Source organism: Cibotium barometz, chromosome 51 (genome assembly GCF_041138505.1).
Source record: "Cibotium barometz isolate CiBa-2024 chromosome 51, ASM4113850v1, whole genome shotgun sequence".
NCBI classification, from domain to species: Eukaryota; Viridiplantae; Streptophyta; class Polypodiopsida; order Cyatheales; family Cibotiaceae; genus Cibotium; species Cibotium barometz.
The window spans coordinates 23316894-23388982 of NC_141096.1; the positions used below are offsets into that span (position 1 = coordinate 23316894).

The following is a 72089-nucleotide window of genomic DNA, read 5'->3' on the forward strand; positions in this document are numbered from 1 at the left end:
GATCGTCCATTGGATCCGAATTCCCGTCCGGTTTTAGAAGAGCAGAGGGTTGTGCGCCAATAGGGCAGCCGACTAGGTAGCATGCGGGCAATGAGAGCACACCAGTTCAAGGCAGTGGGCAGGATGCGGGTAGTTGGGCGCATATAAAAAGCAAGAGAGGGCATGAATATTTGGCAGGTGGTGTGGAAAACAAAAAGCATAGTTAGCTTTCTCTTGTGCTAGAAGTGGTGCGCTTTTTATTTTAAGCCTTAGGTTTTAGAGAAAGCACGAACACGCTTTCTAAACTCCATACACTATAAATTCAGCCTTACTTTGCTCATACTTGCAAGCTCTGCATGCTTGATGTGCAACGTCTCTACGCCAAGGGACTCCCAAAGCTGCATACCTCGTCTCAACCCTCTCATCCACCCTTATATCTTCTCTTTACCCTTTCACTTCCTTACCATAGAGGACTAACCAACCACTACCACCGCTGGGGAAGCAAACAAGTTAATGCTCAAGGTAATGATCTCACACAGCTTCCTTTACTGGTCGGGCACCAAATTCCTTTAATGCTCAAGGTAATGATCTCACACAGATTCCTTTAACGATCGGGCACCAGGTATCTGGATGGAGCAAAGTCTTAATACTTTGCAAGCTACCATCACCACCATGCCCAATCGTCTCACCGCCCTTGAAACGATGAGTCGGATCGTTGGCCCTCAAACCCAATTAAAGTTTCAAGTTGTGCCTTTTTTCCGACGAGAAAACAGAGTGTGAGGAAGCTTTAGTCAGAAACGGGTTGGATCAATGGACAACTTACTTTGACTCAATTGGTGCGACCAATGAAATCGATGGATTTCTCAAGCCCAAATGTTTTTAAAGAACAAGGCTTACATCTATGGTGTGATTTTTGACCCAAGCCCACTACATGGTAAGGGTTTGTGAAAGCTTTTCGTAAGCAATTTGCTACAATAGACCAGATAGCGGCCTATTGGAAACAGCAAGATTTGAGCATGTTGGGAAAACCGTCCGAGCGATATTTGAACTACTTTCGTACTTACATGGCAGAGTGTAAAATAGAACCTTTCCACACCATTGCAATGTTCACACATGGGTTACATCCACATTACCAATTAGAGGTCTCCAAGACTCTGAAGGATGCTCCAAAACTTTGACAATATCCATGGTCACAAGCGCACTCCAACAAACATTCAGCAACAAAAAGCGATCCCATGGTGGCACTAAAGCTCATCCGAACCCCAACGATCAACGGTTCCACCTCAACAAAGTACAAAGAAGGTTCAACAAGAACGCGAGGCAGTCCAAAAGTCGGAAGCAAAGAGGATGGGAGCGTGCTTCGAGAGCATCCAACCGTAGCATTAGGCCAAGGCTTGTCTGAACAAGAACAACAAGAGCAAGTCCATCTTTGTTCACAGTAATCCTCGTATCTCTACTATTGAAATTCCCCACCTGGAACACAGTTTGTGCCAAGGATTCTCTTTGGGTACTTAGACAGCATGATCTCCTCAAGATGGAGGGTGTGATTGTTACATGCACGTTCGCTCTATGTCTTCTTTCAACCCTAAACACCTTTCATAGGAACATCTTGATGCAAAATGCAAAGAAGAGAGAGAGAAGAGAGAGAGAGAGAGAGAGCTGTATTTTCAATATATTCATATAGTACAAAAAGGTACAAGTTTCTAGCAGCCATAGGCATGCCCCAAAAAGGGTGGAAAACCCTATCCTACCTTTCTGTTGTGACCTAACACTTGTGAGGTGTCACATGCTAAACTCAAGACTGAATGTGTCTTTATATAGTCCCCATCCTTGCCCATCAACCAGCCCACTAACTATCGGCCAATTCAAGCATCTAATCCACTTTGTCCCCTTGCCTTCATGCCTTGTCCCTGAACACTTCAATGATCTCCCCTTCCCAATATTGATCTTGGTATCCTTGCTCCACCCCCTTGGAACCGTTTTCCCGAGAGCCTTCCTTGGTATGCCCCAAATGGCATCCGACCCTCAGTGCATAGTCACATGGCCCGTTGGGGGACGAGAACGGGGACGAGGAAGGGTTTGGGGATGGGGAACGCTTGGAGGCAGGGCACACGTACGGGGGGTGGGACGGTACACAAAAAATGCATCAATATATCCATCAAATCTTAAGTATTTATATTACATTTGAGTACTTTGAAAGAAAGCACACAAAATGACAATTCATGATTCATATTACAAAAATAGTGTACTGCTTACTGTGTACACAAAACACAAACAACTGTCGAGACTCACGGCTGAAGCATAGTGCCATAGTCTGCTATCGTTAGATACTAGAAAATAAACCATGTCTACATAAATATAGCTTGGGTAGAGGGCCCTAAAGGCTGAGCTGCACATGTGACATCCTAGGTTGAAGCCTACGGCGTTGCGCTAATCAATCAAAATCCATACTGAAGGAAACACTGGCCTCATTGTCATGAGCACCAGTCTCTATGACCTCAACCTGCTCATTCGCCTTTTCTTGTTGCTGCTCCCACTCCACAAAAGGATCAACTTTTGCAATCACCCCCTTGCCCACCAACATACGCAAGTTGGCACTTACAAAAACCAAATCACGGGCTTTTTCTACGCCAAGGCAGTTTCTCTTCTTTGATGCAATGTGTCTATAGGAGCTCCAGAGTTGCTCCAAACAAGAGAAGCTCGCAACTTGGCTGAGAATGCGAATAGCCAATTGCTGTAACTCTCGTCCACCTGATCCAAAATCCTCCCACCACAAAGCTGCCCCAACCTGAGTCCAATCCTCTTGTGCATCGAGGCAACCATACATGCCACGAAAAGATCTATACTCTGCAAGTGAGTCTCTTATTTTGCGCCTTGCACTAGGCTCTCGCACCAATCTCTCTAAGATAATGCGCTAACCACTATTCACCTCTCGATCATTTTCTCGACCCTTGCCTTGAAACTTGGGGTCCAAAATGTATGCTACTGCATGCAAAGGAGAATGATATGCATTCCATCTTTTGACACAGAGATCCTGAACCATCTCATACTTGCTCTTCAACCTGCAAACATGCTTGGGGGTAACTCACATCCTCATAACCAGCTGGCTACAACATACACACGTCTTCCTGCAAATCCCCATGCAAGAATGCATTCTTTACATCCATCTGATGTAAAGACCATTGCTTTGCGCAGCCACTGCTATCACAACTCTCACTATTGCCATCTTGGCAACTAGGCTGAAAGTTTTCTCATAATCAATGCCATATGTCTGCACATATCCTTTGGCTACCAATCTAGCCTTGTACCTGCTTATGCTTCCATCACTGTTATGTTTTACTTTGTACACCCACTTGCATCCAATGGCTTTCTTGCCTTCAGGCAATTGCACTAAATCCCAAGTCTCATTTCCATATAGTGCATCCATCTCCTCATCCATAGCTTTCTCCCAACACACATTTCCAACAGCCTCATCAATGCATGTGGGCTCTACAACCTGCACAACTTTTGCCATGTATGCATAGTGATGTGCCACATAACCTCATAGGTAAACCTCTGCATAGGATTCTTCACTCTCCCAGATCTTCGTAGCTTTGAATTCATGGCTTCCATGGCCTTCTTTACACCAGGTGTTCTCATAGTTGGTATCCCAAGATCCTCATCAAGGCTCATCTCTGAGCCATTAGACTCTCCATCAACATGAGAATGCCTTGTAGAAATGTCAGGCATACTAAGGGGCTCAACCACTTTCTCTTTGCCTTTATATGATGTACTAATCACATTTGCAGGACTGGTATTATGATGCAGCCTACCACTCCATGGTCTATCAACTGAACCACTAGATGAGGACTCTCCTGGTCCACTCAAAGATTGTGATTGCTGACTTGTATTCTGTGCAACCACATTTCCACTCACATCAGCCCCAATAGCTTCTTTTTCAGCAGCATACCAGTTGCTCATCTCATAAAAAACAACATTTCTGCTTATCCTCAACTCACGTGTAGCAGGGTTATAACACCTGTATCCCTTTTGCTCACCGGAATACCCAATAAACACACATTTTTCAGCTTTTGGATCCAGCTTAGTTCTCATCTGACACATGCACATATGCAATGCATCCAAAGACTTTTAGATGAGACAAATCAGGTTTTCTGCCCCACCAGTAAACCTCTCCTCTGGAGTTACATCATGTATGGCTACAGTTGGAGTCCTGTTCATGATGTAAACTGCTGTAGAAACAGCCTCAGTCCAATAGCTATGCGGCATATTCTTCTCTCCCATCAATGCTCGTGCAATCTCAGCAATGTGCCTGTTTTTTTGCTCAGCAACTCTATTTTACTGCTGCGGAGTGTATCTACATGTAAACTGTCTCTGAATACCATTCTTCTGCAAAAATTCAGAGAACTCATTGGAGAAGTACTCTCCCCCTCCACCTGACCTTAGGCACTTTACATGTTTCCCTCTTTGCTTTTCAACCATAACTCTGAAATTCTGAAAATGAGTAAACACCTCACTCCTCCTTCATGAAAGTATACCCACACTTTCCTTGTGTGGTCATCAATAAATGTCACATAATACCTGCAGCCTCCCATAGACATGGTTTTGTAGGACCCCATACATCTAAATGCACAACATCTAGTGCATTTCTGCTCACATTTATGTCACGTGGAAATACATGCTTTGTTTGCTTTCCAAATTGGCATGCTTCACATATTTTCTGCATACCTTCAACTTTAAACTTTGGCAGCCCTGCCACAATTCCTTTAGTTTGTATAGACTTCATTCTCTGCACATTCACATGTCCAATTCTTTTATGCCAAATGTTTGTGTCTGCAACAATTCCTGAACCATTTGCAAACATCGGACTCGGGGGGTGCACTATATGGAAGCCCCTCCTACGACGTGCGTTCAAGGGGTATTTAAAAAACCCCTTATCTGTGAATTTTGAGCTAATAAAACTACCCCTTTTTCTTTATAGACTTACGGGTTTTTTTCCAAAGTACAATTAAAATACCCCTCTTGTAATTATATTTCTATAAATTTACCCAATATTTTAGATTAAAAAAACCCCACCTAATGATCGCACGTGGTAGACTTACATTTTTTGAGGTGCACCCCCCGAGACATCGCAGCACTCACTTCAGGCATGTTTACATTCAATGTAAACATTTTGCCCACTTTGTTGCCTTTTGCAACCAACCTGCACTTGTCTTTAAAATCTTCAACATAACAACCATCAGGGTTAAACTGAACCTGCAAACCCTGCTCCATCATCTAGCCAACTGAAACCAGATTCTTTGTTATGTTCGAAACATGAAGTACATCTGCAAGGTAATTCACTTTGCCATCCTGCATAGACAATAGCACATCTCCAACATGGGCAATTGGATGAGCAGTGTCATCCCCTGTTTCCACAAAACCTGGTCTTTCAAGGTTTTTCATCTCCTTGAACCACTCCCCATGACTTGTCCTGTGGTTCGAAGCACCTGAATCAACGTACCATACATTATCTTTATGTGCTGCTTCAACATTTTCAGACATGGCATTAAATGACATGCTGCATAACAAACAACCTTTCATTATCCTCATTGTTTCTGCTCAAGGATGCATAATAGTTGTTTTACTGCAATTTTCCATTTTGCATGTCAGCCTGCTTCTTATAACAATCTGCCTGCACATGTCCAGGTTTACCACAATAAAAGCATCCACGTATATCATTATACTGTCTTTGCCAATTTCCACGACCTCTTTGACTCCCCCTGCCTCTAAATTGGCCTCTTCCACCTGCATGTTGTTGTTGTTGTTGTGAATTCTGGGACTATTGTTGTTGTTGCTGCTGGCCATAATTCTGATTACCTGTTCGGTCACCTCCTTGGCCGCGTCCACGGCCTCCTCTACCTCTTCCTCTTCCTGAACTTGTGTAGAAGGCCTGTTGCTCTGAACTGTTTTTGTTTTGTGAAGATTGTTGGTCTTCACCTAAGCTCTTCTCTTCTATAATCAACATAGACACTAAATCTGTGAAACTGGGAATGTTTTTCCGAGCCTGAATAGACGTCTTGAACGCCTTGTATTGTGGTTCGAGACCACGTAGACAGACTTCCACCTTATCATCATCATCTACTGAAACACCAATAGATGCAAGGGATTCCACAATACCCTTGATCTTCAATGAATAGTCATTCACAGACATACTCTTTTTCTCCACAGTATGAAGTTCATTCTTCAACTGTATCTTTCGTGCCTTTGTATTCGTTTCATAGAGTTTTACCAAGGTGTCCTATGCCTCCTTGGGGGACTTGGCATCCTGTATGTGCCCAATCATGGTGTCCTGTATACTGATAGAGAGCTAATACATAACTTTTCTGGCTCCTTGGTTCCAATCCTTGAACTCTTTCACATCTGCAAACAGTCAAATTGACCTCCGGTATCTCCGGTGCCTCTTCATGCTCACCTTCTATGTAGTCCCAGTAACCCTTTCCCATCAGGAAATTTGTCAACCTGAACCTCCAAGCATGGAAGTTGTTCTTATCAAGCTTCTCAGCAACAATCTGGTTTATGCCATCATTTGACATCTTGCCAGACACACAAATTTACCAGAAACAGCACTCTGGTTTGTCTTGCAGAAACTGCTGTATTTTCTGTAGTGGTACTGTAAGGGCTTGTGAGATAGCTATTAGTTGGTCCATCTTTAAAAAGCTAGTGTCTGACATATCCTCAAAGGTACAATGGGGCCGTGGAAGAATTTGACCATGCCATCTATCTGGTGGAAAAAATAGGCTCTTCATTAAGCTCAAAGCAGAGGTTTTCTTGACTAGCCCATTGGTTCTTTGGAACCATCTCGAGGATAAGGATACTGAGTTTGAGAAGAAGTGGTATGTGGCTACTACTTTTTGGGTCAGGGACCTTGGTGTTGTATTTGTCATTGAAATTCTTCATACAAATCCACATCTCCTTTGTGGTAAGTGGCATAGGCCCATCAAAGTAATTAAAGTAAATGAAGGGGCCCTTCTCCTAGAACTTATGGCAAAGGACTACCTTCTCTTGATTGTCATGAACATTGGTTTGATCTAGACTTCTCTTGGCATGGGATGTGTACTCTTTCCACATCTCATAATTGTTTAAGAGATAAGGATTTCATCACAAGGGAGGGTGTAATCTATATGACCTTTACTTTGTGTAGTACCACATGTCTATTATATGATGCGAGCCATTTTTGGTGTGCTTGGGATTCTCGGCCTCCTTTCATTTGTTTGCAAACAACTTGGTTCACCAAGCAAACTAATTTAGTTGTGTCAAAGGGGCTATCACGAGTCCTAGGGGAGACACATAATGTGGAAACTTCTAGCTTCACACAATTCCATTTGGTATATGGTTTGGAGGCTATTATTTCTATTAAAATTGGACAAGAAAGGACAATGCTGGGTCCTTCAATTTGTCCTCCATGGGATCTTTTTACTTCTCGCAAATGTTATGGCGATGGTGCTTCATTGAGGTTGGTGGGGCCTTCATGGAAAGGTTCGATGGGCTTGTTGATCTTGATGATGAGATGGCTAAGGTGATGTAGAAGCCCCATAAAGCTGGTGTTAAATGTAGTTGCATCCAGACTCCTGGTGGAAAGATGAGGCTTTAAGGGTTTGGTAGAGGCTATAGGAGGGTCTTGGGTGGGGTTTTGGGGTTGAAAGGATGGGGGGGTGGTGGTTGGAAGGAGGTGGTAGTGGAAGGATGGAAGGTGTAGTGGGTGAGTGGCTCTTGATCACACGAGGTGTTACCACCAAGGAAGATCACGCATATGATTTATCTATTCATATACCATCATGGCCCTTTGGTTCCTCATCTTTACCTTGCTTTAGATCATCCTCCGTTGGATGTTCTTTGTTATCCTTTTTTGGTATAGGATTAATCCTTGCCATGATTTGGATCTTCATCCTTTGTAGACTTGTCATCATTCTTTTTGTCCAAGGAGTCTTCTTCATCTTCTAGCTTGTGGCTCATGTAAAAGGTGTAAGCCTTATGGGATTCTTCCTCAGAGAGATCTTGCAGGTATGCCACATGAATGGTTTTAATAGTGGCATCTCTAATTTTTAGGGCATGCTCGAGGTACATGCAGACAATTTGGTACAACCAAAGGATTCCCCATGGGTGGTATTGGTTATTGTTGGGCATGCCTATGGAGCTCGAGTGAAAGGTAGGTCACCTTTCACTCCTTGTCTTATGATGGTTTTCATGGGTTTTAAGGCTGACCATCACATATTTTAATAAGGAAGAGGTGTAGTTAGTTTTTATGGAAGTGCTATTCCTCGATGAAGTTGACAAATAGGTGGCACCAAGTGGTGAGGTTAGACACAATAGGGGGGTATGGGGGGATGGAATATAGGAGGATAGTGTCTATGAGGGAGATGGACTAGTCATCATAGAAGTAAAGCGTGGCAAGGGTTGGTTGCATTAAGATGCCAATGTAGGAGAGGAGGGTGGGGGTAAAGATTAGTTTAGATAAAAGTCATTAAATTAAAGCAGGTAAATGAAAAGGGTATGGATAATGAGGGTGAGAGTATCCATTAGGTAATGTAAACCTATCTACAAGGTGTCAAGATCGGTTGTCCACAAAAAAAAGCAAATTCAAGAGCAGATCATACAACTTCTTTTGTTCAAGCCCTTCCATAAGTCATTCCATTTAATTTTAGGACATTCCTTTACTTGGAATCACTCCTAAGAGGTTATGATTTATAAGGCATTCCATTCAATTTCAAGTAGAGTCCTTCCCATACAAAGGGAGTCTTTCTAAGGTCATCCATTTATTCCTCTTATCTAGTTTTTATCTGGATGTTGAAAATGTTTAAGAGTCTTTCCATCATTCTTTAGTGCACTCTTATGCACTAGAGTTAAGGTCTTCTTCTTACTCCTAGAGTACTTAAAGTATCTCGACCAATCTCAACCTTGGTGTCTTCTCTTGATCGGATTCATTTCTCTTTTATCGATGGGATGACAATTCTTCCATAAGCTTAAGGACCTTGCCACTCTAATCTGGGCACTTCTAGACTTTTCCTTCTCTAGCTTTAAGCTTCCAATTCCTATTCTAAGACTTTAATCTATTACTAAGGGTCATTTAATTGATGCACATAATGCATGTTAGATTTTTTTTAAATTAATCCCTTCCATAGCTTTGTAACACCCTTCGTTCAGATCGAGGGGGGGAGTATATGTCCAAGGAATTTCATGCATATATGGTTGAAAAAGGCATAAGGCATCAATGTACAGTGCTATACACACCTCATCAAAATGGTGTGGTTGAGAGGAAGAGCAGGTCTCTCATGGAGATGGCACAATGTATGGTGAAAGCCCAAGATTCACCTTATGGTTTCTGGTTAGAGGCAACTATGTGTGCAAACTATGTGTTGAACAAATGCCCTACAAAGGCCTTGTAGTATAAAACTCCTTATATGAAGCTTGGCATGGCAGGAAGCCTTCTGTGGCTCATTTGCGTGTTTTTGGTTGTCTTGCTTATGCTCTTGTGCCTGAGCAACAACACAGTAAGCTTGATGATAAGGAAGTTAAATGCATGTTTGGATACAGTTTAGAAAGCAAGGGATATAGACTCTACCATTCGGCCTCAAAGCAAATTTTGGTAAGTAGAGATGTTGTTTTTATTAAAAACTCAGTTCAGCCCATGCTTTCATGCAAAAAACAGCAAAATGTATGCTCATAGGACATGTTTGATTCGCTCCCTCCTACCTTTGTTTAATGGAGGTAGCCATATGTAGAGCAATTGAATGCTCAACCAAGTGCTAAAATTCAGCCTTTGTAGGTGCAAAATCAGCCTGCAAATCAGCCTTTTGATGAGGCAATTATTGAGGATGTAGTGGATGAGGAGAGAGCAGCCATAGAAGAATCTAGGCATATGCCAAAATGGCTTGTGTAGACATTGAGGGATAGCAAGTTGGCAACTCCTTTACCTAGCAGAACTCTTGCAGTTCTCATCATGCAGATTATTATCATATGGATCATGTTCTCATTTCTACTTTATGTAATGAGGAGGAACCTGTTTCCTTTCAGGAAGCACATGATGATGATCATTGGATGCATGCTATGCACGATGAGTATAACTCTATACTCAAGAATGACACCTGATATTTGATAGATCTACATCATGGCAAGAAGGCCATTGGTACTAAGTGAGTTTACAAGTTAAAACGCAGAGGAAATGGTAGCATTGATTGTTGCTACAAGAAGGCGACACTTGTTACAAAGGGGTATGCCCAGCAAAAGGGCATTGATTATGATGAGACCTTTGCACCCACATTTTGTATGGCTACCATTAGGTGTCTCAATGCTTTTGCAGCATATCACGGGTGGAATGTACATTAATTGGACATTAAGACTGCATTCTTGAATGGTGATTTACATGAGGAGGTGTATGTATCGTAGCCTCCTGCTGTGAAAGGAGAAGAGTGTAAAGTATGCAGGTTGAAAAAGGCTCTTTATGGCCTTAAGCAGGCTCCTAGAGCATGGTATGAGAAGATTCATGCATACTTGGTTGCAAATGATTTTTGCAACAGTCCAATAGAGAGTACCCTCTATGTGAAGAGGAGTAAGAACACATTCTTGGTCATCGTTCCATACGTTGATGACATGCTACTCACGGGACCCGATATGGATTAGATTTCAGCCTTTAAGGCTGATTTGCAGTCATCGTTTGAGATGTCATATTTGGGGCCCTTGCATTACTATTTGGGGATTCAGTTTATGGAGTGCAATGATGGCACTGTTATGCTACAGTCCAAATATATACAGAAGCTATTGAAGAGGTTTAATCTTGATGAAGATTGTAAACCTGTGGCTACACCTATGGAGACAGGTACTCAACTTAGTCTTCAAGATGCAGGAGACTCTTTTGATGCTAGTTTGTATCAGCAGGCTGTTGGATCCTTTCTTTATGTGTGCAACACGAGGCTAGATATACAGTATGTGGTCTCACAGTTGAGCATATTTATGCATAGCCTAGGTACAAAGCATTGGCAAGCTGTTAAGCAGGTTTTTCGCTATTTATAGGGCACTTAGTATTTTGGATTATTTTATCCAAAGTCATAGCTGCATGCTTTCAGTGATTTAGATTGGGCTAGATGTTATGACACACGAGTGTCCACTAGTGGCTTTTTCTTTTGCCTTAGTGATTCATGTATATCATGGCTCAGCACAAGAAGCAACCTACAGTGGCCGCTTCCAATTGTGAAGCTGAGTACAGGGCAGCTTTTACTGCTATAGTTGAGTGTGTGTGGCTCAAACGTCTTATGGCTGATTTGGGTGTCCAGCACTACAATTTTCACTGACAGTCAGAGCGCATTAGCAGTTGTGATGAGGAACCCAGTGTTTCATGCTTGCTAAGCACATTGAGATGCATTACCACTATGTAAGGAAAAGACTCTCTGCAGAGCAGCAGAGAGATCAGCTTGGTCTATGTGCCTACACATAACAACATGGCATATTTATTCACGAAGGCTCTTTCCTCGTGAAAAGTTTGAAGCTTTTCATAAAGCTTTGGGCTTACTGCCTTTTCAGGATTGATTGGCCATACCCTGTACATGTTCACATCATCACCCACCATGGGGGATTTGTAGCATTATATGGTAGTGATGTGTGTGAACACACTTAGGACCATCAAGGCACCTTTTCCCTCACTAGGAGGTTTTTCCCCCCCATGCGTATGTACACCCTCTTATCTACTCATTTTGGGGTGTGTACTTATCTTTTGTATCTGGCACACATTTGTTCATTCTAATCTAGTGAGTTTGTGTGCTCTCAAGCTTCTCTATCTTGTGTGTGTGTATTGTTGCAACCCTAACCCTAATTCCAACAATTGGTATCAGAGCTAGCTTCTTTGACACTTGATGGCAAAGTAATCCTCTATATACCAATCTCGAGAATATCCAAAGGTAGTTGTAATGAATTCTACCCATTGCACAATTCCAAGGATACAACACAATTGGATGTACACAATTGGATGTACACAAGATTTTTCTCCTAACCTTGATCTCCCATTGCACAATTCCAAGGATACAACACAATTGGATGTACACAAGATTTTTCTCCCAACCTTGATCTCCCAGGTAGTCTCTGTTAGCAACAATCTACTAATAAGGTGGTACCTCTTAGCTCAATTGAAAAAGATCCAGGAATCAATTGTAGAATTGGACAGTCACATACAAATCCCTTATACATGCAAACACATGACCTTCCCTCTCCCACCTAATATAGAAACATTAAAATCCTCTAAGAAACCAATATAATAAGAATAACAAATTCTCCACCACGTAAGGCAAAAAATAAAAAAATAGTATTGTGGCATGCTACTACATACCTATACAAGAGGCGTGCTGTGCATGGCAGGTGTGGTTTGTTGGTCAAGATCCAAGGTGGCATGCATTTTCCCTTTCCACCTCTAAGAAACCAATATAATAAGAATAACAAATTCTCCACCACGTAAGGCAAAAAATAAAAAAATAGTATTGTGGCATGCTACTACATACCTATACAAGAGGCGTGCTGTGCATGGCAGGTGTGGTTTGTTGGTCAAGATCCACGGTGGCAAGCATTTTCCCTTTCCACCTTACAAACACCTTCTCAAAGTGAGTCTTCCTAGAAGATTTGAGGGCATCCGTGATACCTAACCCAGAGTCCATTGTGGCTCTCTCGTGCATGCCAGCTTAGCAGGTGAGCCCGTCTCTAACTTCGCGTACAATTGTACCGTGCACTTGATCAATTCGAACCAGTACTACACGCGACGATGGATCCACACGAAGAATGCAAGGTCAGATGGCAGAATCTGGGTGTCCCTCATAATAGCAAACTCACCACCCACCAATATGTTGAGGAGCCTACATTTCTTGCATTGTGAACGAGTGTTATGTTTCTACCTACATAAAAAAATAATAATGTGTCAAGAGTGTTAGAGATCTTACTCTTCATTTGGAATATATGCTTGAGCAATCTCTGCTAGCTTGGGGGGAGTAGTAAATTTTCTAGCCTTTTCACCCCTTCCCTGGTACAAGATCACCTTTTTGAAAAACTCTTTTCCACAGTCGAGGTGCCAGTTCATGTCTCCTCTTAGTAAATAGTGCCTCCGTCTCCTTCAGGGCATCTCTGTAGTTCTTGTTCGAACATTTCTACATTCAAAAGGTATTCCCTACTCCCTTACTCAGGCAAGCCACTGACCTTGGCTTGGTACATGGCATAAAAGTTTGACTACAATGCTTTTATATTTAAGAAACATATTTCAAAATCAAAACATGGCTTTAGTGTGGATTGACAAATGAGGCACACATATACCTTGAAAACTAATTGCGAGAGGAGTGCCATGGGAAGCTTAAGCCACTTCGATTTGGGAGGTCCCCGATGAGTAATAGCTTTCTTGATCCATGCATGATTAGCATCATTGAACTTTGACAACAAGGATTGTGGATCGGCAAGGCCCACATGCTGCACTATAAATATATCATGTGCCGTTATGTTCGGCACATGAATGGTAGTGACCTTGGAAATTTTTCATGCATATAAAATAAGGTAAATGACGACATATAAAATGTTTATTCATTTGATACACAAAAAAACAATGTACAATCCACTTACTTATTTATCATGCACAACACCAACAAGAACTCTATCTCCTCCTCCTCCTCCTCAAGGAATCAGACAACTCCGCAAATCACCTCGTGAACCTTATCTCTTTTAACTTGATTGATTTTTTCCCATTCTTGCCATGCTTTGAGTCGATGGTGGTTGCTATCCTAGACAACAAACATCTTCCCAACCATGTGTTGCCATCCTTTCATCTCCTCTATAGTATCATGTCAAACTCAGCTGACAATAATAAGTCGTGAAACCGACTGCATCTCGACGATCGAATAGAAAGGGATCTTTGCCAAGGAATCCCTGAGAGAGATAATGAATGTCACCATTATCGATTGGTATGTGCTCCCCTTCATGCTTTTGATTTGAACCCCTCGATGGAATCCTTGTTAGTACGTATTACTGAGTTTGCAAAAGGAGGCAACAAAGTGACACTCTAGGAAGGCGGTTATGATTATCGACCAAGTGGTCCTCCACCCAATTTATGGAGATGTGTCGATCAACCACTTGGCCAAAACTCTCTTTCATAGACTCCTCTTCTTCACCAATCGTGGCACTACTTCTGGCCTTTAAATTGTTGGCGAGCATTGAAGAAGCATCTCCCAAAGCCAACTACCATTAAGAGTTGTTCGTTACCTTGCTTGATGTGGCTTGTGATATGCCCACGTCTTGTGATATTGCGATCTCATCTTGATTTCTAGTGAACCACTTAGATTTCAAATGAGTCCGAGGAGGCATTTTGGCTTAAAAGATGTCATGTTGAAAGATACCTGTGTGGTGTCAATTGTTAACAAAGTCTGGGGGGTGCCTTGAGGGAAGAGCAAAGTTCGGGATGATGTGTTGAAGGAATAAGAGGGTGGTGTGAGGAGGCGTTGACGGAATGAGGGGAGGCAAGGGTGCATTGAGGGAGGAGAGGGGGCACTAGGGTGCGTTGAGGGATGAGAGGGAAAAAGGAGGGGGTGTGAGCCCTCCTGTCTATCCAACCAACGACTTCTTTAAAGCCGTTGGTGGACAGTCGGGCCATAACATGTGGCATCATGCGCCGTACATATGGCACGCACATGCCATGCGGCATTGCCACATGTAATGCCTGACCTATTTTTGGGAATTAATATATTTTTAGAATTAATATAATTTCAAAAATAATAATTACTTTAAAATGGTCAAATTAAAAACATCCAACTTATTTAAGAGTGTTAATCACCATTCATTTCTTGTGTACTTGGTACCTTTTGTGTCATTCTTTCTTATTCTTGTGTATTTCTTTTTTATTCCTCTTTACAATGAGCTGTACAATCACATTCCCATCTTCTAAGAGGAATGGCACATTGGTCAAAATCATCTTTGTGTTTTATGTGGCTAATTCTGCATCAGCCTTCACCTTTGCGAGTTCTACTTGTAGTCTAGTAGCCTCTTCTTTCGCTTCACGCATAGCCCCAGTTTCCACTGGAGTCTTGTTTTCTGGGTCTGTTGTACCCTTTCCACCACTGGACGTGCCTCCTCTATTTACTTTTAGAGCGCTATCTTGTACTCTTCCTGGTCTACGGGCCTTTCTCTTATGACTTGATCTTCATTTTCCAGATAGTGATGCATCTCTATTTCTAGCGCGTATAGCTCATTGATTGTGTCCATTTCAAACTTTGTGCTCCTCTCAAGCTTTTCCTTGTATTCTTTTGCCTATGTCTTGGCCTTGTCTTTGTCTTCAAAGGCTTCTCTCAAAATTCTTGCATATTCCTGGGAGGGTGTGGCATCCTGCTGTAATTCATTATTGCTTTCTGCTAGCTTCTTAGCCTCCTTCTCCTAGTGAAATGCCTTTTAAGCAGTGGCCTTTAGTGTTTGCACCAGGGTCTGGTCCTTATCTTGTGCTTGTTTCTCCTTTCTGGAAGTACTTGGTTTGGGGGACTCCTGGCTTGCAGGTTGCCTATTGTTGTTGTTGTTGTTGTTGTTGTTACTACTGTGGCTGCTGCTCCTTGTCTGCGTCATCTTTGTCTAGGCCATGTATGACCTTTTGAGCCTTACAAGCCATTTGTTCTTGAATTTTGAGTAGGGCTTCCAGGTCTTAGTCCTAGAACTTGTTGAGTATGGCCTTTGCTGTTTTAATGATTGTCACTTTAGCATCAGGCGGAAGGCACAAAATCTCTTCTTCTTCCTGGGTCTTTAGGGCTTGGACCACTGTTTGGGCAACCACCAATGCTGTTGTGCTCTCCAACACTTCTTCTTTTAGCCCTTGGATGGCGTTGCCCTAGACCTTTTGGCTGGATTTTGAGCTTTCGCTAACTTTGCTCGGAGCATGCTGACCTGAACTTGGAGCATGTTTTTCTCGCTCGTCGTGAGGGTTCTAATCTTTCCTTCACTCAGCCCCTTCTCACTAACTCTACTTTGAGCCTATCGACCTGATCTTGGAGCATGTTTTTCTTGCTCCTTCTGTTGGACTAAGTCCTTCTCCGCTAGAGTGAGCTTGTTTTGCATCTCCACATTATGCTGAGCCATTATTTGTGCTTTGCTCTGCAAAAGTCCCTGGCTTTAGCTGTTGCCTGATGAGCAGCTCGTGTTGTTGCTGATTCAGGGCACACATCTGATTGATGGTGCTCTGGGCCTTTGACTCATCTTCCTCCATGGAAGCGAGGCCATGAAAGAGAATGTTCTGGGGGGGCCACCGTCATCAACCCTTTGTTACTGTTGGGTGGGGAGTTGTGCCTCCATTTCTTCGGGTAGCTTGGGGCTGTGGCTTGTTGGTCCTTCTTGCATCTTTTGTGCCAAATTTGCCACTCAAGGCTGAAGTTTCAGTGGTATGAACAACTCAACCTGTGCAGACATCTTGCCCTTTTGAGCTTCTTCTTCTCTCTTTTTTTACTGGTCCCCTTCTTTCCTCTTTTTCTCTTCCTCCTACTTCCTTCTCTTTTCTTCTTCCTCCTTTTTCCTTTTCTCTTTTTCTAGCTTTTTCTTGTTTTTTGCTTCTATAGTGGCTTCTTGCTTTTGTCTCTCTTCTAGTTGTATTTTGCTTTCTTCTTTTGCTTTCTGCTTCTTTACCTTGTCTCGGTTAGTCAACAACTCTTCATCTACTCTAAGCTTTCTCTTCTTGTTGCTGGCCTTTTGGGCAATTTTCTGCCACACTTCTTCATCATCTACATCATCTTAGAAAGAACTGAAGGTCACTATGGTGGGCTTCGAGGATCCTCCAGCTTCGCGGTGTGGTCATTCCACGTAGGGTTCTCCAGACCTAAGACCCACTTCTCGATGATGTGATTTGACTCATGATTCGTATCATCCCCGCCGTCTTGGTGTAAAGGCATTAAAGTTTGCTCGCCACCACCCCATCTTACCGTTGTATGTGGAGTTTTAATGATGTCATTGCTATCCTCCATGCAGTTCTTTATGCCGACATCATGGAAATTTGCATTGTTGCCGTGGATGTGACTGATGTACACTTACTTGGTTTCTTCTTTGTTGAGCTAACCTTGATTGGTTGTGGAGTTGTGTTCTTTTGCGGACTCGCCACCCTTTCAAAATTCTTCTGCATGGCTTTGTTGCTTCTTGAATTTTCCACGTCATTGTTCATCACTAGTGAGATCATGTCACAAGATGCTCTGGAGGACTAGCTCCTTGTCCTCTGCTTCTTCTTCTTCTGGTGTAACCACCAGTTGGCCCATGTATTTTCTCATCCTCCTGAAGCCATTCACTGTTTTGGGAAAAGGTATACCATCCAAGCTTTTTAATGTAAATGCATTCTGGACTGACCGGGTTTTTCACCCCATGAATGGTCCTATCCACCAGATTTTGAATTTTTTGGAGTGCAATCCCAACTTGGAGTTGTAGACCAATACCATTTCTCCTTGCTTGAAAATTTTATGCTTGAAATGCTTGTCAATCCAGGCTTTTATTCTCTCCACTGCACCTATCTCCACTTGTAGAGAGCTAAGTTGTCTTTCTTCCTCTAAGGCTAGGAGCTCCTGGTTTCTGTGCTCCCATGATTCTTTAATTGGTAGCTTTTCTTGGATTTCCACTCTCAAACTAGGCACTACAAATTCCATGGGCATTATTGTCTCTAGCCCATAGACTAGTTTGAATGGTGTTTGCCCCGTTGAGACTTTGTAAGATGTGTGCCCATAGGGCTGCATCTAGCTTCTGATCCCAATCATTTATGTTAGCATTTATAATCTTCTTTAGAATTTTGGTCAGAACCTTGTTGAGTTTTTTGCCTGGCCAGCACTATGGCTAATAGGTTGAGGACTTCTTGTGATTGATTAGGTATCACATTGCTTTGCTTCACTGTTGGCATCCCTAGGTGATTGTTGGCCCCACCATAGGCTTGCCTGCAAAATTTTTTGGGTTGTAATTTCTCTGCCATGTGTTCTCTGGTAATGCCACAGTGTTCTTCTCTTAATACTGCTTACTGATCATGGTCAGGGACACCTGCGTAGGATCTGGTCTATGCCTCTTTTGTAGAGCTATCTGGTAAAATTAATCATAGTAGTGAAGTTTCTACTCCTTAAGGAAATCCTTTTCTTTATGTCAGGAGTGTAATCTTTCGGGAATGTTCCATTCTTTAGAAACTACATCATATCATAAGACCAATTTTCTTCCACTTCTGCAGTTGTTGCCACTGTCAATAGGTTAGTATCTGGGAGTTTGTCATTCACTCCATCTAGAGCAGTTCTCCAGAGTCCAGTTTGGACAGAAAATATGCCACTGGATTCTCTTTTTTGAGCGTGTGCTAGATGGTGAACTCAAACTCTTGTAGTAGTGTTAACCTATGACAGACATTGAGACGTACTATATTTTACATCATTAATTTAAATATTCTGAGTCATGGGCCGGGCTTGTCGTGGCACCATATGTTAAGGATAAAGGGATTGGGTGATCGCCGATGAGAGACGCACCTTGAATATCAGCTGGGTAAGGGTTAGGATCGGTCGGCCATGTATGGGCGCCCATGTGTGAACGGCCAAGTCACCTATAAGAGTCAAATGTAACCCTAAAACCCTCATTCTCATGTGTTGTGAATACAAGAGTGCTCTTGCCTTATCTCCTTGGTTTCCTTCTCCTGCGTGTGTGAGAGAGAGTGAGAGAGCGATCGAGCACTATGTAGCGGCACGACGGCGGAGAGGCGGTAGAGCGGCGACGGCGGCTCCTTCTTCACTGCGACGCGGGAATTCTTCAAGGCAACGGTTGAGCGGTGAGTGACACACCTTTTGCATTCTGTTTGAGCTTGCTTCCCCTATGCTTGCAGCCATTCGTGGCTCGCATACTGTGTTCGGCAAGTCCCCAGATATAACCTGTGTGGCAAAAGCGCACATTTTTGGCGTCGCTGTCGGGGAGTTGCCCTGCACCAAGTTGCCCTGCACCAAGCTCCAGTTTGCAGCTCGGACTACTGCGTGAAGTTTAATTTACACTGTAGGAAAGCGACTGTGTGTTTGTTGTTGAGGTGTTCCGTGTTTTGCAATCTGTTTCTGTAATTTGTCTTCTGCATTTCTGTTTCTTTTGTTATTTTTCCGCTCCGCGTGTGGGCATGCGTTCTGTTATCTGGTTTTCTGCGTGTGAGGGGGGATTTCTGAATCCCCAGACCTGTGCTGTGTGCGAACTGCACCGCGACCAAGGCTGAACCCTAGAAAGAAACCCTAGAAAACTTATCTCAAAAAAATTTAATTTCAAAAAATAAAAAATAAAAAATAAAAAATTTTATTTTATTTCTAAAGAACAAACCAAACGTGTGGAGAGGAAAGATTTTTTAATTGGAGAAAATTTTTTTTGAAAATTGACGCCGACCCCGGCCTCGGTCTTTTGATATATATATATAGGAGAGTGAGCCTCCATAGCTTTCTTTCAAGTGAGAGCTTATGGGAAGTTGTGCCCTATATGTAGCCCACTCCCCAAGGAGTAAAGTGAGCATGTGGGATAAAGCCCTCACCCTTTCCTCCACAAGCAAATAGGCTTTTGCCCCTTCCCCCATAGGAAAACGAACTGTTTTGAGGACCACAGGAGCTCTGGATAGGCGAACACGGTGCTGTAAAGCATGCTAGGATCCTTTAAATGATACGCTCATTTTGAGCTATCACACGCCCTAGTCCAAGCTCGATCGTAAGTAAGAGGGTCAAAAACGAGTTAAAAACAATCTAAAAACAAGTAAAAACGGGGTGCGAAACACATAAGAAACCACTTGTGTGAGTTTCAAGGGTAGTTACCAACGCACGTAGGGTACCCACATCACATGCATCTACGTTCTGGTCGGGTGCTAGAGCCTGAACCACTAGAAAGCGTTTCAGTTTATGCAGGCTCACACCATCCCTCCACGACGTTGGCATCTTGGCCTTCGGCTGGAACCCAACAAGGGAGTGCAACCCAAGATCCACGAATAGCGGATAGTGATTCGTCCTCTGACTCAGAAGCCATGGAAGGGCACCCTACCAAGAACCCTGAGGAGACAAGCCAAAACATGCCAGTTTGGGCCCCACAACCCGGATCTAGCATGTTTAGTCGTCTAATAGAGACCTTTAGTAGAGCTACACGCTCTGAACATGCGACAAGCGAAGTAAATGAGGAAGGAGGGGTAGTAGATTCGCCATTCACATCTTATGTAGACCCTACCCTCCCAAAGAGTGTCCATGTGGATATTCTACCCACTTCATTTAATGAGGGCCCTACTGAGCTACCACCTTCCTATGCTCTTCCTAAAGTAGAGGTCCATAGAAGCCAATCCATAAGAAGTGACATTGCGTCCACTTCAAGAGAACCGTTTGGCACACCAAGTCTGGATGGGATATTTCTCAATGAAAATTGGGAATATGATCTACACACAGAGACTCTAACTGACCTATACACAGGTTACACATACCATGTAGGTTGGTTAGAAGTCCTACGATCTACATCTAGCGCCACTAATCTAGAGGAGCAACAACAAATGATATGTGAGGTTATTCATAGAATTATCCAAATTGAGAGGCAAAATATGGGAGTGAACTTAGTTTCCACTGGCCCTATGAGATTTTTGGATACGGGCAAGGCCAAACAACCAACCCTATCATAATTGGAGACTCCCTCGGTGAGTCCCATAGACCCTTCGTATGTTGTTTTGCCTGGAGTCTCAATGCAGGTTGAGCCCACGAGCAGTAACTTTAGCTTTCCAACCTTGGCTCAACTTTCCATTAAGGAATCCACAATTCCTACCCCAATGATGAGCATGACAGAAAGCGCACCTATTTTACCACTATAGTTAGTACGACACCGCTACCTAGTGGAACAGTACCTACAACAGTGCGTGCCAGTGCCTATCGTCCCTATGTACCTATCGCTACTCATGCTCATGTAGCTCCTACGCCTCTTAGTATGCCAATGGCGTATGCTCCACGACCGCCTTATCACAACCCTTATCCAAGAGGAGCTAGGCCTAGCCACATATCATATCCTACTTCATTTGCCAACATACTCAGACCAACGCCAACTCCTATCAGCCAGGCTATCCCAGAAGTGCCTCCACCAGCTATGCCTGCTCACCTAGGTGATCTCGCAGCATTTGCCCAGACGATCGAACGATCTATTGCGGAAAACATGCAGGGTATGCCTGAGAGAGAACCTAGAAGCAAAGCAGTACAAGTGGCTAAGCTCACTCAAAACTTCAGTGGTAAATTGAGGATGTTAGGAAGCACATTGAAGTCTTTGAACACGTGTGTGATTCCTTGGAAGAGCACAATGAGCTGCATAAGTGTAAAGCCTTAGGCTTAACCTTGAGTGGGAAGGCTGGAGATTGGTATCGAACCTTAAGGGTTGAAGAGCGCACTCACTACCCCACTCTCAAGAGATTATTCTTGAAAGAATACATACGTGAGGGTGTGCTTTGGGGGTAGCATCTCAACTCCAAAAAGCTGAACGCGAGGAAGGGGAGTCAGTGAGAGACTTTATAAGTCGATTGAAGCATCTAAATTCTCGCTGCACTCCCGACAAGGAGAGCTTCAATAATAACCAACTGCTCGATAGATTCATCCGAGGATTGCGCCACGAGGACATATACAATGGCCTAGTCATTAGAGGTCTTACAACGTGGGAAGCAGTCACTGCCAATGCCATCCAGTTAGAAGACAACTTGATGATTGTAGGTAAAAAGGTGTCTTCGGAGACAAAATCCATTAGTTCGCAAGTATCTGGGCACGAGCCAATGATGGTAAAACCTATTGCCAAGGACCCCAAGATATCCGAAATATCTGTGACCAACCTTACTAAGGCTCTCCAAGAATACTTTAGGGGTAATCGAGCTCCTCAAAATAGCCATATGTACCCAAGAAGAGAGCAACAATGGTGTTCGGTTTGCTTAGGACCACATAGCACGAGTGAATGTCCCACATTCAGAGTCAAATTCAATGGGAATTGCAATGCATGTGGTAAGTATGGCCATCAATCTAAAGATTGCCTAGTACTTAAGCGAATGTTGGTGAATCAGGCACCACTAGCCTGGTCAAACACACCTCAAGTACCCGCGCTAATGCCTGCACAACCTGTCGAGCAACCGTCTCACAGCACATAGTTCCAAGGAATCCGAATGTAGTCCAGTCTGTGCCGTTACCACCGCCAGTGCTAGGACCACAACCTCCACATCCAAGGATTACCCCAATAAACCAGATGGGTTGTGAGTCACATAGTGCGTGTGGGGATTATGAAGAGGAGATAGACCCCACTGCTCCATATGGGATTGATACGTTTGAAATGATTCCCCAGTACTACATGGAGAATCATTTCGGGCAAGTCAAGCCTGTATATCAAGCGGCTGCTCTCGCCACCACAAGAGGGCAAAACCTTAATACCTTGGTGAGGAGACCACCTCTTCAATGCTACGAGTGTGGTGGACCGCATCGTGTAGCGGAGTGCCCTAATAGGCTACAGAAGATCGCTACTCATATGCAACCAAATGAAGGGAGCACATCGGGAATGCCGGTACTTACATGTAATCGTTATGGCATAGATCATTTGATCGCTCAATGTCCACATAATCCTAATGCACCCAAGATTACGCCATTGAATTTGGTTGAGGTCACCAACCAACAAGCACGAGGAACCACACCCGTTGTACCTGCGAATGTAGTTACACGGTCAATGCTTCATCAAAACTACATTCTTGAAGAGAGGGATACTGCATCAATCGCTCAGGCAAAGAAAAAGAAAACACGGCGGAAGAGATCGCTTAATGCCACGAGCTCCAAGCCCAGTTCAAAGTAACATAGGGACAGGAGACAACCCCGTGTATATAAATGATCCTGAAGATGATTCTGATTCAATAGAAACCATGGGGACCAAAGCCACTACCTTAAGGGAGGAACCCACTCGGGAGCTCAATGAAGGAGAATCAAGCGAGTACATAAATAAGGGGAAATAGAAGGAAACTTCCTCGGCCCCACAACCAAGTCAGTTAATGCCCTCTCGACCACCCAAACTGACTGAGACTCCCCAAAAAAAGCCACGTGGGCCAAAAATCCTCAAGAAAAAGATTGGAACTTACCCAAACCCAGTTGAGGAGATTAAACAAGTGCAACAGTTAAGGGGTTTGGTGGAAGAAACACAAAGAGAACTGGAGCCAAACCCGAGAAAAATCAAAATTCCAGACACAGTGTTTCCTACGCAAGTTCAGCCTCACAGGAACCATAAACCATTAGCTATACCTAGTATCATTCGAGAAGAAAGTGAGGATAGGACATCAGGAAGTGGGCAACCACCCTTTTTGCTTGAAATAATGTTTAGTGAGGGAATGCCTGACCCCATCGAAGAGGAAGTGATTCCATCTTCACCAGCCCTAGTCAAGGGGCGATGTCTCGAAAAGTACCGTTGAATGTGTCTAAGCTAATGGATTTCATGTCCTCTGAAATCAGAACCACGATCATATCCAAATTATACGGAGATCCTGAACTATTCTTAGCTCTTCGGGCATTTCTCAATGGAGAACTAAAGGCGGGGCTACCACAATTTGCAAATATGGTTAGACCCGACACGCTTCAAGATGAAGGGGAGCATTGGGATCTACAACCCAACTTTGATGAAGATTCGGTCGTGGAAATACCTGTGAACAAGTTGGGACAGTACTTTGAAGGTGACGAATCTAATGCCACCCTCCCCATTACTACCAACAAGGGATTAACTCTAAAGGGAATCCTTGATGGTAGTGCTGGAGTGAGCATTGTGACTAAAAACTGTTGGGAATCTATGGGGAGACCTCAGCTCAAAGTCACGAACATAGTGGTTAAGATGGCAAACGGAACTATTGCTAAACCTATTGGAATGTTAAGGGACCTTAAGATCAAAGGTCTGGGATACAAGGTAAGACATACCTTCATTGTAATGGATTTCTCCAAGCATCCTATGTCATATCAAATGATCTTAGGACGTCCTTTCATGAGGGAAGCACAAATGGTGCATGACTGGTCGAAAAACCATGTCTATCTACAATTCCAGGACTCTGTCATTCAAGTTGATCTTGAGAATGGTCGTGCACATCCTTTAGGAAGCAAGGTTATCATTGATAATCGATCGGATACCACTATTCACTCCGCCCCATTAAGGTATTGCCATACATGCAAAAAAGAGATTGATGATGGGAAAGATTCTCCTTATATGGATGTCCTACCGGGTATGACTGAGTCGGATAACGTGGATTGGATACACCTAGCGGAAACCATAGACACATGGGGAAATAGAGGCACAAGTTGGGTAACACCTAAGGGGCAAGATATGCCACCGTTAGTGCCAATAAACATGATAGGTGTTATGCACTTGACTCTTGATGGCAAGAAAGTGGCAAACTCAACTGACAGACTCTGACCAATGTAACTCTGAGTATGAATCTCAAGAAGAACCTGACTCTGAGCCTGATGGGAGGGATGAATCAAATATTCACCCAAATAGGGAAGCAATGTGCTCAAGGCCTAGGACGGTGACCTCCTGCAGTTCATCCGAAAGTGAGGGGGACACAAGTGAAGATCGACCAAGTGAGTCCGAATCTGATAGAAACAAAAATCAAAAACTTGGTAAGAAGAAAACGAGACATAAGCGCCAAAGCTATCGAGCCAATGTACGAACTGCAATAAACAAAGAGAGATCCACTGCAGAATGGCTTAGTTATGTAGGAGCCATTGACGCTCATCGGAAGTTAGCAGATAATTGGGGACAATACCTCCAAAGTGTCATGTAGTGTATTCCGCAACCTCATGACGTCGCCCAATTAGAAAGCGAAGAGAAGCCGAAACTAAGTCGTACTGCAAGAAGGCAGCAAAACCAAGAGTTGGCTTAGCAACAAAAGGAAGCGGAATTGAAAGAAAAAAGCTTGGCACAACAAGAACCAGTAGACTTACACCCCGCACCCGAGCATTTCAAATCATTTACCCCACAGGGGAACATAAAGTGGTCTACACAAAAACCCAACGAACGCCTACCAATGGGAGTAGCGGTGTCTACGATGGCCCTGCGGTAGTTAAGGAGATAGACTTACAGATCCGGGTGAGGAGTCTAAACCAGTTTTTATTGCTCAAGACCTCACCAAGGCGGAAGAAGCTGCACTTACGAAGCTTCTTAAAGAATTCAAGGACATATTTGCTTGGACATATCATGATATGAAGGGTGTTCCACCCTCGGTGGTGCAACACACGATTCCAATGATTAGCACTACTAAACCAGTCCAGCAACGTCCCTACCCAATGAATCCTAAGTATGCAAAGATTGTACAAGAGAAAATTGAAAAGCTTGTAAAATGTGGATTCATATACCCCATTGAGCACTCAGAATGGGTTTCTCCGATAGTCATCGTACCAAAGAAGAATGGAAAACTCAGAGTGTACGTTGATCTCAAAAAGGTTAATGCAGCCACTAGAAGGGATCATTACCCCTTTCCATAATTTGAACATGTGCTTGAAAGAGTGGCAGGCAAAGAGGCATATAGCTTTTTAGATGGGTACTCGGGTTAAAATCAGATCACAATTGCAGTCGAGGACCAAGCTAAAACAGCATTTATCATGGAGTTTGGAGTGTTTGCCTTTCGCGTAAACCAATGCACCTGCAACATTCCAACGATTGATAAACACGGCCTTTAAGGAATATCTAAGGGACTTCTGTGAAGCCTTCTTAGATGATCTTTGTGTTCATTCCTCTTGGGACGAGCACTTGATGTGTTTACGAAAAATATTTGAAAGGTGTAGATTATATTGCATCTCCTTGAATCCTTTCAAATGCCAATTCTGGGTTAAACACGGAGTTATCTTAGGGCATATAGTGTCCAAAAATGGGATTTCCACGGATGAGAGTAAAATCAAGGTCATTCTGGAATTGCCACCACCCACCAACTACAAGGGAGTCCAACGCTTTATGGGCCACGTTGGTTATTATCGAAGGTTTATTCTCTTCTTCGCTGAGATAGCTCGACCATTGTATAAGCTTCTCATCAAGTTTATTTGGACCGAAGAATGTGACCGTGCCTATGAGCTATTAAAGAAGGCCTTGGCGAGTGCTCCAATCTTGAGAATGCCTAACTGGGATTTACTCTTCCATGTGCATATTGACGCATCAAACTTTGCTATTGGGTGTGTGTTAACTCAACCTGGAGAACACAAGCTAGACTACCCCATTAGCTTTGCCAGTCGCCAGTTGAACGATGCTGAGATGAACTACACCACTCGGAGCGAGAAGGGTTGGCAATGATATATGCAGTAAGGAAATTTCGTTATTACCTCCTTGCCACCAAGTTTGTTTTCTATGTGGATCATCAAGCATTGTTGTATCTGGTAAACAAACCATGCTCCACAGGAAGAATCACACGATGGCTATTGATTCTTCTTGAGTTTGATTTCACTGTTGTTGTGAGACCTGGCAAAAAACATGTTATGGCTGATCATTTGTCTCACATACCTAATGGTGAGGCTCCTACGGGGGTTGATGATGACTTACCTGACACTTCCCTGTTCATGGTGGAGACAATGCCTGAATGGAGTGAGAAGATTGTTAACTTTTTGGTTAATGGCTTTCCACCCAAGGAGCTTCGTAAAGATCTAGCTCGAAAGCTGATCAAACAATGCGAACCCTATTGCCTGATAGCAGGGACTCTTTATAAAAGAGGAAAGGATGACGTTCTTAGGTGTTGTGCCAGAGAGGATGAGTATCTATACATTTTGCATGAGGCACATATGGGCGTAGTCGGTGGTCACTTCTTAGGAGACTTAACTGCGCGAAAGATCTTACAATCAGGGTATTGGTGGCCCACTATGTTCCAAGATGCATCACTCTTTGTGAAGGGTTGCAATGAATGCCAACGATACAAGAAACCCCAACGGAAAGATCAGATGCCCCTACATCCAATCAAAGTAAACCAACCATTTGAAAAGTGGGGTTTAGACTTTGTAGGTCCAATTAGCTCAGCGGCCCGAAACACACAATCTCGCTATATTATTGTGGCCACTGACTATATGACCAAATGGGCTAAAGCGAAAGCGACACGTAAGGCAGATGCGAGGACAACAGCCAAGTTCCTCTTTGAAAATATAATCACATGCTTCGGTTGTCCTTTTGAACTTGTGAGCGACAATGGGACGCATTTTATAAATGACGTGATTAAGGAGCTCACAACAAATTTCATGATATCCCATCATAAATCTACTCCTTATTATCCGCAAGCGAATGGCCAAGCCGAGAGTACAAACAAGACATTAATCTCTGTTTTGACCAAGACAGTTGAAGCTCATCGCACAGATTGGGATCTAAAGCTTACGACAGCTTTATGGGCCTATCGTACTGCGTACAAAGTGGCTATTAATTGCACACCATTCAAAATGGTATATGGCCAAGAAGCAGTCATGCCGTGGGAATTTGTCATTCCTAGTCTTCGTGTTGCTACTCAAGAGGGTTGGGATGGTAATCCCTTAGTAGAGCGTCTATATATCCTTGAGCGACTAAACGAAGAAAGACAATGGGCTGTATACAATGCCCTTGTGGAGAAGGATAGAAGGAAAAAATGGTTTGATCGCCACCTCAAGGACAAGGAAATCAAGGTTGGGGATAAAGTCTTGATGTATGGAGTGCGTAACGAAAAGAATAAGCTCAAATATGCTGGTAAGGGACCGTATAGAGTATGTGAAATTACCCCGCAAGGTACCATTAGAGTGGAGACTCTCGACGGAGTTGAAACCATTGGATTCCTTGATGGGAGTAAATTCAAAAGATACTATGACCCCTGAGCCAAGAGGAGTTACATGCAATCCATCAAAAGAAGGCAGCTAAAGAACAAGCTGAGCTTAAAAAGATACAAGCGAGAGTCGAAGCCAAAGAACGTCAACAGCGTGCTAGGCGACAACGAGAAGCCAACTTGGGAATTACGCAAGTATTTTTCGAGGAAGCAGAGGAGGATGCACTGGAATCTGACCCACCTCTAAGATACCCAATTGAGTTACAGAGTCCTTACGGGGAGGTGCTGTATAATGCATTATTGGATACAGGAGCTCAACACAATTTGCTATCATATGGCGTGTGGTGTCAACTTGGAAAACCACCTTTATCCAAGAGTGCTATCCAAGTTCAAGGAATCAACAAGAAAAAAACCCCTGTCTCAGGAGTTCTGCACACTCCGGTTTCCTATGACAAGGGGACCGTAATTCAAAGCTTTTTGGTTATGCCTGCGGGTACCATGGAAGGGACTGTAAACTTAGGGTGCAAATGGATGATGGCCACCAAAGTGCAATATCGATTGGGCAACTAGACGAGTCACAATGCAAGAACCAATACTAGGTCTGACCGCTCAAAATCCCGCACCTAAGTCATCCACTCAAATATTAGATAATGAAAAATCACAAAGTCCAGTGGCAAAACCATCTTTGATTGTTTGCCATCCCTCTAACGCTTCAACGCCAAGAGTGGAAACAGGCAAGGTGGTTTCGCTTACTATGCCAAAGAGTATATACAAATGGGTCCCAAAAGCTTCGTTAACAGCTACTTCCCCTGCTCAATCTCGTTCAGCCACCAAGAAGCCTCGTAAAAGGAAAGCAACTAACCACCCGAGAAAGGGCAATGTAACATCGCGATGGATCCCTAAAAATTTATTAGTAGCCCAAGGGTACTACGAGGGGAATGACCAGATTTGGGTTCCTAAACATAAGCTGAATCCCTCTACATCACCTGTAAAACCTTGCAAACCAATTGTTGCCACCCCAATGACAATTCAAGACCGTGGTAAGGGAAAGGTAACAGAGTGCTCCGCACCACTTCTTCCAGAGTTAGTTTGGATTCCCAAACGATATAGATCATTACCACCTAGTCAGGAAGGGGGGAGCCACATGAAGCTTCTAGCTCCTCATGCCAGGCACACACTCATATAGAAGTTTCTACATGCTCTACACCTACTCTTGTCAACACCCAACAAAAACCCGATGAGTCTACGTCTCCCCTTGTAATAGTATCATCGGAAACCATTTCCTCCAATGGGAGCGTACACTACCATCTCTATAATTGGATATGGCCACAAGGGTCATAAAAAGCTATCTGCCCACATCACAACCTATGACCCACTGGACAAATTGGTTCCAAGAGGCTGCAACATCATTGCAAATAATATGATCTACCCAAGGAAAGGGGGAGCATGTACTCACGCTCGACATTCTAATGCTTCCTCCTTAACCTTCTCCCCTGACCATGTAATTGCCAAATTCAAGGGGATGTATATATATAGCTTCATACATTTTAAAAAAACAAAGAAAAGAAAAATAAAAAATAGTAAAAAGAGAAAATATCCGTATACAATCAAGAACTAGATGGACCTGTCATAAACCTACTGATGCTATATCTGTGTTTGTAGATATGGCAGATGCACGATCATCATACACTTCATCCACTCCCACCTTTGGTGAGAGATATCATCTGTACCTTTCTCAGATATTTCACATGTGCTATCCTATAATTGAAACTGAATGGGATCATATAGATGTACTAGCCAGAGAGGAAAATGTTGAGGAATTAGAATGGCTAATTCGCCTATTGACCATGACTGACCCCTACTCCGTAGAAGGAAATATCCCCGATAGCCCAATGCTTTCCTTTTCCACAAGATGACTATCCTCGCATGGTTATATTCTTGATGAGTTTATGTGGATGGGAAAATGAAAAGAAAATATCTGACAATGATGAATGGACGAATGAAACTCATGGCACTACTGAGGTTGACTTTATTTATTTGGATGATGCGGATAGAGGCTTAGCCTTAGGGCTAGAGCCAGGACTCTACAACATCCTCTTACCGTATCCTCAGTAGTAGTGTGGTGACTGGTAGGTAGATTAGTGTTTTCAAGTTTTTTCTAGTTTGGATTCCTTAAACGAGTCTTTAATTTTTCACACTGATGTGTCTCTCGAGGTATAGTGCTTGTTAGTTAATTGTGCAAGTTGAAAAGTTTGAGGTGGGTTCACTTTCAAGTCCTGAGATAGCCGCAACGCTCATACATAAATATCTCATCAAATTGCGGGCATTTCTCTCATCGCATCAAGGAGATCTCCAAAATACAGGTGTAATTCTTCCATACCCACTCTCTTTCATTTTTTCTGTTCAATTAATTGCATGAACTATAATGCATGACCACATGGAAATTGTCAATGTACTACTTAGTTTTTGAAGTTGCTTGCATGCTAGTGTAAATCATTAATGAGCTTAACTTTATTGGAAATATTCCTAGGTAGCATGACGTCTTTAGTTAACCATGGAATACGATTGTCTTTAGGTCTAGGGTTAAACCATCTTAATGTTTGACACCTAGCAAAGTGTGTGTTGACCTCTAGGACATAGCTTTTACCCCTTTGTCGAAAGGATGCAAGACAAATTATAGTTCAGGAGCGAAGATCAAAAGAAATAGATTTAAAAAAAAAGCCTACAATAAATGGCAATACAAGTCTATGATGTGCTTTAATGTTGGCCTATCGCCTTATTGATACTTGGTAGGCGAGGAGTATTCTACTCCAGACTGATGCCTTGGTTGGTAGGGGGTAGCCTTGCCTAAGGTGAACTAATAGATTCCTGGATAATGCCTTGTGTTAAACATGGTACCAGGATCGATGTTAGTTTTGCCTTAGGAAGGACGCCATTATGTGTAAAAATTATCACGTGCATAAAAAATAAAGGCAAAAGGCTACTGTAACTCTGATGTTTCTTGTGTCCCTAGGCTCACGGTATTAACTTGTTCTTAGAGTCGACACAGTGTGGTCATCTGTTTATTTATTAAGCTTGGTTATTTTCCTTGACTTAGGCCAGTTATAAACCTTGATTAATCTTTGACACCTTGCTAACTATTGATTTACTTTCAATAATTTTAAACTCCTGTTAATTTGCTACACTAGCTCATTCATGTGACCCCTTAAACTAAGTCTTATAGTAACATTCATTGTGGTCTAACATGCTTGAATTTATACACTTTATATCTTTTGAATTCCAGCATACTTTCACTCTACTTCCCTGTTTTGCAGACGGTCTACCACAACAACCCTATCGAGCTTACCATACCATAGCTTCCGAGGACAGAATCTACATCAGGAAGGGGGGCATGTTAACCTATGACGGACATTGAGACGTACTATATTTTACGTCATTAATTTAAATATTCTGAGTCATGGGCCGTGCTTGTCGGCACCATATGTTAAGGATAAAGGGATTGGGTGATCGTCGATGAGAGGTGCACCTTGAATATCAGCTGGGTAAGGGTTAGGATCGGCCGGCCATGTATGGGCGCCCATGTGTGAACGGCCAAGTCACCTATAAGAGTCAAATGTAACCCTAAAATCCTCATTCTCATGTGTTGTGAATACAAGAGTGCTCTTGCCTTATCTCCTTGGTTTCCTTCTCCTGTGTGTGTGTGTGTGTGAGAGAGAGAGAGAGAGTGAGAGAGCAATCGAGCACTGTGTAGCGGCACGGCGGCGGGCCGCGGAGAGGTAGTAGAGCGGCGACGGCAGCTCCTTCTTCACTCTACGACGCGGGAATCCTTCAAGGCGGCGGTTGAGCGGTGAGTGACACACCTTTTGCATTATGCAGCCATTCGTGGCTCGCATACGGTGCAAGTCCCCAGCTACAACCTGTGCCACAAAAGCGCACAGTAGAAGCATCCACCTTGCCATCTTTCCCACCATATAGGCTTTGTTCACCAGATAGATGAGGGCTTGATGGTCCACGTGGAAAACAAATTTGTTTCCCAAGAGGTAGTGTCGAAACTTGTTTATAACATAAATAATTGAGAGAGCTTCCCATCTATTGTGCTATAGTTCCTTTCCTCCCTTGTTGTGAGGGCTTTGCTCTAGCATAATGAATGGGTTGCATATACTCCTCTTGTCTCTCCTGCATCAGTGTAATGCCCACTGCTTTGTCAGAAGCATCTACATATACATGGAACATTTCATTCCGGTATAGGGCTCGTGCCTTATCTCTAGACACACTGAAGTCATCTACAAAAGCTTTCATGAAGTCTATCAGGTAATTATAGAAGATCTCTTGCACCATTCTTTGAAAATTAGCCGATGCACAGCACGAACATCATGACAGTCACTCCCATGAAGACACCCCACTCTCAGTGATGAAAGTTATTTTCTCCCTGTCTTCTCATGCCATTTTTACTTGGTTGTACCCATTGAATCCATCTAGAAATGAGTACATTTCCTTTCCAGCTACCTCTTCCAAACAAAGAGTCTGTGGAAAGGGATCCGAGGTAGTTGCGACATTTAGCTTGCGGCGGTAGCTTTTGGGAACTACCATAATGCGGGATATCCAAGTAGCTTTCTCTACTGGCACAATGAAACCTAGTCTTAGTAGTTTTTAAATTTCTTCTTTGACTTGTTTGGCATAGTTTGGGTTCATTCTGTACCTCTGTTGTTTGATTGGTATGGCTCCTTCTCTTAAATTGATACTGTGCTCTAGAAGAATTTAGGGTCAATGCCCTCAATGTCCTCATATACGACCAAGCAAAGAAAGCTTGGTATTCTTTCAGTAAGGACACCACCTCTTGCTTGAATTCCTCTTCCAGTTCTAAACTAATCTTCATAGGCTTTTCTTCTTTTTCATCTCCTAAATTTACCTCTTGTAGTTTGTCCGGGCTTACTTTTGCGGTATTTTCCTTTTGGTTCTCTTTTTTCTTCTACACCCAATCAATATTTTCTTGAATTTCTTCCTCTTGTTCTAGCTTTTGGGCCTATTCAATCTCTTTCGAGACTTTCTCCGACATGGTTTTGCTCAGTTTTGTTCTCCTTAAGCCCTTTGGTTTTGCAGAATCTGATTCTTTTTTTTTTTCATTTCTTTGGCTTCTTCTTTCATGTTTTCATCTTTTGCTTCCGCATAGTGCCCCATCACTTCATCCACATGTAACATGTACACGGCATGTTCACGGAGTATTCTGTCTTCTTCATCATCATCGAAGCCTTATGACATATTGAATGGCTTCACACATGAACTGGCCTTTGATCAGGTGTTATTGATCCCCTTACATTGGAAAGATCAACATGGACTTTCTGCTTTCCCTTTCTGATAGAGATTCTATTTCGGCAGCCCGAGTCTTACTTTAATTTGCCATGTCTCAACCAGGGCCTTCCTAATAACTCTTGGTAAGACCTGGTGTGGTTTTCAGTGGTTATATGACCATCAAGTTGACCTTGAAGTCTACTTGTTTGATTTTCATTTAGACATTTTTGATGATTCCTTTAGGAACCACCATTCTATTATCTGCCATTCTTATGTTAAATGGAATGGGCATCCATTTGAGACCTAATCCCACTGCAGTTTCCTTAGTAATGACATTTACTCTGGATCCACCATCCAGTACTACATCATTGATGAGCATGTTGCTCAGTTGGATTGTGACTTTGGCCGCTTCATCATCTCTCGATGCTGGGGGTTCTTCAACTTGCATTTTGGGCTTTCTTCTTCTTCTAAGTGCTTTAGTTCCTTAGTCCTTCAATGCCTGCCATCAAGATCTTAGCCTTGAATCTTGGACATAAGTCCAGCACTTGTCTTAGCAAAACCTACCTATCCAATAACATTGATACTACATTGGTTTGCAGTCAATCAGCAGCCTTCTTGCTATCTTCCAAGAAAATTTCATTGTTGTGTGTTGTATGCATACACACTTGTGCAGATTTTCTCTTGCTTCTGGGTGATCTGTGAGAATTTTGCATGAGATACCCTCCTTCTGCTGGCCTTTCATTCTTTCTATTTCCTTAGTGGTTTGGATCCTCACCTTCTCCTACTGCTTCCATTCCACAACTGCCTTCTTGTGGGCTTTGGTGGGTGAGTCCTAATTATCTAACAGAGTTATTACTACACCAAATTCATTTGGTTTTGCTCTTGTGATTGCCAAGATGTCTTGAACCTCCATCTATATGTCATCCACCTGCATCATGTTGGTAGTTGGTGGATTTTCTCTGAGTTGCATGAATTCTGCCTATCTTTCTTCATCATGTTTTTTCTTCATGGCACATTCCACCTTGTTGTGCACAGGCTGTTAACAATAGTAGCATGTGAAGGTTGTAGAACCACTGGCATGTCCTTGGCTTCTTCTTCGTCGTGGACTAATTTTTGTGGCCCCTGCTCCCATACCTTCCCATTCTTAGGGGTCTTCTTTCCGCTCCTTCCATGTTGTTCACCATGGGAGCTCTATTTTTCATCATGTTCTTGCAATTCCATGTACTATGATTGACATGTTACAAATGGTACATGTTGGTGGCACTTTGCATTCCTCCTTGAGGTGGCCTTCCTGTTTGCATTGAGAGCAGAACACATTTTTGCGAAATTCTGAGCTTTTGCTCTTTTTCATCTCTTGCATCAGCTGCTTCGCTTGCAGCACAAGCTCTCCGAGGCTCATTTTTGCCTTCACCACCACGATTTTCTTCTTTTTGTCCTTCCTTTCCTTCACTACCACTGGAGTGTCCTCTAAGGTGTCACTTGAATCATCCTCCTTAGTTGTGACACTTTTCTTGGGATTCGTCTTTTGTTTTCTTTCTTGGCTTCTTTTTTCTGCCATTTTGGCTAGCTCGACCAGTTCCTCGAACTCCTCTTCAGTTTTCGCCTGCTTTGTGCTGACTACTACATGGATGTCCGGCTTAAGCCCTTGGAAAAACTATTCTTTAACTATTTGCATTGGTTGGGTTTGTTCCGTCACTCTATCTCAAGCTTAGAAGTTTTGTTGCATAGGCCTCTACATCCATGTCTTCTTGTCAAAGTTCTCTCATTTGATCATAGAGTTGCGTTGCAGACTTTATCTTGTGGAATCTACCTAGAAAAGAAGTCATGTCCTCTTTATAAGTCTGGAAATGGTTGTCTTGGTATCTTGATACCCACTTTGTGGCTCTGTCTTTGAAGGTGTTCATGAAAGCATCTCTACGGATTTCACTCAGCTCTGGTTCTTCCACTTCCCGAGGTTGGGCTACTTTTCAGTATTGCTTAAACCTCCTTACATGCAGATCTGCATCTTCCCATTTCTCTTCTTAGAACACCGGGAAATTTTTGGCTAATAATGCCATGGCTCCATTGAACCTTTTCCGGGGGTTTTGTTGTTGTGGTTGTTCGCTCCACCCTTCTTGGGCTTCTTAGACCTAGAATGTGCACACCTTCTAGCTCTTGGCACTCCTTTTCTTGGTCCGAATTGTGCTTCGAAAAGCTACTTAATATAGATTTTTTGGCTTTGCCGTGCAATTTCCTAAAAGGAGAGATTTCTGGCCTAGTTTGCGATAGTGGTTTCCCTCAGTCGAAAGCTCGGTCGGAAGTATTCTAGGGGAGTTGTATAGAGTTTCCTTAGTAGGAAGTTTCCTAGCAGGGTTGCAGTAGAGTTCCCCAGTAGGATCGCCACGTCTTTCTTGCTGGTTTCTCTCTTAGGCGGAATAGCAAGACAACGGTCTAAGGTAATAGGCCGGTCAAGCAATGCCATGGGAGACATATAGCCACCCACCAGAGCTTTTGGATTTGAACACCAACTCTAGAGTCGTCATGGGGACAGAAAGAACACTGCTCAACTTTAGAACTTCACAAACTCTCACTCTGCTCTCGCTCAGCTATGTAACTCTCTCACTTTCTTTCATGTGTATAGCATGTTTATTAAAATAACGACACAACACTCTTATTCAACACATTGCAGAGAGTAACACAGAGATATGATGAATGACAACATTTCTCTTTGTTTACTATATTAATTCTAGAACCATTATAGGATCTCAATAGAGAAATTTCTTAACACAAAACTATAACTTCCTAAGAACTATGATGATGTTAGGCTTCACATTACTGGTTATCAACTACTAGATGTGAGCTAATTGTAGCATGCAACCTCTGCAACCTTCAAACTCATGCATTCTCTGTACCTTGCAATAGTAGTGAGACCAGCCATCCTTTCAAGCTTAGTCTTTTTGATCTTGGAAATGGCTACTCTAGTGGTTATAGCCCACCACCTTCACGTGGTGCTCATGACATGGAAGGTGGTCCGACTGAGCACCCTGTCACCATTGGGCCACAACAATGCGTAGAGTTGTCATCGATGTGGCTTCAATGCAAATGCAACTGCTTCTATATCGACTCCATACGTATAACAAGTCCACATGAGGTGAAAATCATCTAACTAAATATTTTGCACTTAAAACATTGGGGCTTTCCACAGATACAGATCAGGTGACACATGTCCAAATACCACTTCAGAATTTACAACATTTGGGGATTTTCAAGTAAAACATCATGGAGACCAATAGAGCTAGCATGACAAAAGCGTTTCTCTGTTCGAGTCTCAGAATGAGCTTGCTCATTTCTGATCCTGGCTTGAAAAAACCAAAATGAAAAAAATAGAGCTAGTGTGGCAATTGAAAAGTTCAATGGAAGCAACTTCCCAACATGGCAAATAAAGGTGCGTCTCTCCTGACGATGAGAGATGGCATCTGGAATACAAACGCCATGGTTCTCATTAGGTTTGGTTTTCATCCTATATAGCTTGATTCATCATGTGGATTTCATGAAAATCTCACAAGAGATGTGGGATAAGTTGGAAAACTTGTTTGGTAATAAAATCATTAACTCCAAGGTCTTCCTTAAACAAAAAACTTTCTACTTAAAAACGAATGAAAAAGAAACATTGGGAGAATGTTTGAGCAATCTAGGCTTCATATAATACAACAACTCTCTAGCTTGAAGATGAAGATGACAAGAAACATGTGCCATTATCAAGTATAGAATAGTTTTGAAAATTCTATGAAACCTTGGTACTAAGGGTGGAGTTACTATGGATGAAGACGACAAGCAACATGTGCTTTTCTCAAGTATAGAATAGGTTTCAGAATTCTATGAAACCTTGATTGTACTAAGGGTGGAGTTGTTGTGGATGAAGATGACAAGAAACCTGAGTTTCTATCTAGTATCTCATAGACAAAGACCATAGTAAAGAGCAATATGAGATTTCCTTTTAGTCAAACGTGGTCATGTCCACAAAGGGGAATTTAGGGAAAAGAACTATAAGATGTAACTTTTACAAAAATCTTGGACACATCAAGAAGATGACCAAAGATCAAGAGAAGGTGCATGCAATCTTGGTTAGAGGTAGAAGATGAAGAAGAAGTCCAAGAAGTAGGAGTATCCTCATCAATGCAACATACAGATGGATAATCTTTCACTAAGGGAGGAAGATTATAATTTGTCTTTAAAAAAAAGAACACTATGTGTGGGTCAAGGGTTCTCTAGTTGGGTGGTCCCCTAAAATTGATTGTAATAAATGTTGTGTATGTGAGTATTTTCTTTTATGTGTGTGTAATAAGCCTTAATTCATGTAAAAGGCTCCATTTTTTTGTATACCCCTATTTAGATCAAGTGGGGGTTATATTGATAGACTAATGTATGCTATCATTTGTGGTCAAGCTCTTATATCATACTTGCCATGAGAGTTCAGGTGTTGGTGCCATTGCGTCTTTGTTAAGCACATGGTGTGGTCTAGAGTCAAAACCAAGATGAATATTGAAGGTTTTTCAAGCATCTCCATCTTTACTCTAAAGGGGGGTTTGTTAGGATTTTGAGGCTAATGTGTGTGAACCACCTCTAAGGTGTGAATACCCTCTTATGAGAAGATAGGATAATTGCTCCACATGTCATTAGTATAGTGTGTGTGTGTGTGTGTGTGTGTGTGTGTGTGTGTGTGTGTGTGTGTGAGAGTCAAAATATAAGGACATACTAGACTACAAAAGCATGTACTCTCGCAAAGAGTTTCCACATCTATTAAAACCATCATTGAGTTGTACAAACACTCTCTCTCTAGAACTCTTCTCTCTCTCTCTCTCTCTCTCTCTCTCTCTCTCTCTCTCTCTCTCTCTCTCTCTCTCTCTCTCTCTCTCTACACCATGAACATCTTACATCCGACCTTAGCTTAGGCTCATTATGTGCAAACCCTAATACCAATCCTAGAGCATAAATCCTTCACTTGATAAGAGGTTGAAATTATTCACTTAAAATTTTCCCATCATTTGTAATTTTAGTTTTTTTTTCCTTCTTTGGCACTTGGATATTCTAGTTTTGTGAGAAAAAGTTTCCCAAAATTTTAGAAAAAGCGCAATGTGATGGAATTTGGGTGGAAGCTCATGAAAGAAAAGTTTGATGAACAAAGATTAGGCATTTTCTTGGAAAAGACAAAAACATTGATGAGCATTGATGTAGGGATTTTTAAGGCTTACAAATAAGAGAGTTTTAAAGCATGGGCTTTGAAAGAGTATGAAAAACATTGTAATGCTGTAAAGAGCATAAAAGAAAGTTTAAGCCTTAATACCTTAACACCTTATGCTCTAATGTAAGACTTTTTCCATCAAGAAGCAAAACTAATTTACAAAAACCTATAACCTTGGAAGGAAAAAGTGCTAACACCATTTTGAATGCTTAGGGAGGGGTTTCTATGGGTCTTGCTTCATTTGAGAGAGTGAGAATGGAGCCTGTGGTGGGGAATTTGCTAAATCCATCTATGGTGGTTGATCAGCTTAAGGATGATGATCTACTTCATCCAAGAGTGATAATGGATCCTATGTGGAACTTGGTGAAATCCATCTGTAGTAGCTTGATGATTTAGCAAAACCACTATAAGAGGGTTTTCCATCTCCAAAACCACATGCTTTTGGAATTGGTTATTACTTAGCTTCATTGGTCTATGCCCAATGGATAAAATCTCTAACATTTAAAGTGAAGACTTTGATAAATTAAATGAAGCTTTTTATTACTCACATGGGATGATCTATTTACTAGGAAGAGAAATTAGCATAAACGATAAATTACATACACATCTTAAAACCCATTTCTCAAAACATAAAATAAAGTAAGGAGATAAAATTTAAAAAAAATAACTTAACACATAAGAATGTTCATCCCTCCAATGTGGGATTCCCACACATGATTGGTATTTTTATATTATTGAAGCCATGCTACTTTTGGCCGAGATTGTACATTTATTTTTACAAAGGAGTGGCTTACATGAGTTTCACTTTTTGATACATAAATATGAGGCTTGCATGCTTTATCTTTTACAAGTTCAAGAATCAACTCTCTGATTTGCCCCATCTTGATGGCAAAGGGCACCGGTTGCATCTTTGTGATGCCTAATCTATGGGCCATTTCTTGTGACAACATAGTAACTCTAAATTCTCCATCTATAAGGATGCCAAAACATTGTTTGCTGACCCTTAAATGCTATTGTGACCTTTAGAACTACTTCACCATAGTCCGAAAACTGGTTCTACTGATCCACATTATACTCCATGAACCTGATTGTTTGCTGGCTTGAATTTCCACCAATTTCTCCATAAATACTACCCTTTTCAAACAACTTTTTTTTTATAATTAGGCACTAAACATAGGAATTAATCCAATGTAATGTTGAGCTTCATCTTTAGCAAGTCCTCCCATAGTTCATATTCATATGATCTATGTTGAGCTGCATCTTTTTCAAGTTCTCCCATAGATCATATTTAGATGATTCTTCAGCTATTTTTCCCTTTCTTCCAAATTTTTGAGGCAAAATTTCTACCCCTCTCTTGGTCGAGCACTGCTCTTGGATGACATTATCCTTAACTGAGCTAACTTTTTGGTTTCCTTCTTCCTTTTGAACTTTAAATGTGTTCTTTTCTTCTTCCTTCTAAGCTTCAATAGTATGCTTTGTTGTATCAGTGGGCCATCTCCATCGACTCGATGTTGGATTGAAGAAGTACGTCACCTATGGGTTGACATTGAGGCTCCATTGAGGGGGGTATTAGAAAAGCATTTTTTAATACTTCACTCTCGTGTTATTGTGGTAATGGATTGGAGACATCTAAATGGTTATAGCTAAATGGACTAATGAAGCACCCACAATTCACAAGGCTTTGACACCCTCAAGAGGTGAAAACTTAGTACACAAGTAGATCCACTCAATACAAGGTTTGGCCCTAGGTTTAGGTATACTATGAAACTTTAAGGTAGGAGTGGGTTTTGATTACTTAGAGATAACACAAAAAAAGAGTGAAGCATAAATGATTGCAGTATAAATTAAACAAATGATGCAATGAAACCTATTATTACAAACAACTAAGAGAAAAACTAAATCTAAGATTAATGTTAACGTGAATAGGAGAATTACTCCAATCCCATAAGAATAGTGCTAAAGCAAATCCTAAGGAAAATCTATTGAACTACGAACTTCTTATTATAGATGTTACTACTATGATGTACCAATGATCCTAACAATCTACCTATAAAACCATAGGTTACTAGAACTCACCTAGCTCACCAACCATATATAATTTGGTTAATCCCAACTATGAGAGTCTAGTCCTTAATCTAAATAATAACTTTACTGAAGGCCTAAAGTCAATTCAATGGTTTCTTTTTGATTGAATTGCTCCATTATGTCGGTATATAGATGCGGTCCTTGAATTTTTGCATGTTAATCTCGTTAATAAGATGTTAATGCTCATGTTGATGATGTTGCAATCTAGGAACTAAGGTATCTCTATATCATAAAGCGTTCTAATCAATTCCAATGGTCTCCTGTAGAACACATAATACTTGACCTATTTACATCATTTAATTTTAAATGTTGGATTGTGATATATGATATTTGCTACACTAGAAGACCATATTAGGGAGTTTGGGAAATCCCATTACTTTGGGAATTTTCTTTTCAATCTACTTTTTGGTGTATCTTAATAAGCATACCAATTCCAAATTTTTCGGAGAATGTGGATTTAGAACCTTATCTTCAAGAGCTTTCTAACGATATGTCACATGAGGGGGTTTTGACAAAATTTTAAAAAGATTCACCATGCCCCCATTCTTTGATCTTGTAAAATGGGAATTGGGATTTTTCGAAACTCCCTAATATGGTCTAGAGAACATTCCTATAACATAGGAGCATATATTTCAACCAATTGTGATGCATCCTACATGCTCCACATGATGTATCATGAACCTTGAGATGCCTTCAAATCCATTGCATGTTTTTATTCCATATGATGAGAGATGATGTGATCTTGCATGATTTAGTAGTGGGCAGCCTGGCTAAATCTGTATCTCCTTACATGTCACTAACTTATTCCCTCTAACCTAAATGAGAAATAAATCTTAAGTTACTCCTTTGGTAGTACACACACACACACACACACACACACCTAGTAAACTCTTGATCCACAATGCACATATTATTTGGATACATGGTTGAGAGATCTACAACTAATGGTAAATAGCTCTGTAAGTGTTACGCATTTAGGTGACATCAAAATAAAGTTGATACTTGAATATGATCCATAAGTTTCCAAAACCTTGCATAAATATCAAGGAATAAAGACCATATTAGGGAGTTTGGAAAAATCCCAATTTCCATTTTTTAAGATTTAAAAAATGAGGACATAATGATTCCTTTTAAGCTTGTGTCAAAACCAAGTCATCTGACATATCATTGGAAAGCTCTTGCAGAGTAGTCCTAAATCCACATTCTCTAACAACTTTGGATTTGGTATATAAAAGATACACTAAAAAGCATATTGAATAGAAAATTTCCAAAGTAATGAGATTTTTCCAAACTTCCTAATATAGTCTTAATAGAGAAAAACAACATCAACCTCTTTTTTTAAATATTGCTGGTTGATTTTTCATATACATCATGAATATAAATGTCTATTTGTCATCACTAGTAGCAACCGAGAAGGTGTAAGACGATTCCTAGATTAACAGAAATAGAATCATGCAACCAATTTCTAAAAAATGATAAAATTTTAAATGGTTTTTATTTGCAAGACATTTTCAAAGAAATGTACAGCACTATGATCATAGGCACAATGATGTCTTTCACTTAATACAGACATTACCCTCTTTAAAAAAGTGCATGAAGTTAAGTGACAAAAAAATGATCATGGGCACAATGCTGTCTTTCACTTAATACATACATTACCCTCTTTAAAAAAGTGCATGAAGTTAAGTGACAAAAAAAAAGGTTTTTACATTATTATTTGATAGTATTAAACTGTACATGAAATGGCCAAAATACTACATGGAATGGCCAAAATACTCCTCCATAGAAGATATTGCAAAACAAAAGAGGTCTTGTGACCAGGGGCCAGTTATAAAATGGCCTAATTTCTCCTCTATATTGCACAAACAATAGAGATATTGTGTAATAATTTCTATCTAGCCAGCTTTTCTCTTCCTTTGGTCACCTTTGCTAATTGGCCACTTAATCTCTGTGATTAGAGGTTGGATTAGTGGACTCGTGTTATACAAGTCGGCCACTAGCTTATAACGAGGCCTCACTCGCTCCTCAAAATCCGAATCCGAATCTTGATTATTTACGCCCTTGTGATCATATTTGCTAACCTCCTCCTCATTATTTGGAGGATTAATCTCCTTTATCAGTAGATTAACAGGCTTAATCCTCTCCATTGACGCGGCCATTTCCACAGAGCAGCTTGCAGAGGGCGTGGAAGAAGGTATTAATCCCGGATTAGAGTTGCTTACGGGAGTGCTCGGAAATGATCCACCGCTTGATATTGTGCATGAAGCCATATTGTAATTATCATGAAAATAATCTTCATGATTATTGCTAATGATGCCTTCGTTAATCAACCTTAATCGCTTAAGCCTAGCCAGCTGCTCAATTGCTAGCTTTTCTTCTTCATTAATTAAGGCCCACGATCCAAAATCAGGATAGCTAATCAATCCAAAACACACAGATTAAACTAGAGGCTGGGCACTTAATGAAGATTAAGACAGTCTAATTAATCCGGGTATGGCTACAAACTGCAAAGATATAAGCAACATGATTAAGATAGCGCAATAAACTAGTAAAACCATGAGATTAAAAGCTCTTAATGTTTCTGTAATTGGAAAGGATTAAGGCACTCACCGGGAAGACGTCGAAGAGGCAGGAGAAGGAAACAACGAAGAAGAAGAAGAGTCAAGAGCTGCGGGGGTGACTGAGTCCAGCCCTAATCCCCCGATAATCGTCGCATTAATCATGATTAAACACTGACGATAATCCTTTGAGGACCTGGATCAACCACTCTTAGGGCCTTTGAAATCTAAAATAATCTATGATTATAGAGATTCATGCGTGTATTTATATACTGTCAAGGGTGGCGTAGAATACGTCGCTCGTAGATCTATGATAATAATTCAATAATTATATGGTATCGTATAGAAGGAGGCGTATGTATACATACGCCCTAAGTCGGTTCATTTGCTAAAGGGTTGTATACGTCGTATATACGTAGGCGTATATATACACGCTTCCACTTAAGTCGGTTCAATTCTTTGGTTTGGCGTGTTACCTCCGCATCCCCTTGACTTTGCTTACCCCTTGTGTCCTTCTCACCCTCCATTAATTTATTACTCCTTTTACAAAATTGATTCCTCCTCACTAAAGCATGTTTCTTGGTCTCTTCTCATCTCTCTTGATTTTTAACATAAATATACATATAAATATAGAAATAAAGCAGATGACACACTCACTTTCGCTTGCTCGATGACGCTCAAAGTCTTTTGACTTATTATTAACCCTGCAGCACTCCTCATCATGTAGAAGGTTTCTCCTTCATCCTTGTGCATAAATCCCTTTTTTACAGCCATAAGCAAGGGTAAAACTAAACGTGAGCATAAGTGTGTATGTGTGTGTGCGCACACATGCATGTAGACATATGTGTGTACACATGCACCTATATGCATGTGTGTGTGTGTGTGTGCATGCTAGGTGTGTCTATGTATGCATGTGAATATATGTGTGCACAACCATTTACATAAATACAAGTGTACATGTCATTGTGTGTGTGTGTGTAATGAGTAGGCATACATTCATGCATGCGCACAAGCGTGTGTGTTACATCTATGTGTGATACATCTATCTACTCTTTTTAAACAAGTACTTTATGTTTTCTACTCATATAAGATTCATGATTCACTTACAAAAACAAAAATATAATACTAATTGCATTAAGTTCGAGTATAATAAGATTAACAAAAGTAAATCTTAGGGGACTTAATAAAATTTACCAAAAAAGTTATCTAGCATCACAAGGGTGGATGACAAAGAGTCATCGGGTGGGCAAGGATGGGTATTGAGCCTAACACCTACGTTAATCATGCCACTTTCCTTAACCAAAATTCCTATCACATCTTGCTTGACAGGTTTATAATATATGTTACATGGATGTCTGCCAAAAAGGGAGTGGATATCCACACATAAGGCTTCATCCTCTACAAATGTTTATAAAAAGAAATAATACCTATTACACTACGTTTGAGTAAAATAAGATTAACAAAAATAAACGTGTTACATATAGTAAAACATCATAATTTTGTATAGCTTTCCTAGAGTAAAAAGAAAGATAATCTAAAAAAGACAATGTCATTAAAAAGATGAAATACATCAACATGATTTCAACTTAAGATTCTATCAAGAAGGTTACATTTCAATTTATTGTGATGCTAGTTATAAAGGGTAAAAGGGGTCAAGAACAACGGAAGCGAGAAAGCATCCTAATGCATGATGTAGTGTCTTAAAGTCAAGCTAGTTGCAATCCTATCTTTAACACTTGTTTGTCAAAGGGCAAGATTCAATAATACCATACTCATGGTAAGACACATTGACTATTTGAGATACTTCATACTTATTACTTCTTGAAAATGTATTTAGTGCACAATGCATTTGGATCACACTTTTCTTTTGAACTATCAAGTGAGCACTATGAAATAAGACTTTAATTTCTAATATAATAACAAAAGCAATAGAAATGGTGTGGATGTTATACACGTATGCCAAATCGTGATTGTTGTTGAAATATACAAGTGAATGGGTGTGTGTGTGCGGGAACAAGCCCTTAGCAAAAAGAGGCTGTAAAAGAGAGTCTATAAATGAGTGGGTAGTAGTGAAAAGATGAGTGGAATCTACTGGGAGAGAATAAAGGGTGGCATGAGAAGATCTACGATGTATGGAGATATTCTGGGAAAAGTGAAGAGGTGGAGAGAATCAGGCAAAAGAGGTGGAGTGAATCAAGGATGAGGTGTTCCCCCAGATATAGGGGAGGTGGCACAAATCAAGGAACAAAACAAGGAGCATATCATGGATGTAAACACTATAAATTGAGGCATTGTCCTAATGAGTATCTGCTAGTTTTTGAGTATCCATGCCTACATTAAGCCATCAGTTAATAGCCCACTAATCTCGTCTTAATTATCATCTAATCACTTACTAATGATGTCGATTCTTGCATTTGATTCACCATAGCTCATCAGTTTGCTTGCATTTTAACTTGGTATCAGAGCCAACCTTAGGATTAATCTAATTTTAGAGCCTAATTATCTTGCTAATTAGCTTATTAATCATAATTAGGAGATAATCATTTTAAAAGCCTTTTCAACTATTCTCTGCACCTGCAGCTAGTGGAGGGGCTTGATCTCCCTCCATCCTCAACATTAGGAAAAATGCTTCTAGCCACACCTAGCCATGCTCCCACCATTTTAGCTCAGCGAAGCAGCTCGACGAATTGCCGCCTAGACCTGTAGATTTTCACGATTTTATTGGCGTCCCATTTCTGAAGGAAAACTGAGATCTACACTTATACCAATGGAATTAGTCTAATTACTCTTGGCCCTAAGTGTTTTCAAAGGTGCTCTACATGTTGGTGATCTCAGATTTGTGAAATTCTTCAAGGAGAAGTGGCATCAAGCTCTGCATCAAATCTGCAAGTGACTTTGGTAAAACAGAGATTAAACATTCAATGTTTGGTCAAATCTTTTGTTTCTTGGCTTGATCCTCTACTAGACTAACTGCTATTGATGCCTTTGAAAGGAGTTGAGCTCATTTGAACTCTAAGGCCCCAGATCTGGCCTCCCCGCACACTATGTTTTTGGCACACAAAACAAGGGATTATTTCACTAATAAGTGATTAATCAGCTTTAATCACTGTATCTTGGTGAAATTGAGGGTTCAAATTTACCATTGGGTATCTGATATAGATCCCTATCACTTCAGATTTTGCAATTTAGAGATGGTTTGATACTCCAACCATTCAGTACCAGGTCAGCTATACTTGGCTTTATGTAATTTTTGGTAAATTTATGCTGATAAATCTGTTGTAATCATCATTTAACACTAGATTTGAGTTGTAAAAGGGTAGACACTACCCTTGAATCTTGAATTGGATCAAGAGGTAAGATCCCCTTCACATCATCATGAGCACGACACAAGAAATAGCTAAATTTAATGGGGAGCAGTTTCATACATGGCAAACAAAGACCGTGTATTTGCTCATGAGGAAAAATCTCTGGGGGCTAGTTGAGGGAAGAGATGAATGCCAAGAGGTGATTGGGGAGAATGAGTGGAAGAGCAGGAATGAGAAAGCATTGGGACTCATTACACTCAGTTTAAATGATGAAATCATTCACCACATCATAGGGATACAACGGGCAAAAGATACATGGGATGAACTCAATAAATTATTTGGCACTCAAGCAAAAAATTTAAAGATAAATCTGTTAATGCAATTCTATAGACTTGACATGAAGGAAAGTGAACCTCTAACCACACACTTGAACAAATATAAAAGCATTAAGCAACAATTGGCAGCCATTGGGGTAAGACGGTAGAGGATGATGATGCACTAGGAGTGCTTCTGAAGAGTGTGGACAAAGGAGAATATGAAAACATCGTGGCAACCTTAAAGAATGTACCATAATTTAAGCTACATGAGATAGAAGAAGCTCTACTAGAGCAAGAGACCAAGGTCAAGGAGAAGAAAGGCGTGGACCCAACCAACTGGAGAGGAAAAATCATTCTACACCCGAGGAGGATTCTCACGAGGACGAGGATGAGGAAGAGGCAGGGGAGGAGGAAGGACCTTCACTTGCCACAACTGTGGGAAGCCATGACACATGGCAAGAGATTGCTATACAGCAAACCCAGCGAAGAAGGATCGACATTAGCAAACTTCATGGAGACTCCTAAGGAAGTGGAGTCAGATCATCTTTTCTGAGAGAGAAAGAGAGAGAAACCCCACAACCCAATGTAACCTGCCCCAAGAGAGTAAAACCACTTTTGAGCCACTGATGATGTAGGCCATGTGGTAGATGTATGTGTGAGCACTTTAGTCAAGGTCAGAGGCACTTGTAGTAGCCTTGGACACATAGAGAGAGAGTGTCAAGGACTATTAGTTAGGGACTTGAGGCATTGGTCGTGGGCTACCAAGTAAGAGGAAAACTTGGTATAGGGTCCAGGTGTGCTAGGATTATTCACTTGAAGGGAGGTGTTAAATATACAAGTGAATGTGTGTGTGTGCGGGAACAAGCCCTTAGCAAGAGGCTGTAAAAGAGAGTCTGTAAATGAGTGGGTGGCAGTGAAAAGATGAGTGGAATCTACTGGGAGAGAATAAAGGGTAGCATGAGAAGATCTAGGATGTGTGGAGATATTCTAGGGGGAAAAGTGAAGAGGTGGAGAGAATCAGGCAAAAGAGGTGGAGTGAATCAAGGATGAGGTGTCCCCCCAGCAGATGTAGGGGAGGTGGCACAAATCAAGGAACAAATCAAGGAGCAGATCATGGATGTAAACACTATAAATTGAGGCATTGGCCTAATGATATTTGCTGGTTTTTGAGTATCCATACCTACATTAACTATCAGTTAATTGCCCACTAATCTCATCTTAATCATTATCTAATCACTTGCTAATGATGTTGATTCTTGCATTTGATCCTTCATAGCTCATCACTTTGCTTGCATTTTAACTATTGTAAAGCCTTGATTTATGGTGAACCAACAGATATTCCTACATCCATTTGCATTCACATTATTACACACTAGATTTGACACAAGCATTAACCTTGTTTAAGAACATAAAACTTTATGGACTGATGCCATGCTATCTAGAAATGAAGCATTGGATAATTTGTTACATGCAAACCCTTGATCTATCATGTACATTCACATTTTAAATACACATTTTTTGTAAGGCTTAAGAAAATTAAATTACTCCTTTTCATACCAAAGATATTGATTTTTACTATATTTTCCCAATAATCCTTATGCTTTTCTAGCCTTAGGTAGCTTCATGAAAATAAAATCCCTTTAGTTGAACTCTCGTGGGGGAACTCTCGTGGGGGCTATCTTGCACGTTCTAATAAACCCCTCATGAATGCAACTTTAAGTCTCAAAGAATATCTTGTTTGGCTTCTCCTATTGATGATGCATGCTAAAGGGTTGGAATATTTCACAATTAGCTCCATGAAAATAGGATCCCTTTAGTTGAACTCTCATGGGGGCTATCTTGCACGTTCTTTTAATAAACCCCTTATGAATGCAGCTTTAACTCTCAAATGTGGAGGATATGGTGAGAAATACCCACCTAGAGGTGGTGCATGAGCATCATATCATAAAGGATCAAAATGTGGAGGATATGGTGGGTAATACCCACCTAGATGTGGGGTGCAGTGCATTAAAAGTTGTGAAAACTAGGGATTGTTAAATCAACATGATGCATTCCAATTGTGGTTGTTGGCATAGGTGCACTAGCTAGCATAACTTAAGCCGGGTGAGTTTTTGAAGAAGAGGTAGTCATTTGTCAAGGTTGGAATGAAGTTCATTCTCCTCCAATCGGAGCATGTCAATTCTTATATATCTAGGCGCAACCTCTACAACCAAGGTAGGTTACATGAGTGTTGTTTATGTATGCATTAGCTAAGGCTAAGCTTGAGTGGTATCATGACTTGGTGTGTGCCCTAGTCTTGGCATTGGGATGCCACAATTTGGACCACAACTATGGATGGATAGTATAAAAGCTTGTGTGAAATTGTAATAAATTGAGAAAAAAATCAAGCGAGAAGCTTGTGAGAAGAAAAATGCATTAAAAAATGACTTAAATTCCTATCCAATTTTTAATCCCCCTCAATCATTAAAATCATCTTTTAATGGAGATATAATAAAATATAATATGTTGAAATATTATATTAAATTCTCTTAAAAAATTAATTGCATCATTAAGTAATTATGACACTTTATCCACATGCAAATATTAACATTATTTATCTTTTCTTCCTAATATATATTTTCTAAGACTAACAGTCTTCAACAAAGATTATTATTTAAACTTGTATATGAAATAGGAATTATGGACCTTAGGAAATGCGCGCAATAAAAAATACAAAAATGAGAGAGAACACCAGATTGGGTCCAAACTACCCCCTCAAGAGTGTGCCAAAAGCATCCCCACTTTCAGAGTATTTATAGATTTTATTGCTTCAAAAATAGATTATAAGGCTATTTTAGACCTTGCTTGCTCCACAAGCTTTTCTTTTACAAAAATTGGGTAATAAAATATCTTATAAATCCTTGCTTGCTTCACAAGATTTCTTTTACAAAAAAATATATATGAAAAATCTCACTCTCGTGATATTCCTCTTGGTTGAGAGTATAACCGTCCTCGCTTGTTAATATCAGCACACACAAGTGATTAAACACATTAATCATTCCCACACTGTATTCACTTATCACAATGTCTACACATGCATCGCATGTGTCTTAGAGTTGATCGGATTCACTCACACAACCTTTACATGCATCACAAATGTCTTAGAGTTGATTGGATTCACTTATCAAACTGCCACATTGGATTCACATGTCTTAGAGTTGATTGGATTCACTTATCAAACTGCCACATTGGATTCACTCATTGGATTCACTCACAATGTCTTCATACGCGTCACACATATTCACAGAGGTGATCAAACTCATACCACATGTCTCACACGTGTTATAGCTGGTTGGATTCACTCATAACCAACTTGGGTCACCCTCTAAATAATTAATCAAATTTGCTCTTAATTCTTTTACCACACCTGGGTCACCCTCTCAAGAATTAACTAGAAGAGTTGATTGGATTCACTCACAATCAAACTCACACTTTCCTTACATGCCTCACACGTGCTATAGCTAGCTGGATTCACTCACAACCAACTTGGGTTACCCTTGCAACACTTAATCACTAAGTATTTGTCATAGACATGAAAAAGAGAAATTGTTTCAAGGACTTCTATGCGTAATAAATTCTAGTGTCCCATACTACCAGGAATTATCCCACACACATCTAGAGATAAGTATGCATTGGAATATTTCACACATGATTAATCTCGTGTCCCATACCACAAGACTAATACATAGTGAAAAATTCATAAAGTATAGTTCAAGATGGAAGGGCCAGTTCCTCCAAGATGTTCCACTTTTGATGCATAAAAACTCTCTTTAAAATTTACAAAAAGTCTTAAATAAAATTTATTGTAAAGATGATCAAATGAATATGTTACTTCACACACTTTAAATTCAAACAAGACTAATAGGTTTTGAAACGATTAAAATAAATAAGTCTAAATCTATATAATTAGCTTAATGTCAAACGAGATGATGATGAAAAGATTAATTTGCACTTGAAGTTAAAATAAACTTGAATAATAAATATGAAACTTGGAAATGTAAAATAGAATGCAAAAGTAAGAAGTTCTTACCTTGATGTATTGTTGACTACAAAAATGAAAAAGTTAAGAAAAATATAGAATTTAAAATAATTTGAAAATAACTGAAAATATAATCATTCGATAAAGATGAGGACTTATCGTGAGAGTAAGTTGTCAGAAACTCAACGCGGCTCAATGGTAGCGTTCATCGGTATAACCTGCACATCATGCTTACACCACACATAACAACATGCCTACCCTCATGCACAAACTCAAGTCTATAAACTAGGTAAGTGAAATAACGATACGGTGTCGTACTGTGGCACGTCTATGCAGTGAAAGCATGTTCATGGAACAACTTATGTGGAATCTGGGCCCTGAGCAGCAAGGACAGATATGGAAGGTATCCACTCAGATATGGAAGGTATCCACTCAGATACAGTGGCATTGGAAGCTGTATGAAGGTGTATGGAGTGGGCACTCGTATGCTGTGTTTGAAGTGGTATGGAAGCATGGGCAGCTCTGGTATTGGAAGGTCGTGGGCGCGACGTGATGATCCGAAAGTGAAGGAAGAAGGGGCTCTTTTAGCATTAAGTGTGGCCATAGGCTTTGAAAGGAAATAAAATAAATAAAAATATACACATGGCCAATAATTTTAATGGCCACGTGGAGGTTCTGGAGGTGGCCAGCACAGACATCTCGAAGGGTGAAGGCGTAGAAGGTGGTAGAAAAACGAGAAAGATGGAAGCTTGGAAGGGCTGACGGGCTGCAGAGGTCAGAGGGGTTCTGGTGTAAAGTGAGGGCACCGCTGCACAGGTTCCCCAGAGGCTGTATTCTATTGCAGATTTGCGCTTAAATGATATCGAGGCAAGCCGTTTCTTGTCTCCAGTTGACACGACACTTGGGAAAGTGCGGAGGAACCTACAACTAGCTGCATCGGTTGGTAGCAAAGCGTTATGGCAGACCTTGCAACTGAGTCAGTTTCAAGTTCTCTCTGCCTTGGTGGCTCTTATTGTCGTCTTCAGCATAGATCTGGTGGCCAACAATGGAGGGATTGAGGCTTTACTTCTTGATACTGTTGGAAGGATTTTGAGTGAAAATTACAGAAACAGAGTTGCACAGCATGAAACAGGCCATTTTCTGATCGCGTATTTTCTTGGAGTGCTTCCAAAGAGTTACACGCTATCAAGCTTAGATGCTTACTGCAAAGAAGGTTCTCTGAATGTACAGGCTGGCACAGAAAGGCCAGCCGCTTTGTGTGTGGGAAAGTACCGCCTGGGGCAAAGGTGCCAGGGTGATCGTGAGAAAGCAGTGCTGCTGGGTGTGAGGTGGAAGACAGTGACAGAGGTGGTGGCCGCCTTGTATAGCAAGGAACTGACTAGTGATAAAGCAAGGTAGATGAGCTGAGACGAGGGTGGTCGTCTAGAAGCGCAGAGCAGAGGCGCAGCCTGCAGGTTCAAGAGAGGGATTGCTTGTGTTGGACAAGAGCGTGCCTTGTGGTGGTGGGGTGGCCAGTTTTGAAGTTTTGGGCTTGGAAGAAGTAGTGAAGGGATCTGCAGAAGTGGGGTTACCTGCAGTTTGGTTGAGGCTTTAGAGGTTTGCAGCTTTGTGAACAGTTGCTGCTGCTGCAGAGTTTTATGAGAGGAAGGCCTGTAGATGTTGTGGTATAGATTACATCATTGAGGATTGGAGCTTTGAACAAAGAGGACTTGCTTAGCTCAAGAGATGAAGCTCCAGGTTCAATGAAGATTGTATCTGATATGATGAGGATGCAAGTTTGAGGTTCTATTTTCTTGAGTCCACTTGTGGATGTTCACTTTCATGTCTATGTTTTTGTTCTTCTCGTGTATGAGTCCCCTGTCTCAGGGTTGTTGAGACATCTTTTTTAGCAAGTGCAAAGATGACTGAAGATTTGGTTTGAACATATGATAAATGGGATGATGGTGATACACGATGATATTTCTATGATGTTTGAGTGTTGTTTTGGATGAATATATATTACATGGTATCAGTTGTGGTGAGCATGTTGTCTTGTTTGAAGGCTGTTGGGACATTTCTTGGGATGAAGGTTTAAGGTACAAGGGTTACAGAACACATTAGTTGGATTGTAAGGGATTTGAAAGCTACTCTCACAGCCAGAAGTCTCGCACTTTCCCAGCGACACTGCCCACGTCACGACAACTTTGGTGAACCCGACGTGAAACCGCTGGGGTGAGAGTACGTAGAGATGGCTAGCAAAATGGAGCATTTATATGCAGAGATGAAAGAGCTTGAAGAGCGGTTCAGGAAGATTGAAGAAGAAAAGCAAATTCACGAAGCGGTAGAAATTGCGGTGCAATTGGTATATAACAGGGTCAATATATTTGATGGTTTCGATCCAGAAAGCTATCTAAGGTGTTACGAGACAAAGATGAAGAATCAAGGGGTTCCAGAAAGCATGATGATTGCATCTTTTGCATACCTTATGAGTCCTGATTTAAAAGATGAAGTGCTGGAACTAGCAGAGTATCACTCCAAACGATGGAGTGATTTTGCAGATGCACTTATTTATGCGAGTTCCATGAACCTAAAGCAGGAGCAACTTACTTGGGAAAAGAAAAAGCAAAAGGGTGATGAAATGAGGTATAATGTGAGCTATGATAGTGTTCCAGCAACGATCCGAGCCAATTTAGAAGCGGTTGTCGATGCATGTCTTATGGAGGATAATCAATTGCTATTCAAGGTTGATACAGAGATTATGGAGGCTGTTTATGCTAAATTAGGACTGCAAAAAGCCATTAGTGAGCAACAAGGCCTTCACAGTGACAAAAGCGATGCTTTACTACAGCCTCATAAAGATGCAATGGGTGAACTGTGCAAGTATAATCTGTCTTCCTTGTTTGAGGGTGCAGACATACAGGGTCCTATAATCATACCACATGATGTGTGTATGCCTATGCTTGAGGAGACACTTGATTCAGAGAGCTTCAGGACAGGTGCTCAAGACCCAATACACGAGCTTCAGGACAGGTGCTCAAGACCCAATACACGAGGAAGAGGACATCGCTAATAGTTTCCTCTTGGGCTGTGAAGCATGTAAGCTGTGTAAACTTGAGGATTCTCATGACGAAAGTGCTCCTTCAAAGGGTATTCCTCAGGTGTCGTATCATATGTGTGAAGAACAGCAGGAACCAATGCTTCTTGCTGAAAGCATGATTGCAGAGTTTGAAGATCTAAGACAAGAAGAAGATGCTATCATTACTGCATTCTTATCTGGTTATGATGCTTATAAGCAGGATGATGTACATGAATATGCATGCGAGGAAAATAAAATATTACAAGATGGGTCACAAGTATGTGTGATTGATTTAGAGGGGGTGAGTGATATGGGTGATTCCAACAGTGATGTTGCTTCTGAAGCTGGTTGTCAAGGTTCTTTGGATTTGGGTTATCCCGGAATGCTAACTGGGTGTTCCAACAATAAACAGGGTGATGCTATGTCATCAATGTCAGGGTTACCTTGCAAGTACATTTGTGAGCAACAATCTCGAGCTTGGAAGCCTATTTATGATGATGATTTGGAGAGGGAAATTGAATCTGTCTTTTTGGATCATACAGGGTTCAATGACATACAGATTCAAGGGTACTCGGGTGAGGGACCCATAATTCTAAGCCCATCTGCAGACAGGTATCAAGAAATACTGGGAGATAACATGCAGGATATGCAAAGTGTGGTCACAGAGCCTCATGAGGCTGCATATGAGCAACCAAATGGATATAGCTATGGGGATATGAATGTTCATGATAACCAACATGTGGGATTGCAAGATGATAATGGCTTCAATGCGATTGATCCTGAATTGGATGCTAACTTAGATGATGCATTGGGTGATTTCATGATATATAATAGACCCCCATCAGCTTTGGGCTCTTCTATGCTTGATGCTAGTCAACTGTCGGTTGCAAGTGAGGATGTGCAGGTGTTATGTAAGCCAAATGATTGTGATGAGATTGATCCAGAGCTGGAGGCTATTCTCGATGATGCCTTGTTGGACTTTGTATGTGTTGATGGTGTGGATGCTTTGCATACTTTGCAACGGCCTAAAGAAGAGGTATATAATAGCATAGAGGAAGCCAATGAAGACCATGCTTTTCCGTCTTTGGATGAGAAGAATGAATGTTTGTCAGTGGGTGAGCTGGATCCAGGCAAGGTAGATTTGGATGGGATGTTACCAAGTGTGTGTTCCATGCTGTTAATGCAGTTGTTATTTGGTGTGGCCATACAATATGTGGTGCAAAGGCTTCAAACATGGCCTGAGGAAAATTTTGAAGCAAATCATTTTGAAGAGCATCCCACTTTGAATGATGAGGGTAATTATGCATATGCAGGGAATCTAAGTGAGGATAGGGCTTTATATGAGCAAAGCATATGGCACATATGCCAAAAGCGATTGGTATTTGATCCAGGTGGGAAAGCAGAACCATTCAGATGTGATTGCTAAGATATAAATATCTTGCAGGCTAGGGGGGTAGGCTAAGATGTCATGCTATGTTTCAACAAAGGATAACCCCTTGTGAGTGGCACTATGTATATTCTTCTACTGTTTCATGTTTACTAGGGTGATACCAACTGGGTAAGGTTTGACAGGGTTTAAGACGCCTAGTTGGATGCTTGTACATATACCAATGTTGGTGTGCAAATAATGCATGGACACTGAATTCTAGGACCTGTGTGGCACATACCAGAGGATGTGCAGGTTTAGAGGGGGTGGATGTCGTGCTATGGCATGTCTATGCAGTGAAAGCATGTTCATGGAACAACTTATGTGGAATCTGGGCCCTGAGCAGCAAGGACAGATATGGAAGGTATCCACTCAGATACAGTGGCATTGGAAGCTGTATATGAAGGTGTATGGAGTGGGCACTCGTATGCTGTGTTTGAAGTGGTATGGAAGCATGGGCAGCTCTGGTATTGGAAGGTTGTGGGCGCGACGTGATGATCCGAAAGTGAAGGAAGAAGGGGCTCTTTTAGCATTAAGTGTGGCCATAGGCTTTGAAAGGAAAAAAATAAATAAAAATATACACATGGCCAATAATTTTAATGGCCACGTGGAGGTTCTGGAGGCGGCCAGCACAGACATCTCGAAGGGTGAAGGCGTAGAAGGTGGTAGAAAAACGAAAAAGATGGAAGCTTGGAAGGGCTGACGGGCTGCAGAGGTCAGAGGGGTTCTGGTGTAAAGTGAGGGCACCGCTGCACAGGTTCCCCAGAGGCTGTATTCTATTGCAGATTTGCGCTTAAATGATATCGAGGCAAGCCGTTTCTTGTCTCCAGTTGACACAACACTTGGGAAAGTGCGGAGGAACCTACAACTAGCTGCATCGGTTGGTAGCAAAGCGTTATGGCAGACCTTGCAACTGAGTCAGTTTCAAGTTCTCTCTGCCTTGGTGGCTCTTATTGTCGTCTTCAGCATAGATCTGGTGGCAACAATGGAGGGATTGAGGCTTTACTTCTTGATACTGTTGGAAGGATTTTGAGTGAAAATTACAGAAACAGAGTTGCACAGCATGAAACAGGCCATTTTCTGATCGCGTATTTTCTTGGAGTGCTTCCAAAGAGTTACACGCTATCAAGCTTAGATGCTTACTGCAAAGAAGGTTCTCTGAATGTATAGGCTGGCACAGAAAGGCCAGCCGCTTTGTGTGTGGGAAAGTACCGCCTGGGGCAAAGGTGCCGGGGTGATCGTGAGAAAGCAGTGCTGCTGGGTGTGAGGTGGAAGACAGTGACAGAGGTGGTGGCCGCCTTGTATAGCAAGGAACTGACTAGTGATAAAGCAGGGTAGATGAGCTGAGACGAGGGTGGTTGTCTAGAAGCGCAGAGCAGAGGCGCAGCCTGCAGGTTCAAGAGAGGGATTGCTTGTGTTGGACAAGAGCGTGCCTTGTGGTGGTGGGGTGGCCAGTTTTGAAGTTTTGGGCTTGGAAGAAGTAGTGAAGGGATCTGCAGAAGTGGGGTTACCTGCAGTTTGGTTGAGGCTTTAGAGGTTTGCAGCTTTGTGAACAGCTGCTACTGCTGCAGAGTTTTATGAGAGGAAGGCCTGTAGATGTTGTGGTATAGATTACATCATTGAGGATTGGAGCTTTGAACAAAGAGGACTTTCTTAGCTCAAGAGATGAAGCTCCAGGTTCAATGAAGATTGTATCTGATATGATGAGGATGCAAGTTTGAGGTTCTATTTTCTTGAGTCCACTTGTGGATGTTCACTTTCATGTCTATGTTTTTGTTCTTCTCGTGTATGAGTCCCCTGTCTCAGGGTTGTTGAGACATCTTTTTTAGCAAGTGCAAAGATGACTGAAGATTTGGTTTGAACATATGATAAATGGGATGATGGTGATACATGATGATATTTCTATGATGTTTGAGTGTTGTTTTGGATGAATATATATTACATGGTATCAGTTGTGGATGAGCATGTTGTCTTGTTTGAAGGCTGTTGGGACATTTCTTGGGATGAAGGTTTAAGGTACGAGGGTTACAGAACACATTAGTTGGATTGTAAGGGATTTGAAAGCTACTCTCACAGCCAGAAGTCTCGCACTTTCCCAGCGACACCGCCCACATCACGACAACGGTCTAGAATATTGTTGGCCTTGAGTTAGGTGCATTATCTGAAAATTTATCCCAGTCGTGAATCCATGCATATCTATTGGCACATCTAAGGTCATTAAATCCAAACGATTTTGGTCATGACCAAAAGATTTTGGTCATGATCTTATAATGATAATCGTTTTTTTTCTTTCTTTCTCTTCTTATTTCTTCTTCTTCTTCTTCGTCTTCTTCTCTCTCTTCTTATTTTTTTTCTTCTCCTTCTCTCTCTTCTTTTCCTTCTTCTCTCTCTTCTTCTTCTTCTCTCTCCTCCTCTTCTTCTCTTTCTCTCTCCTCTTCTTCTCCTCCTTCTCTCTTTCCTCTTCTTCTTCTTCTTCACCTCACCACATGCTAGCATGTAGCATCCTTATTATCCCACATACCGTTATACTTGGGGGGGGTGCACTACTAGAAAACCCTAGGTATCACGTGCATTCAAGAGGTATTTTATAAACCCCTTAACTAAAAAATTTCCCCCAATAAAATAACCCCTCTTTACTTATGAACTAAATGATTTTTTTTTCTAAAATTGAATTAAAAAACCCCTCCTGTTAATATAATTGTGTTAATTTTTCTCAATGTATCTAATTAAAAAACCCCTCCTTTTAAACTCACGTGGTACACTAACATTTTTTGAGTTGAACCCCCCGAGCCGTTATAATGCATGGTGAGAAGGGTATAAGGGGGAGAATAGAGATATATTTGGTTTCTTCTCTTGAGGTGCACTCCACATTACTCCCACTGGTGGGGGACCTTGGTGTAGTGTTGTCGTTATCACCGGGTGTTGTGCCCCCGGCAATTAGCCGGTTGTTGCCGTTAGGTGTTGTGCGTGGCGGTTGGTGGGCTGGTGTTGCTACCGGTAGTGTTACCGTCCCCTTAGTTTGTTGCTAGGCACTCACGTCACCGTCACCCACGCTTTGACATGCAAGGTGTTGAGCTTGTGTTTACTCGGTTGACATGTGGGGGTGTACTAAGGCATCGCTGCCATGCTTGATCTCTTGGGCTTTGTGCTGCACTTCTCTTTTACCTTCACACATATAGGACCCGTGGTCCCGGGCTATTTGAGTGCCCCAACAAACAGACACCTTTTTTATGGAGTGTACCCTGGGTTTTCATACCATTGAAATGGGAAATCGTGGACCTCGGGAAACACACGCAATAAAAAAATTGAGAAATGAGAGAGAACACCAGATTGGGTCCCAACTTCCCCCCCAAGCGTGTGTGTTAATCCCATTTTGAATTAACAAATATGCTCCTCCATTTGAGGACATTAATAAGTGTCATGCAAAGGCACTAGAAAAGTTGTACATTAAGAGATATTGGCCACCCAAGGCCTTAGTTAGCAAGTTTTGGGCACCCAAGTGTGAATAAGGACCAATTGTATATAAGGCATTTTCTCATAATGAATGGACACAATCCCCCTTTGTGCTATGAGAGTTCTTTCTTTTGTCTTGAGAGAGAGAGTGACAGAGATTACTCTAGCACATGTGTCTTCTCTATACTTGTATGCTTGTATACTTGTGTGGAGAAATGAGAGAGAGTGATTGCCTTTGTGTGGTGGTGTGAGCGAATCTATGGTGACAGCGTGGAGGTGAAGCTTGGAGGATTGGAGATTCTAAAGTGAACTTGGAGACCTCAAGGGACATGAGCTCGAAGCATTGGTAAGGGCCCTATGACAGTTGTGTTCTATTGCTTCTTCCAAAGGTGAATGCATTGAGTTCCTTCTTGGAGGTGTGGTAGCCCATAACAATTTTGGTGCCATTGTCGTGGAAACACCTTTGTTTCTTCCATCCTCTTTGAGTTTCAGCCCCCATTACATAAGCATCATCATTGCCTTTGCATTTTGGTAGTGCATTGTGTATGGAATGAATGGATAAGGTTTGAGTGGAAGTGAAAGTTTGTGAGAAATTGGTTGTTTTGGGTGTGTATTGGAGTGACCTTAGAGGAAATCTCTAGTGTTTTTTCCTTTCAATTTTGATGTTTATATCACCAAAATCGTGAACATGTACGAGCATGGTGATACTCTGTTTTTGTTTCTTTGAAGAAATCCACAAAAAACAAAAAAATAAGGAGCCATTGGTTGTGTTTTAAACTCGTATCACATTCTTTATGCCTAGCACAATCATTTTAGAAGCATTTGGATAGGTAATTTGTACCCAAACTCCTCTCTATCGACGTGGGAATTTTACACCTGAAACTGTAGGAAAACAGTTCATGACATGAACTACTTCCTGCTATCTCACGGCGTGAACCGCTCCCGAAATCAGTGCAAAAATTAGCACCGCAATTCACGGGCTTATCTTGCTAAAAATAGATCATCTTATCCTGACATCTCTGACACCACGGGTCCGACAAAATCGTAATCCGTGAACTAGCAAAAAATGCTTCACGACGTGAAACACTAAATAGTTCATGACGTGAACGATTTACATTTCACGACATGAATGGTTTTAGTGCATCTCACAGCGTGGACCAATTACATCTAATGACGTGAATGGTTTCCATCTCATGATGAATGTGAACAATTTCCAACTCACGACATGAACTATTTTTGCAATTTCACGACTTAACAAGATCTAGTTCATGATCCTGGTATTGTCAGATTAAGGTTAGGGAAGTGCTTGAGACCAATTAAATTAGAACAAGGTAACATTGATTTCTGAGTCCGAAGGAAATATTGGAGTACGTGAAAGTACAGAAATTAGTTCACGACGTGAACAGTTTACCATTTCACGACGCGAACGATTCTTTGACTTTTCACGTCGTGAACTGTTATCTATAGTCTCACGGCTTCAAAAAACAAATCAACAGTACCTTACCAAAATTCAATTGGGGTAGCAAATTAGCTTATCAAATCACATTCACATGCACTTGAGGTCTGGAAAGCTCATCAGAGACGACCCTACTCCTAAAACGACAGTGCATCAAATCATCCATGATCTTCCTATCAAAAGAGTGTTAGTTCAGGCCACTCAGTGATGAGCACTCAATTGAGTGTCTTAAAAGGAATCTAACCACCATCTCGAGATAAGTAGTGAAGAATCTATGGAAGAAGGGCTACGATTCTCTGGGTTTGGGGAAGAGGAGAAGCCACCCTCCCCTACAAGATCTAGTGGTATCATTGATATAGCCCGTGGAATTTTTGGTCTCCAACCAACAACGATGAGGAAGCGCAATCTGTGGGCACGGGTCCATCAACCTGCTGGACTTGGTCCAAGGTAAGAATTACCAACCCAACCTTCAATTTCTAGGCTGTCTAACACTAGCACCCCCAGAATGAGAATAGACTTGGAAAGCACAGCCAGGACACGTCAAGTCTTCTCCTCAACTCAGAAGAAGTAGAATAAGATTTGAAAAGGATTGAAGTAGGATGGCAGTTTTGCGAGAATTGAGCTTAAGAAAACAAGAGCTCGATATTCGAAGGGCTAGGGCCGAACAAAAGGAGATGGGAAATTTAAACCTATTTCAATCACGTGGCAAAGAGCCAGAAATGGTTATGGGTAGGAGTGAGGGAGAAATTCCAAACTTACATGCTTTTGATTCTACAAAGGTGTACGGAGGCTGCTAATGATGAGCCAGTCTAGAATAAAGCGGCCAAACTGACCTATAGACCAAAATGCCTAGAAGAGCCAATGTTGGTAGAGGACGAGGTCTAGGTAGGGAGGGAGTAGCTCCTCAAAGACCAAGGGTGGATCCAATTGTAGATCTTAATGCGGCCACAAGGATAGATTTGTTGAATATGGTTACCGAAAATGGACCGAGGAATGGTCAAAGAGCTAGGCATTGCTCTAGAATCCTGACCATCCCAAATGAAGCCACACATCATTTCAAAGCTCATACAAATGTTCTCAGGGGATGGGGACTAGATCCAACATGTGGAGGTCTTTGAGTCCACATGTGAGACCTGCGGGCTAGTAAGTGATGTAATCATGATTCATGCCTTCTCACACTGACCCTAGAAGGAAAAGCTCATTAATGGTTTCGGACCCTCAAGCCAGAAGATAAGATCAATTTCACTTGGCTCAAGAATGTGTTTGTGCCAATCTTTTCTCAAAGTGGCGACAGATGGAGTCCAGTGGGCACAACTGCATAACATCAAACAAAAAGAAATTGAGTCAATGACTATGTGTCCTGGCTAAAGAACTTGAATTCAAGATGCAAACTACGAGAGAGGCTAACTGATGATGATCAATTATTGCCATGCTTCCGAAGAGGAGTCCAAGACCACAAAATGCATGATTATCTAGTATTAGCCTGACCGGCTACTCTGGATGCATGTTGTAAGCTGGCAATTAAATATGAAGACAATATGCTGGAACTGCCACACAACTAGAAGATGTCAAAATATCTTCGGCAATGACTTCGCGAGTTTTGAGTCACCAAGAGACTGGAACTCAAAGAAAGCAAGTTGGGAAAATGACTATGGACGAACTCAGTAATGCCATACTGGATAAATTGAAGGTGAAGGATGGAAGAGAAACATCTGGGCATGGGCATACCCATCTTTACCCTCGTAGAGATTTGGTGTGGTGTTCTATGTGCAGATTGAATCACATTACCATTGAATGCCCACAATTAAGAGCAAGGCCATTACTCTATTGTGTGCATTGTGTAAAATTAGGGAATCATGACACCTCCATGTGCAGGTATCCGAGGTTCCAAACCGTAGCACAACTGCCAGCACCTAGAGCACCATTGGCCTTACCAGCACCACCCGTGCAAATCACTATTGCAGGATAGCCAAACCCTTCCTATTTACCTAGGGGGATGTTTCGAGTACATTGACACTTCACCTCTGCCGCCACCTTTTCTACCACCACAGGCTAAAATCAACCAAGTATTGATTGAGGGGCCATCAGCAGAGGATATGTAAATGGTGCGTGAAGTAGAAATCAGTGGTGGTGATATAAGTTCAGAAGCTAAGGCATAATTTGTCAGATGTGTTTAATATGTTTGTGGACCACTTTGAAGACTTGTGGGGCAGATGGGATGTTTCCTTGGGAACAGAGAGCACCCACCAATTTTACTTAAGAAAGACATGTTTATCTAGTCCCTACATGTTGATTTGAAGGAGAAAGTGGAGCTAAAGAGACCCGAAAGCTTTGAAGAGACCTTGAGGATAGCCAGAGAGAAAAGGGCAGTTTCAAGTGAGGAGGATAGATCAGTTATGTCCCCTTAGTGTCTTTACCCTAGGAGGATGGATGGTTATAGCTTTCCTATGCTATTCAGAAGAGAAGAAATGTAAGAGCTAGGAAAGAGGCAGCCTAGGAAAGCACTAGGTGAAGTCAGTACATTTGATTTGTTTAATATGTGTCCTGCTAGGAGTAGTGTATAGGTTGTAGATCCCTATATAAGCGTTGTAACAAAAGATGCAAAGGCTATGGGACCATGTGTTTGTGAGGTTGAAGTGAATGCAGTTTGTATGATTTTGGACCCAGAGTTGGAGATGGTAGATGCCAACAAAGTGGAGGAGAAATGCCCAGATGGTGAATCTATTATAGAGGGGCAGGAGGTCCCTACTATGCTGGAGATGCTACATGATCCTGAGATGAGGACTACTTCATTTAGGGATGCCGGTGTGGAGCCTGCAGGTTTGTTTGATGCTATGGAAGAGTGTGAGCTGGAGAGTTTGTGAGAGTTGCCTTTTTTTGATGACACAAGTGATGGTGAAGCTAGTGTGGATCAACAGGCATATGTGCGTGATGATATGGATAACGGTGTGCACAATGATGTGAATGCCTTTTAGGATGATGCTTTGGAGGGTGTTTTTGATTTTTATGAAGAGTCTGTGGATCAAGGATGTGATGAGCAAGTGGATGTCTAGGTGGATACTAGAGTGTGTGTTGATGATGAAGTTTTGGATGCTGTGTAGGTTATGGGATAAAGAGGCTCTAGATGCTGATGAAGAATTACAATAGATTTTTGATTTTGGTTGTTTGTAAGATAGTGCTCAGGAAGCATTGGGGTGTTTATTTATAATTACAAGGACCCTTTTGGAGGGCTGATGAAGGAGAAGGTAGTTGCTAACTATGTTGAGATGTGTGATCTCAGAGTTGACAAGAGTGAAGAGGTAGGGAGGAGGTTGGACAGTAAGTATGCATGGAGGATGCCACCAGTTGTGGTGTGGAGGTCTCGAATATAGGAGAATGGCTTGGTGCAGTTGGATGGCTTTGGAGGAGGGTGCTATACCCATTTGATCTAGGTGGAGGATCAATAAAAAATTTGAGCTAACTGTAGGATGTAGATAACGTTTTGCCAAATAAGTGGTTGAGCATAAAAGCTCTAACCAAGGGGGGGGTCTACAAACTATGATGGGTTTTTTTTAGGTCAAGGAGTTCCTATCTCAAACCTTAATAAATAATAAAATGTAGAAAAGATGACTATTGCGCGGACGAGTAGATTTACGTAGATGCACAATTGAAAATAGAATGTGCACAGGCAACCAGGGAAGCGGGCGCTAACAGGGAAGCAGGCGCTAACAGGGAAGCGGGCGCTAAGTTCTGGAAGGAGACGGGTGGTGTAGCAATCTAGAAGGACTTGAGGCGGCAAAAGGCCGTGTGGGTTCATCAAAAGAGAGACTCCAAGTAAAGGTTTTGCGGCAAAAGATCCCACCTGGGAGTGGTGAGTGTTACTCATGCAAGTTGGTTGGTTTTGTTGTGGAGATGTAGACTGGAGTACCTGTATAGTTTTAAGATTACAAAGAAGAGGCCAATGAGATTAGCAAAGAGGGCATGCAATGTAAGATTGGAGAGTACTACTGCGTCAATGATGTGCTGACCATTAGAGCTTGGGGGGAAAAGCGAGGCAACAATGGTAATATTATGGTTCCTTACAACAAGTTCAACAATATATTTGTTGATCTACAATGTCTTCAGAAAGTTATGATCTTATTCTATGGATTACCTAATAATTGTAAGTAACTTTTATATCTCTTGCAAACTAGTTGAAAAAGTCTATGAAAAATCAAAGCTTATTTAATTTTGTTTGTCATGCAAGGTGAAAAAGTTAGCTTTGTGTTGAAAATGGATGAGTGCCAGATTGTGAAAGGAAAGAGGATAGAGCGAATGAGTATCACACTCATGAATGAGGCATATATGCAAAAAGTTTAGAGTTATCGTCTTTTCTCAGTGAAGACACATTTGAGGGGAATACTGAGATCAACCAAACTCTTGATAGGGAGAGGATTTGCAAGCTAGACTTTCCCTCATATAGTGTCCAATTTGAGAAAGAGATATGATGGCTTGGGGCATTTGAAGTACCAAAAGAGACACATGAAGTTCTTTCTTGGATGTTTGATAGGATACCCTGGATTACCACTGTCATCAAAGCACAGATTCAGGGAGAAAAACTTGAGGTAGAGGGCAAGGGTACTTATACAGTAGATTGGCATTTGGGGGGTGACTTGAAAACAATAAAGTGCTTGCTTGGGTGTCCAGCAGGTGCTAACACCCCAAATCCTTGTCCATGGTGCATGAGAATGGTGAGGGAAAACAAACAAAAGTTGGGAAAGAAGAGGATGCTCGAGAATCAAGATATTGAGCATGACCCCATGGACGATGATGCTGGCAATTGGGTTGGAGGTGTTTTGTCTGCCAACATGCTAGCTGTGTGCCAAACAAGCATTTGAGAGACCCAAAATGGAATCCTATAATTCCATTATAACTGAAGAATGTCCACTTCTGTACACTGCATGCATTCATGCGTGTGTTTGACTGTTTGCTCAAGTGTCACATAGATTATGCATGCAAGGCAAAGAACGACAAGAAGAAGCTCTCATAAAGTAGAGCAGCTACTCAACTCAATTGGGTGCCATGGTGGTGGCAATGTGCAAATTACTGTTAACAAAAAGACCTCTGGCATGAATCATGAGGTTGCACAACAAGATGAGTGGAAATAAAGCAAGATGTTTTCTGGAGAAGCCAGAAAATGAAAAGGACTCAACCAAGCCTTGGAACTTGTGGAAGGATTTATGCAAATGTACAACATTTGAATGCACCAATTCAAGCCTTGTAATTCTATGTGAGAAGGTTTGGTCAGACTTCAATAAGATGGTGAAAATTTTGACCAAAAGCAGGACAACCACAGAGGAGTGACAAAAATTTCAAGATGAGCTTTCTAATTTTACGAAGTCCTAGGTTGATACATGGGGTGAAACCAACATTACACACTACATGGTAAAGACATTTGCTCCTTCCTACTGGATATGAAGAAATGAGTATGAATAACTACTGACTCTGTCTTAATTTTTGTGCAGCACATTCTTTAAGCTTATGGTGCATACTTCATGAATGAGTATGGTTCTTTGGACATGTGGAGCACACAAGGAATGGAGAAATCTCACTATCGAGCTAGAGGAGTATATTTTAAAAACACCCGGCATGGAGGAGGGAAGACTCGTATAAATTACCTAAAGGAGATGTTTAACTAGTTTTACAGATACACTTTTGGATGCAAATTATCCATGGAAAGGGCACATATGAATAATCTAGCAAGGCAGCATGAAATAATGCTAAACAGAGAAGATCACTAAAGTGGAAAGCTGGCACAAGACCAGTACGTCATGCAGCATGGAGATCTTCACAACAAAGACGCATAGGAAGAATTTGGAAGTAGAAACAGCACTTTGAAGTTGAAAGTATTTTGAATAAAGTTATAAACATTTTTGACTTAGGAAGTAGACAACATTTAGAAGAAAGTTGTAAAGCTTTTTGACTTGAAAATAAAAAATAATTACACCATTCCATTATATTGAATATTTACAGTGAAAATATTTACAAAACAAAAAGAGCTAATTGCTCTTGAGTCTCTTCTCTTCTTGCTCCCCCTCTTTGGTAGGCATTTTCCCTCTATAGCGCAAAAACCTCTTACGACTATAACCCTTGAGTGACTTTACATTCTCCACTCCTGTACCTAGGGCATAGCTTGAATAACATAGGAAATAAATTGCTCGAGAAGGCCAAAAACCAAGGCCGTATCCAAAGATATGGATGGCAGCACACTTCTCTATAAGCATGACTTTATGTATATTATAAGGTATAAATGCATACCCTGTATACCTAGATAGGGCTTTCAGTGTAAGGAATGGAATCTTTGCATCCCTGGAGTACTTGCTATGATATATAATAGATATATTTTTGTCGATAGAAGAGATGTAGTGTGCAAGAGCGGCATCTTGCCCAACTCTTACACGAACAGCACCACCTCATCCAAGAAATCCATCATCAGTGTCGTCAAGCTCTATCTGCATTGACAAAGAACCAGGAGGCAACAAACTAAAGTAAGAAATAATTCAAATAGACTAAAGCAATAAGAATTAAACCACACAAACTAAAGCAATAAGAATTAAACGAGACAAACTTAAGCAATAAATTACCTTCTAGTTCTCATCCTCCTCCAACTTGGCTACATCCCAAAGGTTGATGGAGCCCCCTTCGTTTTCTTGGTCAAGTTTGGGAGGAAGTTCCTTGCCAAACTAAAAAATGCCCATATCTTGCTGAAGGGCTTGAAATTCTTCCTCTGAAAAGGAAGAGAAGCTTCATTCTCCTTGGCTTTTTTAAAGCACAAGGACATTGCTTCTGGGGCCTCTATGAAGTTTTCTGTCAGTTTTGTGTCCAATGCGAGAAATTCATCCTTACGCTCATTCTCTACATCGAGAACACCGGACGCAGCTTCACAACCATCTGCTATTATTAGCAAGACAGTAATCCTCCCTAAAATTATAGAGTTTTTGAATGTGGGAGAGGAGGAGGTAATACTTCCCATTAATTAGGAAGGACGGTAGCCCAAGGATGACAAAATTGGACGTCAATCGCTCCCCATGGATGGATGACGTTCCTTCATCAATGATGGTGGAGGACTTAAACTCTGCCACATCAAAATTTGTGCTGAGGAGTTCCTCCTCCTTCTCAGACACAAGGTCTAGGACCGCTTCTTCTGCAAACTGAGCACTTGAAATAAAGGATTGTTTTGATTTATTAGTCCTTCCTTTGAGCTCCTCCTCTGTGTAATCCTCCTTATCAGCATATGAAGAAAGAGGTAGGCAACAAACCCAAAATAATATTCTAGCAACCTGCATTTCCTACCATGCACTAGGCACATGTCAACACATATCTTGATACGTTGATCATCTGAGTAAGTGTCCCACCTCTTCGACATGCTTGTATTCTGAGATGAGGTGACTGCGAAGCTTGACATGTGGACATATGTAATTGACCCTTCCGAGACAGTTCCTCCATCGACCAACCTGCAATACTATGTCCACTCTCCCTCCAGCGATGTCCTTGCCATGTCCTTGATGATATTCTCCAGACTCAAAGGAATGTTGAACATAGGCTCTACATGTGAAAGGGATTTCTCCTGCCCAGCCCTCCTCAATAGATCAAAGAGATGCTCTGTGGTGCTCGTCTCGTCCTTAAACTCCTCCAACAATAAATCATCCACGTCATCTGCACAGCTTTGTACAAGTGAGAACTCTTAACCTCCGTCGCTCTGCTGTGATTTGGTTGGAAACCGTTCACCGTGCGATAAGGGGAAAGCAAAGGAGGGCGAATGCAGCTATCGCACCGTTGGACGGTATGGGCCATACTCGCACTATTGACGGTATGGAAGGCAAGAAAAGCACACAGAAAAAAAAGACTCGCACAGTGGCCGTTGGACGGTATGGAAATTATCAAAAGATATCTTTATATAGGTCAAATAATAGGGCTAATGCCACATGATTTAGGATCAAACGCCACGTGTAGTAGGGCTTACATCATCATCCATTCATGAATTGCCACGTGTAGGGCTAACGCTATCGACGTCATGATTATGTTTTGCTTTATAAAAAGGAGGAATATTTTTTTCCCCACGTTTTTTTTCCAGCCTTTTTTATTTTCTCACTTTTTTTCCATTGCACTTCTCCACGCTTTACTCATGCAGCTTGCTAGACAGCTCAATCCTTCCATACCAGCCCCTGTATCCTAGCCCTTGTAGGTTTTTCGCTCTCTTCGCCTTGTATTTCGATCTCTTCATTCACGACGCGATATGGCCATTCTCCAACTTTTGGAATCGTCATATCGCTCCGTGGTGGACGGTTTGGGTTAATTTTATTGCCACATTATTGTTTCGTTCACCGTGCGATATTTATATTGGTCCACATTGTTTCATTCACCACGCGATATGGCCATTCTCCAACTTTTGGAATCGTCATATCGCTTCGTGGACGGTTTGGGTTAATTTTATTGCCACATTATTGTTTTGTTCATCGTGCATTATTTATATTGGTCCACATTTGGATTCACCATATCGCACGGTGGATGGTTGTCAATTGATTTTTGGCTACTAATTCTACCTTCTCTTTTCCAGTACTGCCATGGCTCGCACAAAACTGACTGTGAGGAGAGTTTCAGTGCCAGCACCAGATCTAGCACCAAATCTAGCGCCGGTTCCAGATCTTCCAAAAGACATTCCAAAGGACCTCGCAAGCGAGCCTGTGCTCCTTGAGTTCAAACCTAGCACCAACAGAAATATTTTAAAGGCCCGGGTCTCTTTGTAGAGGCAAAGGAAAATGTTTGTGGAGATAAGGAAGGCGCAGGCGGCTGTGAATCTCCTCATCCCCAAAGCTCCTTTCTTGAGGATTGTCAGATCCATTAGCGATAGAATAAAGATGAAAGGTTACTTTAAATGGCAGAGTAGTGCCGTTGCATGTCTTCAAGAGTCATGGTAACATGTATGCTGCCCATGCCAGGAGGGTGACACTAATGGACAAGAACATGATAGTAATAAAGCAGAGTTAGGTATAGGTATGATAAGTTCATGCAACCTCTGCCATTCATGGATAGGAAGGTAGCATAAATCCTCTCTATTCCTCCTCCTTTGAAGAGGAAGAGGGCTGCCGACAAGGTGGTGATTGAAGAGGTGACGACACCAGGTCTACAAAGTTGGAAGAGGTTGGTAAAGGGGGTAGATTTGAAGGGAAAGGAGACAGTTTTAGAAGAGAATGTGGTTAGGGATGAATTGGCAGAAAACCCTCTAGAGTTGGAGACAGAGAATAATGATAAACTTAAGGCAGAAAACCCTCTAGAGTTGGAGACAGAGAATAATGACAAACTTAAGGCAGAGATCATATGCAATGTCTCGTACACCGCCGAGCAGGAGGAGTACCTCCATATCGCTCCAATGGATGTTTATATGCTCTTTGAAAAGAATAGGGAGATCAATGATAGTATTGTGCTTACTTGTTTAAGGTGTGTACTCTTCACCTTTTTTTTGAATGCTTCCTTATTTTGATTTCTTTTTCCCTTTTCTAATGTTTTTAATTCAATCTGCAGGGCACTGTTGAAAGAGTTTTTGCTAGACCAGGTAAAAACTATCTTTCTTTGCCAGACCACGCAAAGAAAGTATATACTTGTGATCCTTTGGTATCAACTATCCTAATTGACCCATCGAGGTCTGAAGAGGACCTTGCTCCTTATTTCCAGGGAGTTAGTCTCGATACCTGCTTTGTTGTGCTGCCCTATGTAGAGAAGTATGTATTTTCTTTGGATTCAAGTTGTTGATAGAATTTAAATTATTAGTTGCCTGTGTTAGGTTTCTTATATTTTTTGTTTACTTTCTCAATTTCAGAGGGCACTGGTCTACTTGTTTAATTAATGTGGTGAAATGCCAAACAATTTTTATGAATAGCCTTCTCAGAATGCACGGACAGTCTAAATTTTAAGTCATTATACTTTATATGGTTTCTTTCTTGCTTCCTAATTGTTGATTGTAAGTAATTCTTACTTTATATCATTGACTGTAGGGCATGTAAGAGGACGGTTGCATTGATTGAAACTCTATGTCCTGAATTGAAAAAGGATATAGAGTGGAAATTTCAGGTGGTATGGGGTAGGGAGCTCTTCCAAATGGTGCAAGTGCGGGTGGGAATAGTGGCCTTGCAAGTTCATGAGCGCATTGTAAAAGAACCCACGGGGGATATATGTGGCATGGCATGTCAATATTGGGGCTCCATTGCAACACCAAGTGGCCATGATGAGGAACTTGACTGTGTTTGGCTCATGGGTACTAGGAGGAGTGGAGGATATGACTGAGGAAAGTGTGGAGATGGTGCCTCTATGTCCATCTGTTGCTCCTATTGAGCATACTCTCACTGACCTCACCCATGGAAAATTGTTGATCCAAATCATCGTGAACATAGGCAAGTGGTCGTAGACACGAACTAAGGCACACCTCGTTGCTCTCCACGCTAATGCAATGTCATTGCAGTATCTTGCATACTCAAGCCATGGTCCCAGTACTAGCAAAGCAATCTAGGATTGCATACCTACGATCGGTGAATGTCCCAAGTAACCACCTTCCATAGTACAAGCTCACAATTGACATATATATAAATCGATGACAATATAAGAGACAATGATTATATAATAATTACACTACTGGAATTCAGTTGTAATGAAGTGAGTGTTGTAATTACCTTGTGAAAGGCTTGCTACACTCAACAACATCTCGGATGGGATTCCTATCCACATCCAACTGGTATGGTGAGGTTTCCCCTTGCGGTTTCACCTCCAAGAAGATATCGTCGTCCACCTCGAAACGTGAACAATCTATAGCTACCTCACCTCCCCGCCTATCATACCTTGGACGATTGAACGTACTCTCATTGGGGTGCATGAAGATTGCGATAACCAAAATAGTGACCTATGTGCACACACTAGCAAGTACGCTAGGGAGGGAAATCGTTGAGGTTCACTTTAATAAAAAGTAGTCACTCCTGCACTCACCTTTTCTTAGCCATCTTGTGAAATGACATACATGTATCGTGGTGGGGAAGATGGCGATACAAAGTCCTTTGCAATGTGAAGTTCCAAGTTCCTACCCTCTCGTAGAGCAATCCCCAAGTGCTCCGCACGTAGAGTGCACACCATAGTGCCATTGGCCTGTAGGAACTCTACAGTAACACAAAAGTCGATTCCACAAGTACCTCCCTAAAAACATTCCATCAAGGAACCACAACATCGTCCTTATAGAGAGAGAGATTTGTTGGAAAATTGGCCCACACCAAGCGCATGCCTCCAAGGCTATTGAAGGCATCCATGCTTCCCCACCTCGTAAGAGATCCCATGAATCATTGTAATACTACAAGATTCCTAGAACAAAAAAGCATATAAGTGGACTGAAAACACTATAATGATGATGAATGGAGAGAGTCACTAGCCCAAGTTAGAGATTGTACTTGTTGGAGATCAAAACTAAGTGCAGGGGGTCCACCACACTGGGACTGATGTCTTCATTTAGACAACACCAAATACATGTTATTACTATTCATAAATAAATGAAATAGTGGATCAGCGGGGGCAACAAGATTAGCATGGTTTTGTTCTTGTTATTTCTCCTTCTTCTTGAAGCAATTAGCTTCAATATGACCTTTCCGCTTGTAGTATTTTCATATGATGTTCTTATTGGCTTTACATCTGCTGGTGGAGATAAGCACCTCTTCAATGCTTGAGGTCAAGGATGTAGAAGTGGTTTCCTTGTTCCGGCGGTCTTTCTCAATGAGAAGAGAAACCAAGTCATCATATGTAGTAGCGACCAGGCATAATACTTCAATGGTTTGCTCAAAATGAGAAATACCTTGCATGCTTTTAATTAGTACTGCCATCTTGTCCTCATCATCTGAAGAACACTTCAAACTTGATAATTGTTGAATATGAGAGAATTAAATTTGGAGAGATGATCACTTAGCTCTTCATCATCTTGCATTTTTAGCTCATGAAACTTCAATTTCAGAAAAACTTTGGAATTAGTGACTTGTTACCAAAGTCGATTATGGCTACCCATGAAGAAGAACCACGACCCCTCCTAGCTGCCCGCTCTGGTAGCATGTAGAAGTAGAAGAGTCAGCCAATAGCTTGAAGATATGGAGGAGATGCTCATTTCAAAGTGGGAAAGAGGG

General features: G+C 41.5%; 1 protein-coding gene across 1 annotated transcript; it reads right to left on the minus strand.

The window, feature by feature from the left end:
* Positions 1 to 42040: 42040 nt before the first annotated feature.
* Positions 42041 to 43147, minus strand: LOC147609438 (uncharacterized). The gene is made up of 2 exons (XM_086787872.1): positions 42948 to 43147; positions 42041 to 42752 (listed from the first exon to the last, which is right to left on the minus strand). The coding sequence occupies exons 1-2, from the start codon at positions 43058 to 43060 to the stop codon at positions 42233 to 42235; spliced, it is 633 nt and encodes a 210-aa protein (XP_086643998.1). The 5' UTR covers positions 43061 to 43147; the 3' UTR covers positions 42041 to 42232.
* Positions 43148 to 72089: the final 28942 nt, after the last annotated feature.

Coding starts and splice junctions, on each gene's coding strand:
- LOC147609438 (XM_086787872.1), bottom strand. CDS start 43,060: ATGATTAATGCGACGATTATCGGGGGATTAGGGCTGGACTCAGTCACC. Junction 42,753..42,947: donor GCCTCTTCGACGTCTTCCCG/GTGAGTGCCTTA, acceptor TGGATTGATTAG/CTATCCTGATTTTGGATCGT.